Here is a 72089-nt window from a genome sequence, read left to right as displayed (position 1 = left end):
ACGCTGGAATAACTTCAACAAATGCTCAATATGCTCTTCTTCATCACTTGATTTAGCAATCATATCATCAACATAAACTTCAATCTCTTTATGCATCATATCATGAAAAAGAGTGGTCATAGATCTCTGGTACGTTGCACTAGCTTTCTTCAGACTGAAGGGCATCACTCGATAACAGAATATTCCCCAGGGTGTAATGAATATGGTCTTCTCCATATCTTCGGGTGCCATTTTGATCTGATTATAACCAAAAAATTCGTCTATAAACAAAAAGACTTTGAATTTAGCTGGATTGTCTACCAATATATCAATGTGTGGCAGAGGAAAATCATCTTTCAGACTAGCTTTGTTCAAATATCTATAATCAACACACATATGGACTTTTCTGTCCTTCGAAGCAGGCACAATATTAGCCACCCATTGCGAATACTCGGAGGTAACTAGGAAACTAGCATCAATCTGCTTATGCACTTCCTCCTTAATTTTCTTTGCCATATCAGGATGAGTTCTTCTCAACTTCTACTTGACCGACGGGCATTCAGGCTTCAAAGGCAATCTATGCTCCACAATATCAGAATCCAGCCCATGCATATCTTGATATAACTAAGCAAACACATCAGAGTACTCTCAAAGAAGATCAATCAACCCCTTCTTAGCTTCTGGACATAGTTGAGACCCGATCTTGACTTCCTTCACATCATCTTCGGAACCCAAGTTTACTAATTCAATCTGCTCTTCAAACGACTGAATGGTTTTTCCTTATGCTCAAGCAAACAGGACAACTTATCAGACACATCTTCATCATCATTCTCTTCCTCAGCTTCAAACACAGTGAAATCAAAGTTTGGAGAGGAAGTAGGATCATTACATTCAATGGGTTTGAGAACCAACCTGCATAATGATTTGATATTTTGATTTTAGAGGAATGGAGTGCAAACAAATATTATGCAGATGGAAAGTTTATTATATGTTTATGTTCTTCGTGATTACCATTTTTCAGAAAAAGCAAAAGGTAAAAATAAACATCATAGATGTTGATGAATAAAATTATATTTTATTGATGATAATAAGGAAAATGGTCAATAATGTTTCACTTCTCCCTTAGGCATAAGAGAAGGATTTTTTCTAAAAATAATAAAACAAATTACTTAGAATGGTGAATAACAATAGGAACATCAACAGCAACCCAATTGTTGCAAGTCTGGCCATGTGTTACAAAGTTATCACAAACTTCATCTTCATTAGTGTCTTCAATAATGGCAGCTGAGTGTTGATCATCCTTGTGAATGAACCTTCCACTGTGAAAAACTTCTTGCATAGCCTTCACATTGGTGTTGAATGACCCTTGCTGAAATCCCACCCCTGCTATATTCTTATTTTCAATGACTTCCACAATGCGACCCCATATGTCGATTCTACCAGCCTAAATGACCTTTTTGGCATCCTTTAGAGAAGACATGGGTGCCCCAGCCTTCTTCAATTCATCATTAACAGATAAAGCTTGGAACGACGTTCCAACTTCTTCTTCAGCATCTACATAAGTAAAGGATGACAAATGGCTTACCAATAATGCTTTCTCTCCACCAACAATGACAAACTTGCCGTTCTTCACAAATTTCAGCTTCTGGTGCATAGTAGACATTACGGCTCCAACTTCATGGATCCATGGCCTTCCTAACAAACAACTGTAGGCCGGGTGAATATCCATTACTTGAAAAGTAATTTGGAAATCACTCAGACCTATCTTAATCGGAAGGTCCACTTCTCCAATGACAGTTTTTTGAGAACCGTCAAACGCTTTAACAACTACGCCATTGTACCTCATTGGGGCACCCTAATAAGAAAGTCTTGCTAGAGTTGACTTTGGAAACACATTCAAAGACGAACATGTGTCAACCAACACGTTGGACAAAGCGTCCTCCTTGCGATTCGTTGAAATGTGAAGTGCCAAGTTGTGATTTCTACCTTCCTCGGGAAGTTCTTCATCATAAAAGTTCAAGTTGTTACAAGAAGTGATGTTGGCAATAATGTGGTCAAACTGATCCATAAAAACATCGTGTTCCATGTAAGCTTGTTCCAATATCCTCTGCAAAGCTTCCCTGTGTGCCTCAGAATTCATCAGTAATGATAGCGCAAATTTTTTTGACGACGTTTGAAGCAACTGCTCCACAATGTTAAATTCACTTCTCTTAATCGTTAGTCTTCAACTTGTTGGATCCACCAGACTGACAGGTTAGAGCACTAACTGGATCAACTGCGGGAATCTCTGCCTTCTTTCCCATATAAACATCTTCCACAACTTTAGGAAATACCGGATTGAACACACGACCACTATGGGTCATCTTTACTACATCCTCAATATTCACCACTAAATATGCAACTAGAAGAGGAACCTCTTAACTATTCTCAATCATGGTGACATTATACTTGTATGGCATAACTTTATCGGATGAATAGGGGACTGAGCCTTCTAACCGTATAACCAACGACGATACCGATCTATTTTCCTTTTTACCGCTGCTATCGAATTCAATGACTACCCGCTCAGGGGTTTTGAATACCGACACTATCACATTCATTGCCCCAATTTCGGGACTGGTTGACTTGAATAAGACCTTCACCCGTCATCCTTTGGATATCCCTCTTGACAATTACGCACCCTCGAAGATTCACGCTTCAAATTACACAATCGTCATGGTTATGTTCACACTCACTAACCAAGCATATATCCTTATGAATCTCCACCAAAGATATTCGAATATGGAGGGCATCATAAACTCTAATTCTTTGGGACAATCGTCCATCATATTCACAGAGGTATTGCCATGAGCAGGTAACAAATTGGCTTTGACCTTAGGTGCTCGGTCATCAAAGGACACCATACCATTTTTGAATAGCTTCTGAACGTCGTACTTCAGGGGATAACAATTTTCAATATCATGACCAGGAGCCCTCTGTTGAAAAGCATAATGAAGATCAGGTTTGAACCACCATGGCAATGATTCGGGGATTTGTGGAGGATTCCTTGGTTGGATAAGATTCTTGACTACCAAGGACGGGTACAATTCTGCATATGTCATAGGAATAGGGTCAAAAGAGACCTTCTTCCTCTCGAAATTATAATGATGATTGTTGTTGTTGTAGTTGGTACGATGTTGCGGTTGTTGCTGAATGGAACTGATTAATTTGTTGAATTATTGGTAAAGACTAGAATTACTGATGATACCTGATGATGATGTTGACGGGACTGAGAATTATTTCTCACATGAGGCCTCCTCTGCCTCCCTGCAGATACTACATTAGTTTCTCCTTACTTCTTCTAGGAGAATCTACCACCATACTTCTTACTCGCTGACGCTTCATCTTTGGACAAACGGCCCTCTCGGACTCCTTCTTCCAATCTAATCCCCATGTTTACCATCTCGGTAAAATCATTAGGGGCACTAGAAATCATACGGTCATAGTAAAATGACTCAACATCTTCAAGAATATCTTAGTCATCTTCTACTCCTCTAGAGGTGGACTAATCTGAGCAGCCAACTCCCTCTATCTTTGAGCATATTATTTGAATGTCTCTTTGTCCTTTTGAGACATTGACCTCAACTGATCCCGATCGAGCCATATCAACATTGTTCTTGTATTATTTCATAAAGGCCTCGCCCAAGTCGTTAAAATTACGAACACTGGCATTGTCCAAGCCCATGTACCACCTAAGTGCAACACCTTTCAGACTATCTTGGAAGTAGTGAATAAGAAGTTGATCATTGTCGGTCTGAGTAGACATCTTTCTAGCATACATGACAAGATGACTCAATGGACAAGTATTCCCCTTATATTTTTCAAAGTCTGGGACTTTTAACTTCAACAGAATCTTGACATTGGGAACTAAACACAACTCGACATCACTATTACCAAATAAATCCATTCCTCTTAGGGTCTTCAATTCCTTGCACAACTCAAGAAACTGATCCTTCATCTCATCCATCTTCTCATAAAAATCTGAACCTTCAGACGGCTCAGAGTGGTAAATGGTTTCCTAGAAATGAGGCAGAGTATGAACAATAGGAGGAGGCATAGACAGGACCGGCCTAGATGCCGGAACAAAAGAAAATGTAGGCGCGTACCCTTTAGGCATAAAATTTGGTGGCATCCCCCACGGGTAGGCATGGCAACATAACCCATATCCGCGGGTACCCACCTGAACCCGCCCCGAAGTTGACGGGGAAAACCCGTTTTGACTGGGTTTGGGTTTGGGTTTTGGTTTTCCCCGATTATAAAATATGGGGATGGGTCAGGTAATGGGGACACTAGTATCCACCCTGAACCCGCCCCGTTTATTTTATTATGTACAATATTATTTATTTTTGATAATTTAGAATATTAAATATGTGGAGAATGTTTTGATATTTTAATTTGAATTTATTATTTAGAATATTTGAAATGTATGTATGAAATTGTTTTAGATGGTTTTATTTTGTTATTTGTAATGTAATTTTATTTTGGAAAATATATATATTTCTATTTAAAAAATTGATTTCACTAAATGAATGATGGCAGGGCGAGGATACCCGAACCCAATCCGAACCCGTTTGAGACGGGTTTGGATTTTGATTCTCCATCCCCGTTTGGGTTTGGGGCGGAGAACGGGGATTGTTTGAGGATTTGGGTTTGGGTTTGGGGGAGGTAAAAACCGTCCCCGCCCCGCCCTGTTGCCATGCCTACCCACGGGAATCCAGCAGGCATGGCAGGAATAGACTGGCTGGCAGCATCAACAGGTACAAATGTTAAAGTAATCTTTGAAATAACAGTCCTCTGAAGAGGAGGAGTTGCAGGAGGTGGAGACAATTGGTTTTGAGCAGTTATCACAGACTCCATCAAGGTTGTGAGTCTGGTAATTTCATCCTTCAGCTCTATTTTCTTGTTCAAGGTGCTCTATTATTTTCAGTCGATTAGCTCGAGTGTTATAGTGATGAGTCAGCTTGGCTGATACACAGAAGAAGAATTGATAAGACATCTGGCGGAAGAAACTTATTATGCAAATGATGCATGAAATGCAATGTTTTTTATTGTTTTTAATTTTCAAGGAACATATAAGGTCATATTTGCAAATATTTCAATTAATAACAATAATCAATAATAACAATTTTTGACCATAAAATCTCTTTTTATTCATAAAAATTTGGAAGGATTACACTGAGTACAATTTCAGAAACCAAACTACAAATACAAGAGAAAAAGGAAACTATCATCCTAAGGATCCCAAGTAACTGTATCATATGATCTGGCCAAGGGAGTATACTTTCTCCGGATGCGTCGAATCTCTGAGTCAAAGGATGTCTTCATCAGAGCCTTCTCGAGGACAAGCTGATCAACAATCTTCTTCCAAGCACCGGAAGGCTGAGGCATACTAGAGGAAAATAAATCATTTGGCTCTCTCTGTATCTTTACTTCATGCTTCTCAAGAATCTCAATAAGCACATCTTTATCTTTCGACTCAATTTGTAACTCCTCATGCTTTCGGTTTAAAGCATGGAACCACTCTTCCCGCAAGTCTTTCACTTGCTTCATCTTGGCAAGTGCATCTTTAAACTCCTCTACATCTTGGTTAGGGAGAGTTGATGGCTCAACCACAATCATAGACATAGGTCTTTCGCAGGCGTACAACATCTTTAGCTCCAAAGCTCTTTTCTTCACCCAAGTAGTGTAAGCTTCAAAAGCTATACAGTTGCACGGACCAAGCTCAGATTTTCCTTTTCTATGCATATTGTGCCAAGCACTCACCATTCTACTCTTCAAATATTGGGGATCTTTACCCTCCTGATAGAATAGACCCTCTAACTGAACGTTATTAGGTTTATCTCTCAAGGGGAACCCAAGTTGACAGTCGGCCAAAGCAGGGTTGTAGTTGATTCCTCATTGTGTACCAATGAGAGGCACGTTATAGAATTCACCATAATTATCAATAATATCCACACCATCAAAAGCAGGATCATACCAAACAATATCATCATTAGTGAGGGACATGAGTCTTTGGGACCGCCGTAGACATTGCTTATTCTCCAAAAAAGTAGGGGTTTGAGGCAAGTGCGAAATAAACCACTTGTACAGAAGAGGAACACATTATATAATAGTTCCACCACCTTTAGAATTCCTCAAATGCAAAGAGAAATACTTGTCACCTAACAGAGTCAGAACATGATTCCCAATCAAGTGGATTCTAATGGTGTTAACATCAACAAAACCATCAATGTTAGGGAACAAAGCTAGACCATAGATGAGCAATACAAAGATAGATTCAAAAGCATCCATGCTACTGGCTTGAGCAAAAACAGTAGCTCTCCCAATGAAAAACTCAGAAGTCAACCCTAGAATTCCTCATTTCTTCACCAAATGAGCATCAATCTCCGATTTCTTCAAATGAAGAGCTTCGACTATGACATGAGATATGGGAATCTCCTCTAATCCACTGAAAGGTATCTTGTCAGATACAGGCATACCCAAGAGATGGGCATACTCTTCCAACGTGGGCACAAGCTGATAGTCGGGAAAAGTGAAGCACTGATAAAGAGGGTCATAGAACTGAACCAAAACACTCAGAAGTCCTTCAACCACATCAAGTAGACAATACATACAAGAGTTTCCCATGACTTTGCTTGATATCTAAGGGATCTAATACAAAGGATGACAACTTTCTTAACTCCTTCAAATCAGGACATCTGAAACTGTACTTTTTGGTATTCCTTCGTCCACAATCCATGGTCTGAAAATATTTGAAAACAAGACCTTAGTTCCCTTGAAAATTATTTTTTGGGATGAATGTCATGATGCACATGTATGCATGAATGCAACAATCACACGCAAGGGATCACACACAGGGAAATCACAAAAAAAAGGTCAAGGGATGGATCAAGTCGTCATCAAGATCAATCATCCATTTTGGTGGATTGTGGTTTTCACCTTATCAACACCTAAGATCGATTGATTTTGACGGTATCGATCAGATCAACCGAGAATCAAAGGGTTTGTTGTGAGTCACGAGCATGTAGTCAGTTTAAGAACCATCCCAAAGGAGTGTACTACGGATAAAAAACTTGAAGAGCATGTTTTAACAAGTTCCCAAAGTCTTGATCCCATCTATCGAATACTATAGGTTTAGATGATTAACTCATCAACCTATAGTATTCTCAAGAGAAACCCGTATGAGTGTAGTATCGCGTAACAACTGTTATCAAGTCTACATATGAATAGTCTATGTAGTACGTCCTAAATAAGCCAAGTTGGGTTATATGTTCTACGATCCTCAGCTTCTCGGACTCCCGGGTCATAATTGCCATTAATTGTGCAATCACAGAACACCAGACATTCACACTGAATGTTCTGTGTACAGGATGTCATGACATCGGGTCTGACATCCTGGAAAAATCCTGCATAATTCAATAATTCCTTTTATAACTTCCAGCAGGTACAACCATATCAGATGCCATGACCTTGTGTATGACATCTTGAAACAATCCTGCATGACCATGTCTTTCATTTAAGCTCTAGCAGGTACATCCCATATCAGATGCCATGACCTTGTGTATGACATTCTGAAACAATCCTGCATGAACATGTTCTTGAACTCCAGCAGGTACATAGGATATCTCATGTTAAGACATCACACATAACATCTTGTGAACACTCTTTGTTTTACCAAAATTGCTGCCAACACTTAGAATCAACAAACTCCTCCTTTGGCAAATTTTGGCTAAAACATATATCTGTCCTTTTTGTTCACAAGGTAAACTATCAGCAGTTAAACAACATAACAATAGTTTAAACAATAGCAGAAGCAAATACAATTACTAGCTATAGTTACTAGTGTGACATCAATAATTCCAAAGGGGTCTTCACTGAGTAGATGGGTTTTGTCGCACCTCGAAAAAATGGGGATACGACTACAAAGCGAAGCGCGATCGCACGCTCGCAATGATGGACTGAACAGAGTCGCCACCGAACTTTATTTATTCCTAAAAAGGAAAGGGGAAATATCGATAAAACCCAAGACAAAAGAAAGGATAAGATATGGTCATCGCAACCGATATCAGGGTTCGGGAGTCGATTACGCAAGGGGAAGGTATTAGCACCCCTTACGTCCGTTGTACTCAACGGGAACCATTAGGTCAGTTGTGTGCATTAATGTTAGTTGAAATGTTAGGCTTTTCTATTTATTAGGTGGGAATGAAAGAATAGAAGATAGGAGAAATGTTTTTGGATTTTTGACGAAGGACTAAACCTAAGTTTTTTATTAGTGGGCCTGACAAGATTTAAAAATCCTGCTCCTACGTATCTCAAAAGAGAAATCAAGGCTTACGTAGTTCTGGGTAGAAAAATGTTTGTTTGTTGGTCGATTTTAGCGAAAGCTATACTGTATTAATCGACATAAACATTGTTTTACCCAAAACAGATGAGGAGTGGACGCGTACCACACATCGAACGGATTTATAAATCTACATTCGGAAAAGCGTCATTTATCTCTACTCAACAATCGTGGCCGAAACATTGTTTTGTATCACTTAAGACAATATATCTTCCATTTATGAAAAGGTTTTTGATTAGTCGCACGGCGGCGAAAAAAGAGTTTGATTGGTTGGATGTATTTTTGAGTGATGGCGAGAACTTGGATGAGCGAGATATACATCTCGAATCCTAGCCTTAGGAGTGCATGGTATACACCATGTTCCATTTCCATCTTATTTGCAAAGATGTTTAATAAAGATTAGGTATTTTAGAATTTGATTGAGAAAGGGTTTGAAGAAACTGCATTGACAATTTTTAGGCGATGGCGAGAGTTAAGATTGGCGAGGCATACGTCTCGAATCTTAACCTCAGGAGTGCATGGTATACACCATGTTCCATTTCCACCTTTATTGAAAGTGTTGAATAAGAATTATGTATCTTGAGTTTTGTTGTAAAAATGACTTGACCTAGATCAAGTATTGATGGACGTTTGAGAAATTTGAATGAGTGTTTGAAGAAACAAAGTGGATAGGTTGGATGATGGCGAGAGCTAGGATTGGCGAGATATACATCTCGAATCCTAGTCTCAGGAGTGCGTGGTATACACCACGTTCCATTTCCATCTTTTATTGAAAAGGTCTTGAATATGGATTAATATTTTTTGAGTTTTTGATTATGAAAAATGGCTTGACGTTGGATCAAGCATTTGATGAAGTTTTGAAAGAAATAGGATGGAATAGGAGGGAGAAATGAGTTGTTTTGTTTATTGAGAAAATACTCGACATTGGATCGAGTCATATTTTTTGTATTTTTGAAATTTGTTGGTTTTATTCTTATATTAGCATCTAACTAAACAACCAAGTAATAAAGAAATAAAACAATACCAAATTATTACACATTGGGGAAGTGGGGTACATTTGTCAAATGGCGATAAAAAAAAAAATCATGAAATAAATAAAATCGGGCACAAACAAATAATGCATGAGTGTAAGTGCAAGAGAACCGGCTCATTGTAAGAAAGCCCAAGAGTAAGCTATGTGAGGTTGGCGGCGATGCTTAAAAAGCAATCGACTTACAAGGGTGTGAAAAAGGGGGCTCGATATTAAATCGAGAAAAGTATGATTTTTTATAATTTTCAAATGGTTTTGCATGCATGATGCAATTAAAAAAAAAACAAATCATATTATTAAACAATAAATAGAAAAAAGAAATATGAAGAATAAAGCATAAAAAGAAAATGCTAAAAGAACGAAAAACTACACCTAAGAGTATCGAACCCACTACACTAAAGATCTAAACACCACTCCTCTCCACCAAACCACTTAACAACTAATTGATATCTTAATGCTAACTTAAATATATAAACTAAAATAAATTAAAAGGGTTAAAATAAAAAATAATAAAGACTAAATAAAAAAAAAAAGTAGAATAACCTAATTAATTTCAACCACTTGTCTGTTGGATTTCCGAAGGGGAATAAGTTGGAAATGGTAAAAAAGAATCAACTTTAATAGCCAATATTAAATATCTACTAGGAAAGCCAACGGTCACTTAAAAATGGAATTAAAAAAGTTTAAACCACGCTTAAAGTAAATAAATGGAAAAAAGAAAAAAAAATGAAACAATTCCCAGAACTCTTCCTCTCTCAATCTCTCCGCCTCGGTATCACTCTCTCTCAATCTCACCGTTCAAACTCATTCTCTCTCAACCTTAACGCCACTCTCCACCTCTTTCAAACTCGCTTACTCACAATCGCGCCACTCTCTACCTCAAGCGCAAATAATCCATCCCCAATCGCTCACATCTCACTCAATCTCCTGAAATGATGCAAGAATCCATGGCTAAAACGGAAAGGGCTCACCTTCGGCGGTGGCGACAACTCGGGTAAGGGTTGAATCTTCTCCCTTTGCCTCTTCCAAAAATTTGGTTTCGCTTTTTGATTCTGCCTTAACTTTAGGATTAGGGTTCTTGTGGTATTTTGGCCGCCTCCCTCTCTAATTTTTTCTTTCTGATTAGGGTTTCCTGGTGGTCGCCGCTCTTCTATCTAGGGTTTTCGTTTTTCCACCCTCCCTCTGTTCTCACTCCTTTCTTTTTATACTCACAGCTTTAGGGTTACAAAGGATCTCCAAAGGTTCCAATGGAGAAAAACTCCAGAAGCGCTTTTGTGGTGCTCAGAGTTGGAGTGCCTATTTCGATGCTATCTTCCGGAAAGGTAATCTACACTTTAGCTTTCTTCTTCGCTTTGTCTCAAATCCCAAATTGGGAAATTTCGGAATTTACTGCTTGGTAAATTAATCCTTTCTCTTTTTTACTGCAGGGAATTGAACTGCTGATGCTGCTGTTGAGATTGTGCAACAATCTTCTGGTGTTTTGTCTGAACATGATAGGAACGACCTTTCATTATATTCATCTGATGAAGTTGGTTTGCTTCTAGTTGATGAAATTGTTGCTGCCCCTGAAGTTCTTGCGTCTGGTTAAGTAACGCTTGCTGCTGTAATAGATGCATTTCATTTATTCCTGAATGCTGTCTAGGTAAAGGCTGAAGCATTCCGTTTCGGCGGCCACTTAATTGCTGTTGTCCTCCAAAGAAATCAAAATTGACAGGAGATTCACCAGCATCATTCCTAGCCAAATTTTTCTTATAAAGCTCAGGACCACTGCTCCCTTGTGACTCTGGCACAGGTATTCCTCTTGATAGGCTGATTGGTTTCTTGGTGATTGTTTTGATGATGACCATTATGGTTTGGTTTAATTTTGCAGGGCCACCAAAATTCCTGTGATCTAAAATAATGCATGCAAAAGTAGAAGCCACTGGTTTTGAAGCAGGGCTTACGCTCACAATATCATCACGTCGGCGAGAAGGTTGCAGCATTATTTTTTCCAACTCTTGGGACAGACGGGTTATGTGAAATGAAAGTGATCTGACCATGTCACAATAAGAAGCATAAGGCATCCTCTGCTTGTCACACTCCTTATTATTAGCCTCAGAAACATCCACAGACCCCGACTGATTCAACTGATTACTGGAACCCAACCGCCTGTTTGAAGAACCAATAGAATTCGTTTGGTGTGAAGAACCAGTGGCACGGCCCAAATCTCGATAGAGGTTAATAAGATCAAAAAACTGTGTTTCTATTCCCCAGCCTGATGTCCTCCGTCTGAATAATGGATCAAGAATCTGCCTGAAATAATTGAACCTTTGATCTTCAGTTTCGTTTGCATCAGCTTCAGCCGGTTGTGAATCAGTTAAAGAACTAGCAACATCATCCTCTATCTCACGCTTTGTATTTTCAAGTAGAGAGATTTGCCACAAAATTTCACGGTAGACATGACCAATGTTTTCAAGAACATCCTTGCTGCCATTTCCAAATTTGTAAACATCCAACAGCCTTTGAAGGAGAACTAAAAGCAACCATCCAGAAATTTTCTGAAGTAGTGAAAGCTGCAGGTGAGCCTCTTGTACGGCTTAAAGAAGCAGAAGAAGGCGTCATTACTGCACAGGTGCTTATGTCATCCTCTCCCTTTCTCGCAATTTTAATTGAACCATCAATCATCATCACCATGGCATTGACATTATCGCATGTTTCTTCTAAAACAAAGCATTCGTGTCTTCTATTATCATTCCAGGTAGTAGCTTTCATTCAATGTTAGCCATCAATATGAATTGGATGATATGTAACCGTAAACAGGACTTTGATGATTTTTGTTGTTTTATCACATGTAACAGTATCTGAAGCATCAATTACCAGTGTCTTTCTTATTCAAAAGCAAAAAGCAAGCTGTTAATATTGCTGTTTTTTAATTTGCAGAATTATGCAATGGATGTCGAACGGGAATCTGCAAAGTCGTTAAGCATGTCCTGTGCGTCGGTTTCCATTCTCAGCTTTGAGAGAGCAAAAGCTTGTAGGTAGAATGAAGTTGGCCAATCAGGTAGGCATACCTGCACCTGCATTGCGTCTCTTAATGCAAGTTCCGCCTGTTCGCTCATCAAGTAGGAGAAGGCTCTCCTTGCAAAGACGGTTGCGGAGGGAACAGACATTATAACCACCGACTTGGAATAATACTCAATTGTATTCTTGAAATCCTTGTCTCTAAATGCAATATCGCCGAACTTTTTTGTGTTTAAGATGTTTTGCACTTGCTGTGTCCATTCTTGAAATGAAAACTCGTTTTCGGCACCTTCTTCATTGTTATAACCCCCTTTTTTTTTACAATATATCATGAATAGCAGTAAGATCCATCCTAGCACAAACCTTTCCAAGAGGAGAAAGCATAGTTGGTAGCGGTAGCACTGCCGCTGTTTTAGTAAGGCCCCTTAACACATGAGATGCCACTTCTTTCTACTTTTGAAGAGGTGTAACGGCAGTGAGAAGAAACTTAGTATCAGGTCTTTCTCTGGCCTCAAACTGAAGACATTTTTGACGCAAGCTCAACTAACTTTGTAGCATCATCATTTGCATATTGCCCCTCTAAGGATGAGTCCACCAACAACAACACATTTTTCCCTCTAATTAAGTCCAATGCATGGCTTGGGGAAATATGCTTGGTTATAAAAAGAATGGATTTTTTTAAATAATCCAAAACCAAATTAAATATCAATTTAAATAATAATAACAAATCAGTAAAAACCAAATTAAAATCAAATTAATTCATAATTTGTTAAAATTACTTCGATATCAATTCTAACATTTGTTAAAATCAATTAGAGTAAAAATAACAATTAAAATTAAATTGAAATTTGGAATTAAGTTTAATTTGAAATTACAACCAAATTGGAAAAATAAAAAACAAATGATTGAAATCCATTTATAATCAACATACACCATGATCAAGAAGCTAGACAATGTCTATCAAAAAAATGGATTTGGGAATGAATGTATGCGAGTGAATTTTAGGCCAAGTGCCAAATAAAAAATCAGGGTCAAAATCGGGGTATGACAGTTGCCCCTATTTAAGTATCTTCAACTAGAGAATATGAAGCAGGACACTCTTCATATGATCATAGTGGGAGATGATTAAATACTAAGAAGACCCGGATTTTGATCCTGAATCCCTATGACAATGTTGTGATATGATATGATATGCCATGATATGCCATGATATGCCATGATATGCATGGATATGCATGGATGCATGATTTTTCTTTTTTTTTTATTTTTTTTATTTTTTTTTATTTTTTTTTTTATTTTATTTTTTTTTTTATTTTTTTTTATCTGCTAGGGATATGATGGACCCTTAACAGGAGATGCTACTAGACATACCAAAACTGTGGGGAATGCTGATGATCCACAGGGGGACAGACAAACGGTAAGAAACAACTTGCTGGGAAAACAGTCCTGCTGGCGAATCAGACACACACTGGGGAGTATTCAAAGTGAGATTTGATAAACGGCACTTAGAATACAACCGAATAAAGAAAAAGATGCTATGACAGGTTCATATAAGACCTGACAACGCTGGGGAATAATCAAGGAGAAAACTCTTCAGAACAGGTTCATGTATGACCTGACACCGGAATAAGGGTTCAACAAACAGGTTCATACATGACCTGAATGGTATTGAACAAATAATCTTCAGAGCAGGTTCAAGTACGACCTGACCCCGGAACAAAAAGGTTCAATGACAGGTTCATACATGACCTGAATAGGATTGAACAAAGAATCTTCAGAGTAGGTTCAAGCATGACCGGACCCCGGAATAAAAGGTTCAATGACAGGTTCGTATAAGACCTGAATAGGATTGAACAAAGAATCTTCAGAGTAGGTTCAAGCATGACCGGACCCCGGAATAAAAAGGTTCAATGACAGGTTCGTATAAGACCTGAATAGGATTGAACAAAGAATCTTCAAAGTAGGTTCAAGCATGACCGGACCCCGGAATAAAAAGGTTCAATGACAGGTTCGTATAAGACCTGAATAGGATTGAACAAAGAATCTTCAGAGTAGGTTCAAGCATGACCGGACCCCGGAAAAAGGGTTCAATGACAGGTTCATATAAGACCTGAATAGGATTGAACAAAGAATCTTCAGAGCAGGTTCAAGCATGACCGGACCCCGGAATAAAAGGGTTCAATGACAGGTTCATATAAGACCTGAATAGGATTGAACAAAGAATCTTCAGAGCAGGTTCAAGCATGACCGGACCCCGGAATAAAAAGGTTCAATGACAGGTTCATACATGACCTGAATAGGATTGAACAAAGAATCTTCAGAGCAGGTTCAAGCATGACCGGACCCCGGAATAAAAAGGTTCAATGACAGGTTCATACATGACCTGAATAGGATTGAACAAAGAATCTTCAGAGTAGGTTCAAGCATGACCGGACCCCGGAATAAAAAGGTTCAATGACAGGTTCGTACATGACCTGAATAGGATTGAACAAAGAATCTTCAGAGTAGGTTCAAGCATGACCGGACCCCGGAATAAAAAGGTTCAATGACAGGTTCGTACATGACCTGAATAGGATTGAACAAAGAATCTTCAGAGTAGGTTCAAGCATGACCGGACCCCGGAATAAAAAGGTTCAATGACAGGTTCATACATGACCTGAATAGGATTGAACAAAGGATCTTCAGAGCAGGTTCAAGGATGACCTGACCCCGGAATAACAACAATTGGACTTTGAAATGAGTTCTAGTAACAACTGAGCTTGGAATAATGCCTAGCAACAACTGATTTTTAGGAGACACCAATGAGTCTTGAAATAATTCCAGGGAATGACATAGGGGTTCTGGAACTTCATCAGAATAAAAGTGACATGTCTGGGAATTCATCAGAGAATAAAAGAAACAAATTCTGGAAATGCATCAGAATTACAAGTGATATTCCGGAAATACAACAGAATACAGACACATCTGTTAATATATCAAGGAAATTCTGGAAATACATCAGAATATAGACACATCAAAGAACACCTCAAATAGATGGTGAAACATCTGGAAATACATCAGACAAGTCGTGGAAATACATCGATACACCAAGGAGTAATCCGGAAATTCATCGGATAATCCAAACAGAGAATGAACCTTAATGGAAAATTTTCTAATAGGTGCCAACTGGGTTGGACTTGAAAATGACTGCGAAAACCGGATGTGGGTTTAAGGGCACCAAATATAGACTGGAATCAAAGGTCAAAGGATATAGGATCAACAACAAGACCTGGGTCAATGCAAAATGAGCACGAAGTACATTTCGGCCATGCATGATTTGTATTCTTTTATGCATGATATATGAATGATCATGCTATGAGAATGCTGACACCTGAGTGGACTGGGAGTTGGTAGAGACAGAGATTCTGATTCATCAACACCAATAACTCATACTCGTGCAATTAACAGGCGCATCCAGGGGAGAAACTATCATGATTGACAGTTATAAATAACCAAAGGCCCATCCTTCTAGAGGATTCATGAGTTGTATTCCATGGGGACTTTTGTTGGTGATCCTGGAGTATTTATGCAAACTTTGAGCCTTTCGGGGAAACAAATGATTTTCCCTCGATTTTCACATGTATCAAAGTAAATTTGTTCTAAGTTTCAAATTCTTTTTCAAGTTTCAAAATTTCATTATTAACAAATAAATGACATTTTGCATAACAAAGAAAGTATAGATGAACACAAATTAACAATGATTGGGAAAACTGGTATTTTATTCAAGAATGGTAGCACACCAATGGCGTAGCTCCATAGAGTATTACAAATTTTTTTGAAAATGGCAATAAGGAAAGGTTTACATTGAATTCAGTGACCACTAACATCCTTAATAGGTATGATTCCCCCAAAAACCTTGCTTCTAAGGGGAGTGACTGGATTAATCTTCCACCTCAAATTCTTCGGTGTAAATCAGTAACAACTGATGCAGTTTATGCCTTTGTGCCCCTAACTTTTGCCTGGATCGCCCTTTCGGGTTTTCAATCCACCGGGACGCTCTTTTTTGCCTAAATCGCCTTTTCAGGTTTTCAACTTAGCGAGCTACCAATTTTTATTCATCCCTAACTTTTGCCTGGACCGCCCTTTCGGGTTTTCAGTCCACCGGGATACCCTTTTTTGCCTAAATCGCCCTTTCAGGTTTTCGATTTAGCGGGTTTTTGTTAGGCATAGTATTTTTTAACTGCATCAGAGTTCACGGGATGTGAGAGTTCTTCATCATCCATAGTTGTGAGAATCAAGGCTCCTCCGGAGAAAACTTTCTTTACAACATATGGGCCTTCATAATTGGGAGTCCACTTCCCACGTGAGTCCTTGTGTATTGGCAAGATCTTCTTAAGCACGAGGTCTCCTTCTCTGAATTCCCGAACACGTACTTTCTTGTCAAAAGCCCTTTTAAGCCGTTTTTGGTATAATTGTCCATGGCACAAAGAAGTCAATCGCTTCTCATCTACGAGGTTCAACTGATCAAATCTGTTTTGAATCCACTCAGCCTCTTCTAGCTTGGTCTCCATCAAGATTCTCATTGAAGGTATCTCTACTTCAATTGGGAGAACTGCTTCCATCCCATATACTAAAGAGAACGGGGTTGCCCCTGTTGAAGTGCGGACGGAAGTCCGATATCCATGCAATGCGAAGGGTAGCATTTCGTGCCAATCCTTATAGGTTTTTACCATTTTCTGCAGGATCTTCTTGATGTTTTTATTAGCGGCTTCAACAGCGCCATTCATCTTTGGACGATATGGTGAAGAGTTATGGTGCTCAATCTTGAAGCTCTCGCATAATTCCTTCATGGTCTTATTGTTCAGATTCGTCCCATTATCTGTGATGATCCGACTTGGAATTCCATAACGGCAAATGATCTCTTTCTTGAGAAACCGTGCAACCACTTGTTTTGTCACATTAGCGTAAGAGGCGGCTTCTACCCATTTGGTAAAGTAATCAATGGCAACCAGGATGAAGCGGTGACCATTGGAGGCTTTAGGCTCGATGGCGCCAATCATGTCGATGCCCCACATTGAGAAAGGCCAAGGTGACGTCAAAACATTTAGCAAGGTCGGAGGCACGTGTACCTTATCGGCATAGATTTGGCATTTATGACATTTTCTAGCATAATTGAAACAGTCAGATTCCATGGTCAACCAGTAATAACCAGCTCTCAAAATCTTCTTGGCCATGGCATGCCCATTGGCATGAGTTCCAAAGGATCCTTCATGAATCTCCTTGATCAACATGTCCGCTTCACGTTCATCCACGCATCTGAGCAGAATCATGTCGTGATTTCTCTTGTACAACACACCATTGCTTAAGAAGAATTTGGATGCTAACTTCCTCAATGTTTTCTTGTCAAGGGTTGTTGCATCTGTTGGATATTCTTGATTTTGCAAAAAGCATTTGATGTCGTGAAACCAGGGTTTACCATCGGCTTCCTCTTCAACTGTCTGGCAGTAGGCAGGCTCAATTTTCCGCTCGATTTGAATGAGAGGTGCTTCATTATGGAATCTGACTTGGTACATTGAAGCCAACATAGCCAAAGCATCAGCAATTTGATTCTCAGTTCTCGGGATATGACGGAAAGTGATCTCGTCAAAGTATTTTATCAATTCCATGACATGGGCACGATATGGGATCAACTTGGTATCACGGGTTTCCCATTCGCCCTTGACTTGGTATATCACCAAGGCTGAATCTCCACATACTTCAAGGATTTTGATTCGGAGATCAATTGCTGCTTCAATGCCTAGGATGCACGCCTCATATTCTGCTATATTGTTCGTGCAATCAAAACACAACCTTGCTGTGAAGGGAGTGTATCCACCATTCGGATTCAACAGGACAGCTCCTACGCCATGCCCCATGTAGTTGGAGGAACCATCAAACATGAGCTTCCACCGAGATCCGGGTTCAGGTCCTTCATCAAGTCCTGGGATTTCACAGTCTTTCACTACCATGATGTCTTCATCCGGGAAGTCAAACTTCAACGACTGGTAATCTTCAACGGGCTGGTTTGCCAAGTAATCAGACAACACACTTCCTTTGATGGATTTCTGAGACACATATTGGATGTCATACTCAGATAGTAACATCTGCCAACGGGCGAGTCTTCCAGTCAAAGCAGGCTTTTCAAAGATGTACTTTATTGGATCCATTTTTGAGATCAACAAAGTAGTGTGGCAAATCATGTATTGTCTTAGACGACGAGCGGCCCATGCTAAAGCGCAACAAGTTTTCTCCAAGAGTGAGTATCGGGTTTCACAATCGGTAAACCTCTTACTCAGATAATAGATGGCATGTTCCTTTCGACCGGTTTCATCATGTTGTCCCAACACACATCCCATTGACTTTTCAAGCACGGTTAAGTACATAAAGAGTGGTCTCCCTTGAACAGGTGGAATTAGAATAGGGGGCTCTTGCAGGTATTGTCCGATTCTCTCAAAAGCCATTTGGCAGTCAGAATTCCATTCAACTGCTTGATCTTTTCGAAGCAATTTGAATATAGGCTCACATGTGGCCGTCATATGTGAGATAAACCTTGAGATATAATTCAAACGCCCCAGGAAGCCTCTAACCTCTCGCTCGGTGCGTGGAGCAGGCATCTCTTGTATAGCTCGGACTTTATCAGGATCTACCTCAATTCCTCGTTGGCTAACAATGAAACCAAGCAACTTTCCGGATCGGACACCGAAGGTGCATTTAGCAGGATTTAGTCGTAGTCGAAATTTCCGAAGACGCTCAAACAGCTTCTGCAAGTGGTCCATATGATCCTCTTCACCTTGAGATTTTGCAATCATATCATCCACATAGACCTCAATTTCCTTATGCATCATATCATGGAAAAGAGTGACCATTGCTCTTTGGTAAGTTGCCCCAGCATTTTTGAGACCGAATGGCATTACCTTGTAGCAAAATGTTCCCCAAGGGGTGATGAATGTGGTCTTTTCCATGTCTTCAGGATCCATCTTGATTTGATTGTAACCCGAGAATCCGTCCATAAAGGAGAAGACTGCGAACTTAGCAGTGTTGTCTACCAGAGTGTCAATATGTGGCAGGGGGAAATCGTCCTTTGGACTAGCTTTGTTTAAATCCCTATAATCAACACACATCCTGACCTTGCCATCCTTTTTGGGTACTGGCACAATGTTGGCTACCCATTGAGGGTACTTTGCAACTGCTAGAAAACCGGCATCAAATTGACGTTTCACCTCGTCACAAATCTTTAGAGCCATGTCGGGTCTTGCCCTTCGGAGCTTCTGCTTCACCGGCGGACAATCTGGCTGTAGTGGTAGCTTGTGGACAACAATGTCAGTATCTAAACCTGGCATATCCTGATATGACCAAGCAAATACATCTACATATTCATGTAGCAATTTGATCAATCTTTCTTTGATGTTTGCCTCAAGTGTAGTCCCAACTTTGACCTCTTTCTTGTCTTCCTCAGTGCCAAGGTTGATTGTTTCCACTGGTTCTTGATGTGGCTGAAGGGCCTTCGACTCGTGCTCGAGCATCCTTTCCAGTTCTTCTGGGAAATCACCATCTTCCTCACTCTCCTCTTCCGCTTGGTAGATGGGGAGTTCAAAATTATAGGAAGTAGCGGGGTCATCGAATTCAACTGGTTTATTGATTATTCTGCATGTTTTTTAATGATGGGTTTTTTTTAGAAAAATGGAAATAACATGCAAAAGAAGTAAAAAATATTTTTGTAGTTTTTTGAAAGGATTGCCATTTTAAGAAAAACAACAGATAAATGAACGACAAGAATTCGAACAAAATGCTCTTTATTTGTCATAATGATTTTTTTTGAAATTCAAAAGGGGCCCTACAAATGATCCATTAGCCTTGGGCAGAGCTAAGGATTTTCAAAAACACACAAAGGAAAACAACAATTACTTTGACACAGGAAAAACTTCTGGAATTTCAACCGCTTCCCAGTTTGTTAGGGCTGCTTCACACCGGTATATCAGATTCGATGTTTCTCCATCTTCAGTGTCATCTTCCACTGCACCAACTTGTTCTCCATGGATAAATCCTTTGCTCAGGAAAACCTCTTGTATGCTCCGCACACGGTCCTTTGCAGGGACCAGGGCTCCTCCATTAGCAGAAGGCTTGTACCCCAAACCAAAACGGTCATTCTTTTCACTGACGTTGATAACCTGCCCCCAACCTGCAGGGCCTCCACTTTCAACTGCTGATTTTGCACTCTTCAAAGAAGCGAATGACAAACTAGCTTTCTCAACAGGATCCTTAACCTCTTCAAGCGTGGCATTGGATATTTCTAGGGCTTGAAAGGAGGTTTCTAAGGCATCCTCATCAGCCTCAATATAACGGAAAGAGGAGAGTTGATTGATGATAAAGTCCTCTTCACCTGAGACAATAACGAGTTTGTTATCGACAACGAACTTCATCTTTTGATGCAGAGTAGAAGTTACTGCCCCAGCGGCATGTATCCATGGGCGTCCCAAAAGGCAGCTATAAGCTGGATTTATGTCCATGACTTGGAAATTGATGGGGAATACATGCGGTCCAATCTGTATCGGTAACTCTACCTCCCCAACTACTGTCCTTCGAGAACCATCAAAAGCTTTCACCACAAGCGCACTAGGTTTCAATTCTGAACCTTGGTAAGACAATTTAGCAAGTGCCCTCTTTGGTAGAACATTGAGGGACGATCCAGTGTCAACTAAAACTCTGGCCAGAGCATCTTCTTGGCACTTTATGGATACATGCAAAGCACGGTTGTGATTCTTCCCCTCTTTGGGTAGCTCTTCATTGCTGAAACTTAAAGTGTTGCAGGCTGTGATATTGGCGACCACTCCATCGAATTGGCCAACCGTTATATCCTGGGTAACATGAGCCTGAGCAAGCACTTTTAGTAGAGCCTCCCTATGAGCTTCGGAATTCAGAAGCAAGGACAAGATAGATATCTTTGATGGTGTTTGATGTAATTGGTCAACTATCTTGTAGTCAGATTTCTTTATTATCCTTAGGAACTCACTTGCTTCATCTGTTTGCACAGCCGGCTGTGCCCCTCCCTGTTCTGGGGTAGGATTTACATTTGCAGCTCCCCTTGTTGGCTCTTGAGGGTTGACATTAACATTGGGAGTATAAATCCGACCACTACGGGTCACCCTACTTGTTCCCGCGATATTGGTGATGTCGGCGTCAACATTCTCCACACCTTTCTTACTTTCAACGGCCTCAGCTTTTCCATCTACCACTCCATCTACCACTGTTACGCCGTACTTCCATGGTACTGCCTTGGTACTTTCAAAAGGAAATGGTGTAGGCATGCAAACCACCACGGGTGACGGATGAACAACATCTCTCCTGTGATAAGTCACCTCAAATGATTCTGGTATGTTAAAAACAGGTTCAATGACCGAAACTTCCTCATTTATTGCTGGACCAGAAATTTGTAAAACACCTTGATCCATCAAATTCTGAATGTCATTTTGTACCACTTTACATCCTTTCGGCTGAATGGCACATTCCTCACAACTATCGTGACAAGTATCAATCAATCTAGCCCTCACCAATCCTGCATGAAGCGCTAGCAGCGGAGTTTTAACATCTTCCACATTCTTGATTACACACACATCAGAAGCATCTTCAACGGCATTGACATCACCATGTGCTGGCAAAGGGTTGTTCTTGACATTGGGTCCGACGTCTCGAAACGACAGAATCTTCTTTTCAACCAGGTCTCGCACAATATGCTTTAAAGCATAACATCCTTCTAAATCATGTCCAGGGGCACCCCCATGGAAAGGACAATGAGCATCTGGATTGTACCACGGAGGTAAAGGATTTGGTGGAGGACCCAAAGATCTGGGCGTCACTAAACCTTTTTGTAGCAATGATGGGTACAATTCAGTGTATGTCATAGGGATTGAAGCAAACGGAACTCTATTTCTTGGCACCCTATTTTGATTTGGAGGATTTTGTGGTCGAGGAGCCTGTGCCCTTGGCTGTTGATAAGCAGGTGGCGCGGGCGCTTGCTGATATATCGGCGCTTGTTGAGCAGGAACAGGTTGATAAACTGAAGCTTGTGGTTGGTTAAAATTTGGTGTGACGGCTGCCACATACGGTTGTTGGACATATTGTACTGGGTATATTGGTTGTTGTTGAGAAAATTGGTGTTGTTTCTTCCATGACTGACTCCTTCTTTGGCTGGTTGACACTGCATTCGTATCCCCCTCCTTCTTTCTTTGAAATCCTCCAGGAAACTTTTTGGCATTACTACCAGATGTTTCAGAGGTAGTCGTCATCTTTCCATTCTTTAATCCAAGTTCGACCTTTATGCCTACAGCGACCAGGTCAGAGAAACTTGCAGATACGCTACTTACCATTCTTTCATAGAACACAGGTTTAACTGTATCCATGAACCAATCCGCTAATTCCTTCTCAGCCAGAGGTGGTTCGACTTGCGAGGCCACTTCCCTCCATCTTTGCGCGTATTCCTTAAAAGACTCCTTGTCTTTCTGGGACATACTGAGTAGTTGTCTCCTATCCGGGGCCATATCCATGTTATACTTGTAGTGTTGGATGAAGGCATCAGATAAGTCCTGGAAACACCGAATCCTACTCTGATCCAGGCTTAGGTACCACTTGGAGGGAGCACCCCTCAGGCTATCCTGGAAGCAATGTATCATGAGCTTGTCATCCTCTACATGCGCAGCCATTTTTCGATAGTACATAATGAGGTGACTCTTAGGACACGAGTGGCCCTCATACTTATCGAAATTTGGGGTCCTGAACTTTGCTGGGATCACAAGACCGGACACCAGGCACATCTCCTTAGCTGTAGCACCAAAAACTTGGTCACCTTCCATAGCCCTCAATCTCTTCTCAAGCAGCTGGTAGTTCTCCTTCATCCCTCTTAGGTCCTCCTGCCTTTCCTCATCTTCATCTGAAAAGTCTGGGGCGTGTTGTTGGTCCTCAAAGTAGGGTTGCACGTGTGCACGAACGAGAGGAGGTGCGAACGTGTGAACCACCGGATGGTTTTCATTGATGGTCGGTAAAGGAGCTGTCTGCTGAGCAGATGGTGCAAAACCAGGGGCACCTTCAACTGCAGGAGTGAAACCAGGAGGTAAACCATAGGTGGGCCAGGTTGTTGGTACCGCCCTCGCAGGTTGGGGTTCAATCGATGGACCTGCGATTTCAGAAACGACCGTTGTTTGGGTATCTAGCTTTGCCCTGATAACCTGTAATATCTCCATGACCTGCCCCATGTTTCCACGCAGGTCTTCTAGCTCTGAGCTCACCCGCTCCAATTCATGCTCTTGATCTGCCATTCTTTGACGAGCTCTGGCACGAGTGTTATACTGGTGTTGAAAATTCAGCGTGAAACTGGAGGAAGAAAGGACAGAATGAGACTCTGTTTTGAAAAATGCATGAATGCATGTATGGATGCATTTTGTTTGCAAAACTCTTGGTTAGTTTCAATCATTCATTTCAAAATGTCACAACACTTGTTTGCAAATATTTAAAATAATAAGGCAATGAAACACAATAAAACGAATCTCAAAAGCGATTTTTCATTAATCTCATATTCAAGTTCAAATACAAACAACGTGCTCATGGTTTATGGGCTTTCCGAACCGTAGCAAGGTCGGTAGTTAACCCTTCTAACATTGCCTTACAAAACTTAATGAAATTATAGACTTGATGCGGTGTGTTCTCTGGACACATGCACCAATCAGCTTCTTGCAGCTTCTCAGGTAGCTCACGCATGATGGAACTCGCAAATCCGGACAGCTTCAAAAATTTGCCCTTCCACTCAGTGTAGAGCCCTTGGAGATCTTGGATAATGCGCACATCTTCAGCCTTAGTCGCCTCTATGTCCCTATAGAGGTTCCTCCAATATCTGCATTCATTCAGTAATACCATATAGGCAGCATCTTGATCCCCACCTTCAAGTGCCTGGATTCTAGCGTCGGCTCGATCCAAATGATGTTTCAATCGTGTGCACACTCTCTCTGACTCTTCGGTCTTCAGCTTCTCACGTTCCAGAGCATCCTTGTACTTCTGAATTGTATTCTCCAATTCACGAGTACGAATCTCAGAAATCAACCGTGCTTCCCTTTTCATCTCAAGGGTCAGCTCCAAAGTCTTGTTGAGCTTTTGAATCCGGAGTAAAGCTCTATCCAACTCCTCTTCCTTTGATTTGAACACAGACTTAGTGCTAAAGAGTGCTTGTCCAAACTTTTCTCTCCTCGCTTCAGACTCTCTAGCTCTTTTGTTGGAGACTTCAAGCTCTTTGTCTTTCTTTTGTTGATCGTCTTTCAAGTTCCCATTTTCTACCGAAACTCGGCCAAGCCTGATTCTCAAATCAGCATTTTCCAATTCCAACTCCTTGATACGATTGTTGAGCTTCTCCACATCTTCAGGTAATATGGGCTCTGGCTCAGGAATCACTGGATAGATAGAAGGATCAAATGGATACGGGAGTTTAATCATCTGAACCCTCTCTCTAACCCAACAAGTGTAAGGCTCTTGGGCAATGACATTTCTCCTACCCAACTCCTTACCTTTTCTGATAACTGCTTGCCAAGACCTCTTGATCTTTTTCACCATGGGATGATCCATTTCAACACCATGTAGGATGAAAGGCTCTAGAGCTTCAACTTTTGGAGGGCCATTCATAGGGTACCCATGCTGCCTCAGAGATAACATGGGGTTATAGTTAATGCAACCCTTGGTTCCTATTAACGGCAGATTAGGGAAGTCTCCAATGCTGACAATCACATTCTCGGTTTCCCAATCTCGGATATACCACTTAACGTGACTGGAGGTGAGGGAAGCCAACTTCTGGAAAGGCTTAAGTTCTTTGGAGACAAAAGGACCTTCTTCCGGCATGTGGGATCTGAACCAAGCATGTAACAACTGTGCACAACACAAGATGATTCCTCCCTTCCTCTCATGACGATCATGGAGAGTGTAGTAGAGATCTGCCAAGAGGAACGGTACAGGGTTACCAGAGAAGAAAATTCTCACCGCCAGGTGGTCCACAAAATGGTCAATATTTGGGAAGAGGACTATCCCATATACCAACACGGCTAACACAGCATAAAAGGCTTCCCAATTCCCTTCTTTTTCCATCTTCTTGGCCTGATCTTCCAAGAACTTCCTAGAGAAACCACTGAAAGGTCCTTTCACATCCCAATTATCCACTACTTCGGAAACTTTCAGACCCAACGCTGAAGCTATTCTCTCGGGAGGGATATCTTCATCGAGCTTAGGAAATGGGTTATGGTCCTTCAAGTTCCGGCCTATGATCCTCTCAACTTCCTCCAAGGTAGGAGCCAACTGGAAGTCAGAAAATGTGAAACAACGGAGAGGTGGATCATAGAACTGAGCGATAGTCACTGCGGTCATCATGTCCATCTTCTCATTTAGGATGTCAAGAATTCTTCCATAGTTTTGTACGAAGCTGTTGAGTTTGAGGGGTGTTACTTTAGCACTCAACTTCTGCAGGCTGGTAAGGTCCACGTTCTTGTATTTGAACTGAAAAGTGCCTCTTCTCTCAGGATTCATCTTGCTAACAAGTCTTGGACTCCTGAAATAATGCGAAACAACTAAGAGTTTTGCTTTTTATGCATATGCAATGAATGAATGGATGCAATGTTTTTTGTTTTTTTTTTCTTTGGATAGGTTCAAAGGTCGGAGGTATGGATAAATTTGATTGCTTTTCCAAAATGGGGTTCTCACCGGGTATGATCTAGGGCTTTGTTACAAAGGATCCCCAGAGTCATTGATTCACAAGACTGTTTGACGCTTACGGGAAATACTTCCCGGTCGTCAACTCCATCAAGGGAATATATTCTGGGTGAGGTTCTCGTACCGACCCTTACGAAGTATACACCTCGCGAGTCCGTACTACGCAACCATCGACTGGGTTCTAGACAGGGTACTCAGAGTCATGGATTCAAAAGACTGTTTGACGCTTACGGAAAATACTTTCCGGTCATCAACTCCATCTAGGGAATCTATTCTGAGCGAGGTTCTCGTATCGATTCTTACGAAGTATACACCTCGGGAATCCATACTACGCAACCATCATTTCTAGTTGGCCAAAGGTTTAATGTTCTAAAAGGTCCTTAGAGTCATGGACCCCTTTGAAACATCGGCGCTTACGAGGTATACACCTCGGGCGACAATATTTGCAAAAGGATCTACTCTAAGTGAGGTTCTCGTACCGACCCTTACGAAGTATTCACCTCGGGAGTCCGTACTACTCAACCATCGTCCTATCTTATGTGTTTTTTCACTCTAGACTCGGGTGTAGAGTCTTTCCCACATGGTTTGCAATAAAAAACCCAAATACCAACACATTGGAACCAATATACAACAAATATATCAATATAATAATAAAGATATTAAAAGCAATAAATAAGGGAAAAGCCATAAAATTAAACAAACAAAGGCACACAAACGTCCTAACTAGGCTTGACTCGCTTAGGATCTGTTTTCCCCAGCAGAGTCGCCATCTGTCGCACCTCGAAAAAATGGGGATACGACTACAAAGCGAAGCGCGATCGCACGCTCGCAATGATGGACTGAACAGAGTCGCCACCGAACTTTATTTATTCCTAAAAAGGAAAGGGGAAATATCGATAAAACCCAAGACAAAAGAAAGGATAAGATATGGTCATCGCAACCGATATCAGGGTTCGGGAGTCGATTACGCAAGGGGAAGGTATTAGCACCCCTTACGTCCGTTGTACTCAACGGGAACCATTAGGTCAGTTGTGTGCATTAATGTTAGTTGAAATGTTAGGCTTTTCTATTTATTAGGTGGGAATGAAAGAATAGAAGATAGGAGAAATGTTTTTGGATTTTTGACGAAGGACTAAACCTAAGTTTTTTATTAGTGGGCCTGACAAGATTTAAAAATCCTGCTCCTACGTATCTCAAAAGAGAAATCAAGGCTTACGTAGTTCTGGGTAGAAAAATGTTTGTTTGTTGGTCGATTTTAGCGAAAGCTATACTGTATTAATCGACATAAACATTGTTTTACCCAAAACAGATGAGGAGTGGACGCGTACCACACATCGAACGGATTTATAAATCTACATTCGGAAAAGCGTCATTTATCTCTACTCAACAATCGTGGCCGAAACATTGTTTTGTATCACTTAAGACAATATATCTTCCATTTATGAAAAGGTTTTTGATTAGTCGCACGGCGGCGAAAAAAGAGTTTGATTGGTTGGATGTATTTTTGAGTGATGGCGAGAACTTGGATGAGCGAGATATACATCTCGAATCCTAGCCTCAGGAGTGCATGGTATACACCATGTTCCATTTCCATCTTATTTGCAAAGATGTTTAATAAAGATTAGGTATTTTAGAATTTGATTGAGAAAGGGTTTGAAGAAACTGCATTGACAATTTTTAGGCGATGGCGAGAGTTAAGATTGGCGAGGCATACGTCTCGAATCTTAACCTCAGGAGTGCATGGTATACACCATGTTCCATTTCCACCTTTATTGAAAGTGTTGAATAAGAATTATGTATCTTGAGTTTTGTTGTAAAAATGACTTGACCTAGATCAAGTATTGATGGACGTTTGAGAAATTTGAATGAGTGTTTGAAGAAACAAAGTGGATAGGTTGGATGATGGCGAGAGCTAGGATTGGCGAGATATACATCTCGAATCCTAGTCTCAGGAGTGCGTGGTATACACCACGTTCCATTTCCATCTTTTATTGAAAAGGTCTTGAATATGGATTAATATTTTTTGAGTTTTTGATTATGAAAAATGGCTTGACGTTGGATCAAGCATTTGATGAAGTTTTGAAAGAAATAGGATGGAATAGGAGGGAGAAATGAGTTGTTTTGTTTATTGAGAAAATACTCGACATTGGATCGAGTCATATTTTTTGTATTTTTGAAATTTGTTGGTTTTATTCTTATATTAGCATCTAACTAAACAACCAAGTAATAAAGAAATAAAACAATACCAAATTATTACACATTGGGGAAGTGGGGTACATTTGTCAAATGGCGATAAAAAAAAAAAAATCATGAAATAAATAAAATCGGGCACAAACAAATAATGCATGAGTGTAAGTGCAAGAGAACCGGCTCATTGTAAGAAAGCCCAAGAGTAAGCTATGTGAGGTTGGCGGCGATGCTTAAAAAGCAATCGACTTACAAGGGTGTGAAAAAGGGGGCTCGATATTAAATCGAGAAAAGTATGATTTTTTATAATTTTCAAATGGTTTTGCATGCATGATGCAATTAAAAAAAAAACAAATCATATTATTAAACAATAAATAGAAAAAAGAAATATGAAGAATAAAGCATAAAAAGAAAATGCTAAAAGAACGAAAAACTACACCTAAGAGTATCGAACCCACTACACTAAAGATCTAAACACCACTCCTCTCCACCAAACCACTTAACAACTAATTGATATCTTAATGCTAACTTAAATATATAAACTAAAATAAATTAAAAGGGTTAAAATAAAAAATAATAAAGACTAAATAAAAAAAAAAGTAGAATAACCTAATTAATTTCAACCACTTGTCTGTTGGATTTCCGAAGGGGAATAAGTTGGAAATGGTAAAAAAGAATCAACTTTAATAGCCAATATTAAATATCTACTAGGAAAGCCAACGGTCACTTAAAAATGGAATTAAAAAAGTTTAAACCACGCTTAAAGTAAATAAATGGAAAAAAGAAAAAAAAATGAAACAATTCCCAGAACTCTTCCTCTCTCAATCTCTCCGCCTCGGTATCACTCTCTCTCAATCTCACCGTTCAAACTCATTCTCTCTCAACCTTAACGCCACTCTCCACCTCTTTCAAACTCGCTTACTCACAATCGCGCCACTCTCTACCTCAAGCGCAAATAATCCATCCCCAATCGCTCACATCTCACTCAATCTCCTGAAATGATGCAAGAATCCATGGCTAAAACGGAAAGGGCTCACCTTCGGCGGTGGCGACAACTCGGGTAAGGGTTGAATCTTCTCCCTTTGCCTCTTCCAAAAATTTGGTTTCGCTTTTTGATTCTGCCTTAACTTTAGGATTAGGGTTCTTGTGGTATTTTGGCCGCCTCCCTCTCTAATTTTTTCTTTCTGATTAGGGTTTCCTGGTGGTCGCCGCTCTTCTATCTAGGGTTTTCGTTTTTCCACCCTCCCTCTGTTCTCACTCCTTTCTTTTTATACTCACAGCTTTAGGGTTACAAAGGATCTCCAAAGGTTCCAATGGAGAAAAACTCCAGAAGCGCTTTTGTGGTGCTCAGAGTTGGAGTGCCTATTTCGATGCTATCTTCCGGAAAGGTAATCTACACTTTAGCTTTCTTCTTCGCTTTGTCTCAAATCCCAAATTGGGAAATTTCGGAATTTACTGCTTGGTAAATTAATCCTTTCTCTTTTTTACTGCAGGGAATTGAACTGCTGATGCTGCTGTTGAGATTGTGCAACAATCTTCTGGTGTTTTGTCTGAACATGATAGGAACGACCTTTCATTATATTCATCTGATGAAGTTGGTTTGCTTCTAGTTGATGAAATTGTTGCTGCCCCTGAAGTTCTTGCGTCTGGTTAAGTAACGCTTGCTGCTGTAATAGATGCATTTCATTTATTCCTGAATGCTGTCTAGGTAAAGGCTGAAGCATTCCGTTTCGGCGGCCACTTAATTGCTGTTGTCCTCCAAAGAAATCAAAATTGACAGGAGATTCACCAGCATCATTCCTAGCCAAATTTTTCTTATAAAGCTCAGGACCACTGCTCCCTTGTGACTCTGGCACAGGTATTCCTCTTGATAGGCTGATTGGTTTCTTGGTGATTGTTTTGATGATGACCATTATGGTTTGGTTTAATTTTGCAGGGCCACCAAAATTCCTGTGATCTAAAATAATGCATGCAAAAGTAGAAGCCACTGGTTTTGAAGCAGGGCTTACGCTCACAATATCATCACGTCGGCGAGAAGGTTGCAGCATTATTTTTTCCAACTCTTGGGACAGACGGGTTATGTGAAATGAAAGTGATCTGACCATGTCACAATAAGAAGCATAAGGCATCCTCTGCTTGTCACACTCCTTATTATTAGCCTCAGAAACATCCACAGACCCCGACTGATTCAACTGATTACTGGAACCCAACCGCCTGTTTGAAGAACCAATAGAATTCGTTTGGTGTGAAGAACCAGTGGCACGGCCCAAATCTCGATAGAGGTTAATAAGATCAAAAAACTGTGTTTCTATTCCCCAGCCTGATGTCCTCCGTCTGAATAATGGATCAAGAATCTGCCTGAAATAATTGAACCTTTGATCTTCAGTTTCGTTTGCATCAGCTTCAGCCGGTTGTGAATCAGTTAAAGAACTAGCAACATCATCCTCTATCTCACGCTTTGTATTTTCAAGTAGAGAGATTTGCCACAAAATTTCACGGTAGACATGACCAATGTTTTCAAGAACATCCTTGCTGCCATTTCCAAATTTGTAAACATCCAACAGCCTTTGAAGGAGAACTAAAAGCAACCATCCAGAAATTTTCTGAAGTAGTGAAAGCTGCAGGTGAGCCTCTTGTACGGCTTAAAGAAGCAGAAGAAGGCGTCATTACTGCACAGGTGCTTATGTCATCCTCTCCCTTTCTCGCAATTTTAATTGAACCATCAATCATCATCACCATGGCATTGACATTATCGCATGTTTCTTCTAAAACAAAGCATTCGTGTCTTCTATTATCATTCCAGGTAGTAGCTTTCATTCAATGTTAGCCATCAATATGAATTGGATGATATGTAACCGTAAACAGGACTTTGATGATTTTTGTTGTTTTATCACATGTAACAGTATCTGAAGCATCAATTACCAGTGTCTTTCTTATTCAAAAGCAAAAAGCAAGCTGTTAATATTGCTGTTTTTTAATTTGCAGAATTATGCAATGGATGTCGAACGGGAATCTGCAAAGTCGTTAAGCATGTCCTGTGCGTCGGTTTCCATTCTCAGCTTTGAGAGAGCAAAAGCTTGTAGGTAGAATGAAGTTGGCCAATCAGGTAGGCATACCTGCACCTGCATTGCGTCTCTTAATGCAAGTTCCGCCTGTTCGCTCATCAAGTAGGAGAAGGCTCTCCTTGCAAAGACGGTTGCGGAGGGAACAGACATCATAACCACCGACTTGGAATAATACTCAATTGTATTCTTGAAATCCTTGTCTCTAAATGCAATATCGCCGAACTTTTTTGTGTTTAAGATGTTTTGCACTTGCTGTGTCCATTCTTGAAATGAAAACTCGTTTTCGGCACCTTCTTCATTGTTATAACCCCCTTTTTTTTTACAATATATCATGAATAGCAGTAAGATCCATCCTAGCACAAACCTTTCCAAGAGGAGAAAGCATAGTTGGTAGCGGTAGCACTGCCGCTGTTTTAGTAAGGCCCCTTAACACATGAGATGCCACTTCTTTCTACTTTTGAAGAGGTGTAACGGCAGTGAGAAGAAACTTAGTATCAGGTCTTTCTCTGGCCTCAAACTGAAGACATTTTTGACGCAAGCTCAACTAACTTTGTAGCATCATCATTTGCATATTGCCCCTCTAAGGATGAGTCCACCAACAACAACACATTTTTCCCTCTAATTAAGTCCAATGCATGGCTTGGGGAAATATGCTTGGTTATAAAAAGAATGGATTTTTTTAAATAATCCAAAACCAAATTAAATATCAATTTAAATAATAATAACAAATCAGTAAAAACCAAATTAAAATCAAATTAATTCATAATTTGTTAAAATTACTTCGATATCAATTCTAACATTTGTTAAAATCAATTAGAGTAAAAATAACAATTAAAATTAAATTGAAATTTGGAATTAAGTTTAATTTGAAATTACAACCAAATTGGAAAAATAAAAAACAAATGATTGAAATCCATTTATAATCAACATACACCATGATCAAGAAGCTAGACAATGTCTATCAAAAAAATGGATTTGGGAATGAATGTATGCGAGTGAATTTTAGGCCAAGTGCCAAATAAAAAATCAGGGTCAAAATCGGGGTATGACAGGTTTCAAGCTAACTCGTTAAGGATTACTCCACACAATTCGAACATGACTATACCATCCTCATATCTTAATTGCACTCAAGTTCGGGTTAGAACTTATCTCACTACTCAGAGATCACCAAGCAAAACAGAGAAATTATATCACGCAGACAATATATATAGACAAATATCAAATACACAAATATATACACATAAAAAAGTAGGCTAAACCCACTGAGTACTATTCCCCAGCAGAGTCGCCACTTAATTTTGTAGCGGTAAATTCATGACCATGAAGTTATGGATAAACTTGACGTCAATAAAATCATAGTCGCTACCGCGCTTTTATTGTTTCCAAAGGAAAAGGGAAAAAGTACGAACAAAACCCAAAGATAAGAATTTTTCAAATCAAAACTAATAAAATGTCAGAGATTTCAGGTAAGGGGGTTGGTTACACAGAGGGAAGGTGTTAGCACCTAGAGTGTCCTAGGTACTCCTAGGGAGCCCTTTTTTGTGTGCAAGTGTATTTGTTGAAAAGATGTTTGATAAAATGGAATGGGGGGATGAGGAAACAATTCATTAATTATATTTTTGTGTTTGACAAGACCTTCGGTCTTATGCCAACGTACCAACATAAATATGAGGGATCAAAACATCGTAGTTCGTGGTAAAAATTTCAAAGAAGTTGGTGAATTAATTTTAATCAAGAGTTTAAAAGGAAAGGCACAAAAGGTCAAAGATTTGAATGGGGTTGTTAGTTCTTTTTGTCTTTTTGAAATTAAAGTTAATAGGATTAAGTTTATTCACAAGTTTGATTTAAGAAAGAGTTTAAAAATTCAATGGCATAAGGCTGAAGTTTCTATTCATTAAAACATGCCTAAATTGAAAAAACACAAACAAAGAAGGTTTTGAAAAGGGGGAGAGATTTTAAAATTAAAGAAGTGGGAGGAGATGGAGGGACTATCCTAGACAAAAATTAAAAGTTAAGAGTTGAAAAGATCTGACCAATGGGAAGCAATCCACAAGACAAGAATGTCATATAGAAACCCATTTTCCTTTGGACTTTAGGATGTAACAAGCATAAGAAATATCCAAGCAAACCATATGAAGACCAAGGCATCAAATAAATATAGCCATAATATCCAAGCAAGCACTCCAATAGCTAGCAGTCTTTAATATATTATTTCAATGTATCAAATGAAAATATTTCCTTGAGGTGACCTCAGAAGCAATCATCGGACAATAATAATAATAATAATATAACAATTAAGTACAAAGACAAAGTGACAGATGAATCAAGAGCACTCCAGGCTTGTATCAGAGGAAAGGCGTTGTCAAAGATAACTTGGTCTTAGATAGTGGCATTGGTTAAGTCCTCAAAGCATAGGCAAGTTGCCTACTTCTAGGTCCAAAAGCTCAGATCAAGTCCAACAGTCCACCAACATGTTTTATTGGATTTTTTTTGTTATTAGGTATTTTAAAGTCCTAAGACCACAAACAAAACAAAATCAAAGGCAAACAATATATACAAACAAAAATGATATGGCTCAAGTGAGCAAAGTAAAAATGGCTGAAACATAATCATCTTGCCTGAAATATAAATGGAAATGAATGATACATGTACTTGAATTTAAATTGCATTAAGTAAATGGCTTAAAAGTAAAGCAATGTTAATAATAGGTTAGTCAATTGTTAATGAAGAGTTTTAATTGTTTAAGTCATTCTTTAGAGAACACTCAACCATCCATTCACAAGTATGAATACATGAACCAAGACATCATCCATGAGAAGGGCTCCAACTTGGATAAATAAACAAGTATGCCACTAGCTCTCATGAATGGAAAAAAGGTCAAGTTTTCACATAATGCCATGAAGAATTGGAGACTTACAATATCACTTACTAAAATGATTTACCTTATGGGACAGATTAGGCACTATATTAAGCAATCGTAATTTGACTTATGTAGAAGTCACAACTATCTGAGGCCGGGCAATACAAATATTGGTGTTAATGCATGTTAGATATATGGTACAAAGAACCATACTCCTAAAAACATACCACACATTAAAAAAGCGAGGGACCTATCTCAGTCAGGCTCATGTTGTTTCATCTGACACAATGTCATTGATGAATCAACTAGCATTAGACATGAAGAAAATTCATGGGTCAATCATGGATTGGGGAAGAATAGGGATAAAGATGAAGAGGGAAGGGGAAATAAAAACCCAAATTGATCATAGGAGGAATTTCGTCTGATCAATATTATCCATTCATTTTGGGAGATAAAATGTACATTTCATCAATCGCCTAAATCCAATAGTATTGATCAAACAAAAGCCAAATCAACCATGATCAAGGTCAAACAGCAAGTCAAACATCACAAGACCAAATAAATGGCTCAACAAATTTTTTAAACTATTAAACAATTAAAAATTAATTTTAAAATGAACTTAAATGCATTTTAAATGGACGAAACATCAAATCCCTTCAAAACACCAACTAAATGGCCAAAGGATTTATCCTAGGTCATACAAGGTCAAAGGACCTTAGACAAAAAAATTCATGATTTTTGGAAAGTAAGAAGTATTTTAAAATAATTAAAAACAAGTCAAAAATAATTTAATTCATGAAAAATATCAAAATTAATCCAAAAAATGATTTTAATTCAAAATATGGAAAAGAAAAATATTTAAATTTTTTTGGTGAAAGTCCCATATTTTTTGTATAAAAAAATGAAATTTCTATGAATAAAATAAAATAAATGGATTAAATAGAAAATCAAAAAATAAAAAATAAGTTCAAAAAAACAAAGGCCATCAAATCTCCCTCATTAATTGAGGTGACAGATCTGATGGTCATACGCTAGAGTACACCAAACACCTAAGTCAAACGCGCAACACAAATGATAATCAAAATGGAGGGCTGAGACTAGAACGTGGTGTTATGATCAGATGGCCTGAGACGTTCCATCCCAGCACCGCAGCCCTAGTTCCGGTCATCTTCTCCGGTGGACCTCACCGGACTGGTCCACCACCAACCACCATTAAAATAAAAAGTTAGCACACTATTTTAAAGAAAAAATGCCCAGGAGCTCGAATCTGGCCACAATTTCTCCTAATTCCAAGTATATTAAAAGATACAAGGATTTGAATTTTGAGGTACATGATCTAAGATGCTTTGATCTCAAAGCAACTCAATCTTAGTGCCTATATTGGTAGGACTTCAGACAACCAACAAACAAGTAAAATAGTTGAGAAATAAGGGAGAATCGAAGAGTTAAAATTTGAGAAAATCCACCTTCGGGTAGCAGCTTTGAGAGAAAATCTTGATGCAAATCTGGCAGGAGTTGAATGAAGTGAAAATGGTTGTGAATCCTTGGAGTTCTTGTTCACAAATTGAATTTGAATCAAGAACTCGATTTCAAAGAAACCCTTAAGGTATTCTCTCAAGTGTGGCTATGGGATTGCTTGGCAGAGCTTGGGCAAAAGGGTCCTCTTCATCTGAGGCAATGCACTTCAATATATAGGCCAAGGAATTGATTTTTACACCATTCAAAATTTGAACCAAAACTAATAAGCTCATGTGCATGGGTGCATGGACAGGCATTAGGCCCAAAATGATGATGTCATTGAGTCCAAATCCGTGCACAAACCTTGCTGAGATCATATCATGAAACCATGCAATGGTAATTGGAAATTGAGTTCAAAAGTTTCCAAAACAAGCCATGAGAAGAATCCATGCACAAGTCCCTAAATTCTTGTCCAAATGAAATGATCTTGGACTTTTTGGAAAGGTGACAGGAAGGGGAATAATTTTGATGTTGAAGAATTTTTCATTTGGAACTTGGATCATGATGAATTATAAGGTGGACGTTGGAGACGTCAAACATGGTTGAAAATTTTCTAAGTACAAAGTCAAATGACCACTTCTTCCACCTTGAATAACTTTTGCTATGAGCTTCAAATGAAAATGGTTCCTGCACCAAAATTGTAGCTCTATCATTCCTATTCAATTTGGTTACAAATTTGACACCATCTGGATCTTGTATGAGGGAATAATGGATTTTAGAAGTTGAGGAAAATTGCTTGTTCAATGGTAATGGCCCAAAATGACCTATAATGTTTCCCCTTGGCACATGCCCTTTCAAGTTGAATTTGAGATGTCTCAAAGAATAAAAGTTGGAGAAGACATCTTGAAATTGATCATGAAACTTGGATGGACTTTATATCATAAAAAATGAGTAAGTTATGATTCATGGAAGTTGACCTCCTAACTAGGGCACAAACAAAATGACCTATAATATTTCACCATTAAAAATGACTTTAAAAGAAAAATTAGCTCTTGATGTCAACATGAAAGTTGTTTGTAATGTCATAAAGAGTAACATTTCTCTTGTAATAATTTTCATATGATAAAAATTGTAGGAGATAGGGTCTAGGGAACCCTGGATTTGACCAATTGACTTCCTTTGGTCAACCTCTTTGAATCAACTTGAAAACTTGAGATTCCTTTAAACTTTGGGGATCATGGAGGATCATATATGCTTGATATAACGTACAATGAAGCATCCCTTGAAATATTTGACCCATTGTTGAAGAAACTTGCTGAGGAAGGCACACAAGATACGTAGATGAATTAAGGCTTCCTTGACAAACAAGCTTCAAAATATTGATGAATTCTTAACCAAAATGACAAATAAAGAACATGGGGATCCATATATAATGCTTAGAACCAATGTCGACCCTTGCTTGCTTGATCTCTTGCTTTGAGGGTCTCAAACCCTAGTTGTGAGCTTGGTGAGGCACATGTGAACACACATACTACCTATAAAAGAAACAAAGTTGCACTAGACATATTTTTTGGTATTTTGGTTAGTAAACAAAAGAAAATAAAGTATGATATAATCAAAAGTGCTTGGTGATCTCTCCCAATGAAAACCCAATGAATGAGGGGTGAGGACGATACCAAGGTGTGATCCCAAAGCTAATGCAAATGATGAGATAACATGAGGGATCTTAGGGTCAAAATTGGGGTCTTACAACTGCTTCAATCAATGGGAAGAAGTATGGATTGGTCATTGTTCATGATTACATCAGATGGACTTGGTTTAAATTACTTAGATCCAAAGATGAATCACATTAAGTATTTAGCATCTTTTGTACACAAGTTCAATCTGAAAATGAACTAAAAATTCTAAAATTCAGAGTGATCATGGTGGTGAATTTTAAAACGAGCCTTTTGAGATCTTTTGGGATAAACATGGAATTATCCATGAGTTCTCTTCTCCTAGAACTCCATATCAAAATGGGGTTGTATAAATAAAGAACCGATCACTACAAGAAATGGCTAGAACCATGATCCATGAGAATCATCTTCCTAAATACTTGTGGGCAGAAGTTGTCAATACTTCTTGTTATGTTCAGAATAAGATCTATATTAGACTAATTCTGAATAGAACAACATATGAATTGCTTAAATGAAGAAAGTCAAACATATCTTACTTTCATCAATTTGGATGTACCTATAACATTATGAACAATAAAGTCTATTTAAAGAAATTTAGTGTTAAGGCTCAAAAGGGTATCTTTCTAGGATACTCTGATCGCTGTAAGGCATGCATAGTGTATAACTCTGAAACCAGGACAGTTTAAGAGTTTATACATGCAAAATTTGATGAAAAAGGGTCTGACCATGATACGGCAGAGCCTGTTGAAAGTGTTGCAGATTTTTAGTTTTTTGAAGAAAATCGAGAGGCTGGACCTTCAGAAGTTAGTATCTCATAAGTCAGAGGTTCAAAAGTTGTTGAATTAGAAGTTGATCATGTTGTCATACCCCAAACATTGCCCTATTTTTTTTCAACTTTCATCTGACTTTTGGTTTGTGATTCATCGACATTCATTCATTCCAAATACATGTGTATCACTCATTCATGTTAGCACTTCCAAACAAGTCATCATAGTTTCAAAATTTGTGGTTATTGATACCTAACAAGAGCTAGGGTTTGCACAAGCTTCAACAATAGGGATTATGGTGGTGCAGTCAGTTTGGAAAGTCCATTATATGGACCAAGGTATGAAGCCCTAATTCTTGATGCTTGGGACCTTGGTTTATGGATATTGCATCATGGTATTCACCTCTGCATAAAACCATATTTCTTGGCCTTTAGTACTCATGGATCATGTGGTTTACCTTATGGGCTTGGATTTGATCATGAAACCCTAATCTTGGGAACCATGTGGTAGGGATTTGATTGTGGAGCTATGTGATTGGTTTGAGGTCTTTGATTAGGTGGTTTGCATCTTGAAACCCTAATCATGGATACTTGGCATTTGTGGATAATAAGGTTTGTCTTTTAATCTTGTGATTGACTGTGGGACCCTAATTCATTGAAGTGTGGTTCTTAATCATTATGGTATGCATCATCAATCATCAACTTGCTATTATTATCGGGAATCATTTATCAAATTGACCATTGGATTTACATGGTTATGTACTTGATGATTCATTTGATCCAAGGCATTGTTATTCAAGTCTTATCCAAGGTTTTCTTTAAGTCTTAGTCATGGTGCATTCATTGATTCATGCTTCATGGTGCATAGCTTAGCCCATGTTTCATGGTGGATTCCTAGTCCATTGGTTCTTGATTCATATATCTCATTCATAATCCATTGGTTCATGTCAATTAGTGTATTTAAAGATCATGATTCGAAGGATGATTCAAACTTGAATTTTGGAGGGAAAGTTCTAACTTGAATTTAAAACATGTCGCATTAAATCATAAAGGACTATTTTTCATTTAAAGTTGTTCATTCATTCATAAAAATATCATTTACAAAGATTCATACAAAAAATGACAAAATTGGCAACTTTGACCAATAGTTGACTTTGGTCAACAATTGACTTTTTTGGTCAACTTTGACCAAAGTTAACTCACATATTTTCCTAAGTTCTAAGACCTTTTCTAATGCAGCCTCATGTTGATTCCAATTCCCTCCATATTCCATCCTTGCTTGCTTTCATGACAAGTAAGCCTTATTTCACTTTGCCATTTCCACGGAGTTTGCATAAGGCTCATGTTTCAGCCAATGCACCAATCCATGACAGTGGCAACATAAACCTACTTCATGCCAGCCTTGCTGCAGCCTGACCAATGTCCTAACATGATATGTGCTGACAGAATTATGCAGCATGGTAACATGAGGCATTACACAACCATCGAGTTAACCAAACCATAAGCATCCTGCATCAATAAGTCATGGAAAAATCAGCCACAATGCATAACAAAGCCAAACATTCAATTGAAAAACAAATAACTAAGCAATACACAATCATTTTTCCTAACCATTTTCTTGCAAATAAAAAACATGTTGATTTCACCTGCACCTTACATTTCAGATTTTCACCCAAGTCAAAAAACAGAATTCATATTTAACCTACACCAATTTTATTCACAAGTAAATCCATGTCCAAAACAATTTCATGACAGTTCGAGTTTCGTTTCATTTTCGAATTCACTAGCATATCAATCAACCTAAATCAGCATATCAATTGATCTTTCAGTTGGTACATTTCAATAAAGCTCAGAACTTCGATTCATTACCTAACCTCTAGTAAATAACAGTTTCAGTACATATAACACATTATAAAAAAATTCCTTTAACACTAATAACTAACAGAAACTGCATTTCAAAAACAGGAAAATGAAGTTTCATTTACATTTCAAATAGAGTTTGCATTTCTAACCAGCACTGCATCTCTAACCGACTATTAAATTTCAATTTGAATTTCAGTAGAATTTCTAACCGACCTCACCCTCCACCAGCACACCGGATTGGACCGAGTTAGGCCTTTCTGTACCAAATTCCATTTCCAGCATCCATATAATGGGCTTACACCCCTTTTCGTCCCTCAAGGCCCATTTTCAGTATGGTTGGGCTGGGTTAGTTAACAATTTCTGGGTTAGTTAGTAATTAGGGGATCAAGGTGTTAGATTAGTGATTAAGATTTTAAAACATGTTTAGTAATTAGGTGAATCTTGATTGATTAATTAGGTTTATTAAAATTTTAAGATTTAATTCTTGATTAGTGAATAGTTAATTAAAATTTTTAGAATTACATTTTAATTAGTTTAATTAGATTTAGAGAATTATGAATTAATTAGAATTAGATAATGGTGCGGATTCTTTAGAGAATTAGGAATTAATGTTCTTTAGATTAGTTAGGAATTAATTCTTGAAAACTAGATTAGATTTTAGAGATGATAACTACATGTTCGGGTTTATTTCCTTGATTGAGCCAACTTTTTGAGATGAGGTTTTATCAGATGGTGGATGGATTGTGACCATGCAAGAAGAGCTGAATCAATTCCAGAGGAGTTATAGATATTAAGTTCATTATACTAATCTTCAATGGGATGACATATTTTTAAAACCATTACCTATTGAAATATTTGATTTCATCAAGAAGAATCTGAACATGGTCTATATTGAGGAATAATGCTTGAATCTGATCAGAGTATCAAAGTATAATGTTGCTCATAAGTAACTTCAATTAGAGTCTAGGAGACTGCCTCTGATGAAAAGTGGCTTCTGAAAAATATCAGACTTTGAGACTATGGAGGTGAATTATTTTCTTCAAATTGCATTCACATGCCTGATAATTATCGTGCACAGTGTCTGTTTGGGTAAAGACTATTAGGTAATGATTCACAACTTCTCGATTCCTGTGAAATTACCCATATATCATCACCTCATGTTTGCTTACTTGTTTATTTGTGCTTATTATTTTGTTTTCTAAAGATTTTCCTTGAGTGGTCTTAAAACAATTTCTGACAAATCATCTTCTATATCTTTGAAAACTTATTTCTAATTATTTGCACTCTTCTTTTATTTCTTGTGTTTTTTCCCTATCTAAGATGGCTTCAAGATCTAACCTTGGTATGGAAAACCAGTTAAATGTAATCATTGAAGGGCTGGTTGTTTTTGAAGAAATAATGGCTTATGACTTTGATCTTAAAAGTACTGTCTCCTAACATGGTTGGGATAATTTCTTTGATGTGTTGTATGGTCATACTTACCTAATCTAATTAAGGATTTTTGGGTAAATGCTTCCACCCTAGATCTAAATCTAGAATCTGCTATTCTTTCTGTTGTATCTGGTGTCCCTATCACCACCACCTCTACATCTATTTCTAATGAAATAAATTGTGAGGATAAGGTATGGTTCTAGATATGCTCTTTTGGGAATATTATTTGTCTCCTCATCTTATATTTGATGATCTCTCAAACATATCCAAAGTGTCTAGTCTCAATTCCAAGACATTAGTCTGGTATCATCTACTAGTCTCAAACATCTTGCCAAAGAATAAGGATATGACTTATTTGGATATTGATGAACAAGCTTTTCTGTTACTTCTCAACTTAGATATGAAGATTAACCTCCCTTAAGTCATGTTTCATTACTTGAAAATGGATCTCACTTGCTTTAAATAGGGAAAGTCATGTTCCATTCCTTATGGAAGGGTCTTTCTGAACATTTCATTCAACAAGAAGTTAACTATGACAGAGGTTAAATCAAAAGTCTGAGGAGATAAGCTAAATCTTAGAGAAGCTTTGAAAACTATTAACCTATTTAAGGTCAAGGGGGTCTCTTTGGATGAAACTTCTTCTTCTTAGTTGTTTTATTTGTTTAATTTGCTATGTATTTTATCTCTGTTGCTTTTATTTCTTTATAGAAATGTTCTTTATTTTATTTCTTCATTTGATCTTTCTTATTGATTTATAAGCATAATCATATCTTGAAAGATATCAAAGGAAGTTTTTTACTATTGGAAATGAAATGGAAACTTTATTCATAAGACATTACAAGATTAGTTCCTAAACACTATCTTCTTGGTCTTCTGTTCCCTTGCAAGTCTCCAAAAAAGTCTTATAGTCTTCATCCGACTCCTCATCTACTGCTAGAATCTTGCTCTTCTTAGCAACTCCACTAGATGTGATATCTTCATCTGCTGGTGTGGCTCTCTGAGTCTTTGCTAATTCCTCAGCCTTATTCTTCTTTTTCTCTTCTCTCGCATCCTTTCTCATCATATTGCAAATTTATTTTGCAAAGTATCATTTATATGCCTTGAATGTCCTCTTCTTACCCATTCTTGTGATTCACTTAGTTGTGTGTTTGGGTGTTGGTTCTACATCTATTTTTATAGGGATTTGGTTAAAATCTTGTCTATCTTGAAGACTGTGTCTTTGAGTCATGTGCATCTGAACTTACTGTTTCTTGGAAACCATGTTGTCACAGTATACCTTTGACCATCTTGAAAACCGTGATTCATATGCTTATCAGTCATCAGTATCTGTATTTATTATCTTTTTGTTGATGACAAAAGTTGGAGAAATTTATGGGAATATTTAAGAAGGTTAAAAGTATTTTTTAAGTTATTTTAATTAATCTTGAACCCTAATTATTCAATTATTTTGATATTGCCTCCTTGTAAACATTTATATATCAAAATAAGTTTGAATTAACTTGGATAGAACTTATGGGGAGCTTACCAAACTCAACCCATGGACTATTAGACTCAGGAGGAGCTTACAAACCTTAGACTTTGATGTTGTCAAGTTAGTTAAAACTGACCAACCATTATTCTTAAATACACTTGTTTGTCATCATCAAAATGGGGGAGATTCTTGGAACAAGATTATTCATATCCCTTGGGTTTTGGTGATAACAAAGCACTTAAATAATATATGGGTATACTAACATATGTTCAAGTGTGCAGGATCACAAGCATATAACAGTACTAATTGAAAACATATCTGGAGAAGCATTTTAAGTATGACTCTGATTGATCAGAATCTAATGACTCTGAATGAGTTCATCAACCTCTGAAAAATTCAGACTCTGGTCTCATGGCCTAGCTTCTGATGACAACTCATATTCAAAAAGGTTGAAGAGCCTCTGATCCGTACACTATACCATAACAAACTTGTCTTATCAAAGCCCCATAATTATGAACAGAGTCAACTAGGGTTTCATTTTGCAAGGCTCGAGGTATGGTGATGTGACCTCTTGAGCCTATTCTACATTTGGTAGATACCTATTATTTCAAAAGATGCTGTGAACAATGACATTATTCATTGGACAATCCTTCAAACCAGATGCATTCTCTGACGTCTCTCTTGGCATGCTTCTTCACTAAGTTTGCTCTTGTGTTCAAACTCTCCAACAACTCTTTCTTTACCTCTATAAAAGGAATATGAAGATTTGAAAGAATAACATAACAACTCATTACATTATCTTGAGCATAACTCTAAGCTTTCATTTGTAACTATTATTGCCTAAGATCATAAGATTTTGTATATCTTAGAAATCTTAAGAGGTTAATAACCTTTGTGGTTGTAGCACAACTACTATACTTCTAAATGTGTATCTAAGTATAGTGGTTAACATTTCTACTAAATAATTTATTTTAAGTAGAGGAAGTCTCTTGCATGTGTGCTTGAGCAAGGAAGTCTCTTATATGTGTACTTGAGCAAGAAGTCTCTTTCTAGGTTGATTGAGCATTGAAGTCTCTTGCAAGTGTTCTTGAGAAATTTGTAACTTGTTTGGTTATAGTGAAAAGCTCTTGTTGAGGCAATGGTATTGGACTACTCTCAGTTGAGAAGATGAACCAGGATAATCTTTGTGTGTCGCTAGCATTTACTTCCTAGAATCTTTATTTCCGCTGCTACATCTGTTTCTGATATCTAACTTCTTGGTTCAGAAGTGAAATGAATTTTTGGACATACACAATTCAACCCCCTTTCTTGTGTATTTTTCTCACCTTCAAATCAGAAGTAAGATTGATCTAACATAAACCTTGTTTTTATAAACAAAATCGCTATGAAGACAATAAAGCCTAACAACATGAAATTTCTAAAAGAACAATAAAACCTTAGCATATGATTTTAAACAAAATATAAAAAAGAGAGATGGAGAGAGATAAAGAGATAGATAATGAGAGAGATAGGGAGAAAGTGAGTGAGAGTGAGAGAGAGAGAGAGAGTGAATGAGAGAGATAAATAGAGAGAGAGAGTACACCAAATTTATAGTGGTTTAGCACGTTCTTCCTCACTCTGTGCCTACTCCACTATCTAATAGTTTCCCATTGAAAATCGATACTCTTCCACTATAATTTGATAATTTTTACGAAGTCTTTTAATACATTCACAAGATTCAAGATGATCCTCAAAATTAAAAAAATCTTATATCCGAGTCCTCTCTTTGAATGTATACAACGTCTGAAACTAAGATATTTACTCGATCTTTACTTCCACTTTCTCGATTCAAGAATTATACTCCAAGCGTCCATTCAACATCAACCTCACCTAACTCCCATCAATTCCTTTTCTGATCCCTAAACTATATAAAGTTAATAGAAACTCAAACTCCATATATAGTAGCTTCCATACAGTTCTACCTAAGCAATCTTCAAGAAAAGAAACTTGTTATTTTTTACAGTTGGATTTTCAATCGAAGTCACAACCAAACAACTGCCAAGTTTAAATATTTAAACCTTCACAAAAAAATAATCACAAATCAAACCTCCTACCACAAATCTCATATCCTAGGTTGAGGAACTAAAAAAACAATAATGGTAAAAGATAGAGGTTGAAGATGAAGAGAAATTTTAGTTTCAAACTCAAAACAAAACTCAAAATACTTTTGTGAAGGTTTGAGAAAAAATGTGTTGTGTGTTCTAAATCATAAATTTTTATGAGAGGGATTTTGAAAAAAGATTTATATATGTGCTGAAGATAAGCCACACACAAAAAAGAGAGAAAATACACATTTGATTCGATTTAAGAGAAAATGGTATGAGTCGATTCAAGAGAGTGAATGATTTGAATTAATAATTAAAAACCAAGAAAATTGCTTCTATGATTCGAATCAGACTTTTTATGATTTGAATCAAAAATACATAACCAAAATCCAAAAATTTGCATCCGAAATTCGATCGATCAACCCTTTTTGTGATTTAAATCAAGACCTCCATGATTCGAGTCAGACTTTTCCATGATTCGAACCAAACACACAAAAGAAAAATCATATTTTTCATAATCCTTATTTGATTTGAGTTACCCTTTTTCATTATTCAAAATCAAACACACATAATCATTTCTATTTTTTACATGCAATTTAGATTCAAGTCAAGAAGTTCCCTGATTCAAATCACACTTTAAAAACTTCAAATTTTAAGAAAAAATGAAGTACTAACTTGAATTGAGACATGGCATGGTCTGAATCATTCTTTCATGTGTTTCTTGATCTAAACCTCCCACTAATTAAATAGAAACATATTGTGTTGACTTTAAGTAAATAGTTTGATTTATGCATGCGTAAAAACGACTTAGCACCCAACCCTAGAATGAGAAACTATGTGAAGATACTGGATTACAACTAATAAACTAAAAGACAAAGTTGACAAGAAAAAAATTTTAAACTAGACCAAACCCTATAAGGTAGTGAAACTTCAGTGTCCCATTTTTTGATGCTCGGCAAGCTTGGAAATTTTGCATTTGGAATTTAGTCGATGTTGAGCAGAAGCAAAACATGATTAGTGTTTTCCTCCTTTTACTTGAACTCCCCCTGAAACATTGCGCAATACCACAAGTAGTATAAAACACATAAATCAAATCTAGACTCACATTACAACTTTCTCCCCATTTGACAAGATCAAAGAGAGATAAATGAGTCTAAACGCAAAAAAAAAGCAACTTAGAAAATAATCTAGAGAAATAAAGCTAAATAAAGCTAAAGAGTGATATACATAATATAATAAGAATATATCATAGATGCACAAGATACAACACATGCCAAATGCAACACATATACGCAATACGACATGAACCAAACAATAAAAAAACGTCAAGTGATTAAGACATTCAGAAATGGAAGATTAAATAAATAAGACATGTGCTTAATAGTTACTGGCGACTACATATTTACTCAATAGTAGAAAGAGCAATGCTATGCGGATACTTACTATGTCAAGAAACTAAACAATTTCCAAACAAATGACAAGTATCACCAGTACTCTTCCTATCCAATTTGTACCCTACAAACTCAGAATCAGAGAATCCTACTAAGATACACTCGCTTCCCTTGGAAAACCAAAGACTATGATGCAAGTTTCTGTTAAGATACCTCAAAATTCTTTTAACGATCTTAAAATGAGATTCCCATGGTTACACTTGAAATCGAGTGCACATGCACACATTAAACATGATATTTTTACTACTTGCAGTTAAATACAGTAAGGATTCTATGATGCCTATATATTTGGAAATTATAATCCCCATGCCTTGTTCATCTTTATCAATCAGCAAATTTGAAGTCATAGAAGTAGAAATTCTCTTTGAATCTTTCATATCATATTTTTTCAAAAGCTCTAAACAATACTTTTTCTGACTGATGAACATGTTAGTCTCTGTTTGTTTGATTTGCAATACTAAGAAGTAACTAAGGTATCCCATCATCAAATTTTCAAAATTTCCCTGCATGATACTAGATTTTTTTTTGCATAAAGACTCATTAGTGGATCCACAAAAAATATCATCAACGTAAATCTGAACCAATAAGATATGACTTTTCTTATGCTTAAAATTTTAATGAGAAAAAGCATGCAAAAGCAATTTAATAAAAAAAATTAATCCCAGAAAAACATTTTTTGATGCAGATGAAAAATGATTTTGATATAGATGAAAAAATAAATAAATGACAAAGATGCAAACAAAATAATTAAGATAAATTAATTGTAACTACACATAGATAGAGGAGAATGGAACAATCATACAAATTATGATGATCTAGGATTTAACTTCCTGCATAAATAAAATTAACAAACAACAAAATTAATATAAAAAAGCATAATACGATAAAAAAATATGATTAAATACATCTTCTTTCACCTGTCTTGAGAATCCATTCAGATTCTCAGACACTCCTGCACAAGATATCGTGAAATTGAAATAGAAACTCAATTTATGTTAATTCCTTGAGGGTTAGTTAAAGGACTCTTAGGTATCCATGCCATAATACCATTAGGAACTTTAACATTTCTAATACATCAAAGAGGCTCAATTTCACCTTTATCACCATAATAATGACAAGTTTCTTTAGGTGAAATGTTCCTTCTACATTTTCTAATGAAGTGGGGGAGGGGGTCTTAAAATTGTCCCCTTTATCACTAAAAAATGAAGAAACAACATTAGATAGTGAATTGACATGTGTCGATTTGCCCTCTTAAAATTTCATTTTCAATTTTCAAAGTTGGACAAATATCACATTCCATTTTAACTACCTTTTCTTATAAAGTATTTGAAACACGTAACTATTTCTTACAAGAGATATATGTACTTCCTTTAAGTATTCTAAGGCACTATTAAGAATACAAACTTCTCTCTCAAGTTTTAAAATCATTTTTCTTTGAAGAGATAATTTCTCTAAAAGCTTTCGAAAATTGATTATAAGAATGTTTAAAATAAGAATCAGAATAATATACATTTAAGACTTTTTTTTTCTTTGTGCACCATTAAGCACAAATTTGCAGATTCATTATCAATAGAGCTCAAACTAGAAAAAGAAGAGCTTTCTTCTTTTTCTTCCTAAGATATATAAGCTTTTTGACCTTTAGTATGATTAACCTTCTTCTTATAGGAATCTTTCTTGTTGTTGCATGATGACTTCTCGGCAAGTGGACCAATAATATTGAAGTAATAAAAAGATCGAATCCACAGGGACGTCCTCTAAGCAAGATAAAATATGTACAATATATAAAAATACTAAAGGGGGGGGGGTTCGAGTCTTAGTGCGGAAAGTAAATAAACGAGTAAACAATATCATAACAGCGGTCAAGTTGTGTTATATAATCCCTTATTCCTCTACTGTTGATGTTTGATGCCCAATATGAATGATCTAATTACTATAACCCTACGACGAATTAACAAAATGCTCATAGTCAATCCCTCACGAAATAACTCACTAACCACTACTCGGATATTTCTATCCCTAGTTCGCCAGTGTAAGTAGGGTTAGGCGATGTATATAACATTATATCTCTATGCCACTACTCGGGGTCTCATATCCCTATTCAACCAGCTTTAGTACAACAATTTCCCTAGGTCCAACACATAGACTAATGACCAGTATTTCCTATGTGCCCAAAATCAAATTAAAAGAGTATATCACTTAAAGAGAGTTACGAACAAGAAGCAATTGAATAAGATTATAGATTAATTGGATAAGATTATAGATCAATAGGTTCATACCATGGTCAAATCAACATAGAATCAAAAAAATATAGAAATAGGTTCATTATAACACAATCTAACCTAAAAAAGTTTAGCTACTCATAGTGCAATTAAAAATACCACAATTTATAGATGAAAATAACACAAGAAGTCCCTCAAAGCGATGACCTCCAATGACTTTAAATGCTATAAAAATCTCCACTTGTGCTCTCAAATTCGTGCTTCAATCTTCCAAAATTATAACCTCGTGAAAGTGAAAAAAATCCTCTTTTAAAGGCGTCAAAATGGACTAGAATGCGTCAAAAAAAACCCAGAAAAGTAACCATCGCGTACGTTATTCCTTGCTTCGCACACATGATGCATCTTTAATGACCCTATTGCATGTGCGATGCTGCATGTGATTATTTCCGAAGCTGCATCATTTTTTCTCCTTTTTTACTCAAATTTTCACTAAGTCCACAATTTGCATACTTAGCTATTTTCCCCTTATTCTTTGGTCATTCTTCTTCATTTTTTCTTGACTTTAACTTTTTCTGCTCCAATTCTTCAACTAAATATAGGCAATGATGAATTGTCATCATTGCACTTACTAAGGCTTGTATATCTAGTGCGGTAATGAACAAATTTTTTGCACTTACATAACAAGTGGTTTGACCATATTCCTTTTTCTTTTCTTCTTTATTATGTGAATGATATTTATTAATTATAAAATTTGAAAAATAACTCCATCTCTTCCCATTTGGAAGAATATTCTTCAGAGCTCTCATCATTTTCCTATACTTTTCTCGCCTTGGAAGAAGAGGCTGTCAAGGACATGTCATGTTTCTCTTCTTTTGCTTTAAGTTAATTTTTAGCAGTAACTTGCGGCAAGTCATTTCTAATTCATTCTCATGCTCAATAAGTATTGCAAACAAGGTTGGAACCACTATGCCAAAGAATACCTTAGGCATTGCTTTTTGACCTTAGACAACACTTTAAAGTGATGTATATTCTGACGTTGTTCCACGTATATACGACATTTGTTTCATATGTAAAAGTGTTACTTAAGTGCACTTTAGGAAACACTTTATATTAAAAGAGACAATGTAAATCCTCTTTAGGTAGTGCTTTATGATAAAAGTGTTGGTCTAAGGCATCATTAGGCAGCACTTTCTGCTAAAAGCGCGTGCCTAAGTGCACTTTAGGCATCACTTTCTATTAAAAATGTTGGCGTAAGTCCTCTTTAGGTAACACCTTTAGATAAAAGTGTTGGCGTAAGACATCATAGGCACCACTTTTTGCTAAAAGCGCACGCGTAAGTCATCATTAGGCAACATTTTCTGCTAATAAGCGTTGTCTTATATACTTTACAAAATAATTTTATTTGACTCGAGTCATCTTTAAGAGATGATATATATTAATAAGAGTTGTTTTATGTATACTTTAGGAAGAACTTTTATTGATAAACGATGGCTTAAGCCATCTTTAAGGAACACTTATTTTTCTTGAGTTAAATTCTGAGATAAGATCTCCTGAAATATATAATTATAAAACAACACAATGAGAGTGAGTTGGACCAAACCTAACAATAACATAAGATTGACTTTACTAATATAAAATTGTGCCTTTCTATATTAGTATAAGTCATGAATTATTTCTATAAAAATAAACCATATAGTAGTATAAATTGAGAATTATGCACTATCCTTGTTACTCAAAATAAAAGCTACTAACATGTTTTCAATACTAGTATAATGTTTATGCATATCAAATAAAACCTAATTGCATATTGTACTCTCACATGGTATAATTATTTAGAACCTATAAATTGGTCATAAATATGATACCAAACTGCATAATAAAATCTGATAGCATAATAAAACCTATAATATGACACACCACCGATATAAATTGACACATTTAAAATTACACAAACTCAATTAAATTAATATATAAAATTGAAGTAATTAGTGTTGATGCATTTATAAAAAGTTATTATACATTTAAGCCTCTTACAAAGTGTTAGCTTTGAAATTTTAGTCGAAGAAAGTCAGCAAATAATGGTAATAATTATGTTGGAAAATGCTAAGTGTCAAGAGCTTCAATTAGAGGCTTCGACATACTAACTATGTCGATAAGATGGTTCAACTAACTTCTCAGATGAGTCTAGACAAATAATGGTTTGGATGAGTCTCAGGAACAGATCCACAAGATTAGGATCACTTTCTCTTCAAAACATGTTCAAAATCTCGAAAAAAGTTATACAAATTAGCTATTCAACAAAGGTCGAGATCGACACGTCCACTAGATGTTAGGGACTTAGGATATTCTTAAAGTACATAAACTATTTGATATGGAGATGACTCAAAAACACTATAGGAGTCAACCAAAGACTCTCGACAGATGAAGTTAAGAGGTTTAAAGCAGTTATCAATGCAATTATCAGCATGATGGTTGGTTTTCAACAGTTTTATCTTTGAAGACGCGTGAAAGAAAGTTAGAGCAATGAAGCCTATGTAGTGGGGTACATGTTAAATCTTGGGATCTATCTGTTGTCGACGGTTATTATTATATTAGTATGTAAGGCAATCTCAGTGTAGGGGACCGAGGTCGTAAATTTTTTCTCACTTTCTATAGAACTAAAGTATCCAAGTCACAAAGAGAAATAATTTGTTAGAAATGTATGAGTCTGCGTCCATCTTTTAAATTCCTTTAAGTATTTTAAATCAATTCACTTGTTTTATGACATTTATTATGCTTTTTATTTACTTTATTTCTCCAAATCAATCTGCATTTACATTTAGTTCATTAATTTTTAAGCATTTAAGTATCAATCACAAACACTTCTGCACAGTTTGTCTTTGAGATTTTTTCGAGTTTAATCTCTCAAGTGAACCAAACTCGTGACTGTTTATTAAAAATACTAGTAAACAATTTGACACACCTAGTGGGACCCTTTAGTGCAAGAAATTTTAATTCTTTTTTTGCAAGAAAGTGTCATGGCTTTTGCATTGTTTATTTTGTTCTTCATACATGAAATATCTTCATTTGTTGAGTGTTTATGCATTTAAGAAGTGGTAAAAATCTTCCATAAATGACTCGTCTAACTTAAAAAAAAAAAACACTTCCCCCTCAGAGAAATGCTCATAACATAGAAGATAAACCAATAGATTTGACGGTTGGACATGCAAGGACTTCAACAACCGTTGGAGAAAACCCTACTCTTATAAGCCAAATAACAGCATCGACGGTACCACCAGAAGTGGTGGTTTCCTTACCACAAGTAACGAGTGTGCCCACTACTCATAAGGCTACACAAAATCTGACACTAGACCCAAAGCCTCCTTTTCCCTTGAACTTTACATTACCCCAAAGTGGTAGGGAACTTCCTTATAGCATGCCAACTACTATGATGGTAGGCCTACAAACTAACACATCCACATATGTTAATAATACAATGGCTATTGAACTCCATATTGACCCATAGTTAGCATCAAGATATGATATTATCAACCTTGGTCTAATGACACAGCCACCAGGAGGGTTAGGGTATATTCCTCTAAGTATGCCATCCTTAACCACTAGTTCTCTCCAGTTCATGAGGCAACAAATGGATGAGAGTAATCACGAAATGGTTAACATGCTTACACATCAAATATGAACTGTGTTGAATCCTTTGATTCAAAACACTAACCATAATTACCAGTAACTGGAACACCAAATGGATCAAATTACTGACTTCTTTGGTGCTCCTCGAGCGTCCACTCAGTTGGTGCCTAATAACTATATACCACAACAGGAGATACCTGTTGAACAATCGATACCCAGGGTAGTCGAAGGCAATGTAAGCCAAAATGGCCCTGAGGTAGTATTGGCGCATAGAAACCAAGATGCTGACCGAGTAGTTAGAAATGTCCAACAAAACAATTTTGGGGGGCAGGGTAATATAACTAATGTGGTCGAGCAGATACTGGCCCAAAATGGTCTTAACGTTGGTCTCCACAAACCAAATTTTGTTTCAACATTGTGTAAATACATCTTGTAAACCGAATTTCCCAGGGGTTGGAAAATCCTAAAGTTTACTAAGTTTGCATAAGACGCTAGTGAATCCATTGTCGAACACGTTGCTCGATATCAGTCAGAGGCAAGGGACTTAACCAATAATGAAAATTTGAAAATGAAGTATTTCCTCAATTCTTTGACCAATAAAACATTCACATGGTTCGCCATATTTCCCCCATACTCCATTCATAATTGGAGTCAGTTAGAAAGGGCATTCCATGAGTAGGTTTACAAGGGCTAGTAGAAGATCAACCTCAAAGAATTAGCTAGTATAAGGAGAAATATGAATGAATCAATAGTTGACTATATTAATAGGTTTAGGATAATAGAGTCGAGGTGCTTCACTCAAGTTCCTGAACATGATTTAGTGGAACTAGCTGCAGGGTGTCTAGACTACTCCATTAGGAAGAAGTTGGATACATAATACTTGAGGGATATGACCCAACTAGCAGACAGAGTTCGATAGGTCAAATGGCTAAAAGCTGAAAAGGATAGGTCAAATAAATACCATAAAAAAGAAAAAAGTCACATATACAGAGGTATATGAAATTGATTAGGTATCCATCATTGGTTGTAATTATGTCGATGAAAATGAGGTTAACCTGACAGAATTAAAACTAGGGCATCCTTATGTTTGTAAGGTGGTAAAGCCATCAGATGGGAAAAATCATGTTGAACCTATTAAAAATGAGAAATTTGTCACAAAGACATACACATTTGATGTAACCAAATGTGACAAAATCTTTGACTTGTTAGTTTTTGATGACCAAATTGTAGTCTCTAAAAGGCTCAAAACACTTCCATTAGAACAAAGAAAGAAAATATGGTTCTTGTCGATAATACTTCTCAATGTGTCCATTTCAAGGATTTGGTGAAGAATTATCTAAAGGAAGAAAGGCTCAAGTTTACTGGGAAACAGAAGCCTCATGCAGAAGCTGATTCATACCTCAAGGCAAAAGAAGCCCTCTTTGTCAAGCCTGTGGAAGTAATGATTGTTAATGTCACTGAAGGCGTCGTCACCAAAGTAGACGAGGTCTAAATTCTCACCTATATCAAGCAGGTGAATATGGTGTATCCTAGAGATGAAGAAGCGCTAATCAACTTCCTGAATAGATGCAAGCTCAAAGACTTTTAACTTATGCTTTGCCCTAATTACAACACAATCTTCAACAAAATATTTTCCAAAGAGGTAGAGAAAGTCATACCTTACACACATAAACTAAGGAGGTATGGTAAGCAAGACAAGTAGGGTAAATTTGTCTTCGACAAAAGGGGAGTCCCTCACAAAACCCAATAGAGTAGGACTTATGTCCCACCCTCCAATGACCCCTTGGGTGAGTAGATCTGACATGCAAGAAAAATAGACAATGATCAACATAAATGGTGATCGATTGAGATCAGTATAAGATCATTGTACCATGACAAGTCTAAAGTATCAAATATATATTCTTATACTTCTAAGAATTACTTGGGCATGAATCTTATGACCAGGAGTTAGTGGATAAGGCAACAACAAAGGAAGAATGATTCCTTCGAGGTAAAGAGTTCAAGCAAAAGTGGCAGTGTTCTAGATATGAATGAAGTCCAGTCGACCAAAAGGCATATGAAGCATAGGTTATTCCCTCCTTCGCCACCTATGGCAGAGTTCAAGAAGGAACAAGCCACACATGACCTAGACGAAGACATGACCACTGATAATTTTAATTTTGGTTCTGAACCTGAGCTAGATATAATTTGTAACATGATATATATGTTACCTATTGAACATGATTCAGTCATTGAGGTGACCAAAGATGAAGACAGTGGTTTGGCTAAAGAGTTGGCGAATCACAATACCTTGTGTTATTATATAACGAAGGACAATTCTATCGATGAAGACATGGTTGTATTTGAAAGGGTTGATATGGTAATGCAACAACATTTAAAGCCATTATTCATTATAGAAAAGTTCGAGAACATGAGGATAAATAAGGTCTTAGTAGATGGTGGAGATTTTATTAACATAATGCCATACTCCTTGTTAAGGAAAATTGGCAAATTCAACACATACTTGAATCCCAACAACATGGTTTTATCAAACTATGAGGGAAAGACAAGTAAACATCTAAGGGTTATACAGGTGGAAGTTGTTGTGGTGGCAACTACGAGGCCAACTTTTTTTGTAGTCGTTTCAACCAAGGAGAACTATAACTCACTCCTTCGTAGATAATGGATTCATATGGCATGAGCAGTCCCTTTGACCATGCATCAGAGAATCAAAATTTGGAAACCTTATGGGATTGTCGAGAACATTGAGGCGAACCAAAGTTATCTCTTGGCCGACGTAAATAATATAGATCAAAGAAACTTTTACAAACAATTGACGAAAAGTTTGCCATGTACGCGTGCGAGAACAATATTTTCCTTACAGAGAGATGTCTATCATTCAATAAAGTTACACCCAACATATAAATTTACATGAGGATATGATAACATTGGAGAATATAATGGATGGTCAAGGTCAGATGATAATAATGACTGAGTCAAGCGTGCTATGGGATTGAGAATATGATGCATATGGTGCTGGCATCATCTCACTTTTTGACTTATAACATATATAGTATTCCATTTAAAGTTTGGGAATTTTAGTAGAGGGTCAAACCCTAGAAGTCGCATCCCGGACACCTGTCTTGTTCATTTTAAGAAATAAGTTGTCCACTTGGGACATCATATTCTTATCAATAGGAGGAAAGGTCACGTTGTTGGGAATTTCAGTAGGGTCAAACCCTAGAAGGTATAAAACCTTGAATCTATCTTGTTCATTTTAAGAAATAAGTTGTTCACTTAGAAAAGAAGATTCTTATCAATAAGAGGAAGGGTCACATTATTGAATTAAATATTGAGAAACTTACCAATATATCGTCAATGAATTTTACAAAGTCTATGTAAGAATTTGAAATGAAATCATCAAAATCTAAAGTAACTTTCTATGGCATGGATTTATTGAAAAGAGATGGACCAATTGGGTTAGTTGATACGGAGTTTGCAACGAAAAAACATGAGGGTGGTTTAGGAATCAAGGATGTTAATGTATTCAATAGTTATTTATTATGTAATGGGTATGTATGTTTATCAAAGAAAATTGCAATTTGGGTGGGTATTCTACAACGCAAGTATGGTGATCTAAAAATAAGGTTTTGGTTTAAGGATGAGAAAAGATCAAATGTGAAGGAATATTTATGGTGGAGGGATCTGATTAAGATAGGAAAATGTGAAGAATCAAATGGTTTAAGATTTATGTATTTCATAACCTAAAGGCTTGGTGTTTGTGAGGATATTCCTTTTTTATTGGAAAATGGCTAGGACATATTCCATTTACAGTTCAATATCCATTATTAAAAGCTTTTTTCCAAAAGAAAAACTCTACTAACAAGTTAAATAATGAAGAGATAAAAACACAATGATTTTTATCATGGTTTGCTTGAAACTCAAAGCTAATCCAGTCCACCCGCCAAGGTGATTTGCCTTATACACAAGGACTTAATCCACTATAATCAACATATTACAATAAACACAAAAAATAACCTTCTTTGTCTTCTCAAGGATCCAACTAAACCTTAGTCTCCTCAAGGATTCACAAAGAACAACTTTCTTTGTCTTCTCAAGGATAACCTCCTTAAGGAATCAAACAAATAGTTTGGATAAAAGTTTATGTGTTACAAGGTGCTTCTTCACAAGCATATTTACAAAAATGAAAATAAATACTTAAAGAACAATGTATACAAAAGACGATAGCTTTTCACACAGAAAATTAGCTTGTCAAAATACTTGTGTAGATCAGCGAGCGAGAGTTCTTCAAGTCTCTAATGCATGCTTATATAGTGTAAGAATGTGACCGTTAGAGGGAAAAATGGGGAAAGTTCCTTAAGCGGCTGTCCACTGTTGAATGAGAAAGGAATGATACCATGTACGTCCTTTCGCCCACATATTCAGCGATAGGTGTAATGAATAGTACAATCATTGCCCATGAAATCAGGTAGTGGAAAGGTTGTTCAATTTGTACTATGTACTATTTGATCACGTTCCCATTTGATCTTATCTTCAGATTCATTGGCTTCTGATAAAAGATGATTGAAGCATGAAGTGAAGAAATAGAGAGTTGGATTTAGAAACTTCAAAACCTTGAGTCAAATACTTGACAACGTCAGTAGTATGGCTTGAGTTCTTCAGTGTCTTTAGAATCTTCAGAGTCATCAGAAACCTCAGTCAGAACCTTGATAACTTCAATCGTCTGTTTTGAGATCTTCAGAATCTTCAACTACATAACACAACTTCAGAAGCTTGCTATTCTTCAGAAGCTTGTTGATTAGAGTCATATCCAGAAGCAAAACAACTGAGAGAACATTGCAAAAGCAACATAGTGTCTCCTTAGAAGCTTCTGATGGGTGAGATAACACAAAAGCAGAAAGAATATTGCATCAACAATATTGACGTCTTTCAGAACTTCTAATTGCAACGCAAAAGCGGATTTGGAACGTAAAGTTCAGAAACTGATGATGTTGCACATCATGTGATCAGAGTCATAACTGTTTGTTAAAGCTACACAATAACAAACCATTAGGGTACCAAAATTATTCTCACACAAATACAACATTGTTATCATCAAAACTCAAGGTATAGATACATAACTAAATCTTGTTCTAACATAATCCTCAATTCCAAAAGGGAATGCATGAGATATTGGGAGGTAGAGGGAGGATTCGTGGCGTTGAAATCTCAACTATGATGAAATTGATTTTGATAGTCAAATTACAGAGAAAAATAAGAATTTCTTCAGGTCTTATTTGAAGTAGAACCAAAAAGAGATGTGAAAATGAGCTTGTCTGGTCAATTAGCTCTGATAAATCTTCTCAGTAAAGTCATATTATGAGAAATGGGAAACATTACATCACCAATATGATTTTGATGCCTATCGTCATGTCTTTTGGGGTGATCAGAGGACCACCAATAGTAATAATATTTTAATTCTCCATGACCATATAAATGGGAAACATTATTTCACCAAAAATAATAAGTTATTAGTCATATTCTACCTATCTTACATATTAAGCATTTCCCATTCATAGTGGATCTAAGATATTTACACTTGATCCAAACAATGTTGCCCTCAAACGTGAGTTTGTCACATCTTCTACTTGATGCAATCACTTGGATAAACTTCCTCACCAATCTTAACTAGAACTTTGGTACAACTTGTTAGAGGTACCAAGGCGTCCAAAAACAACAAGCCGATACTTCACGGCCATAAAAGGGGAGATGATAACTTGTCATCATGCACTTTTTAAAGATTTTTCTAGTTAGTTTAAAACTTGAGTATTACCGGTTTTCAATCATTTTTAGAGTTAAAAAAGATATAAAAAATCAATTCAGTTATTTTATAGCGGATTCTTCCTAAACAAATAAATTCTTGTGGTGTTGTCTTTTTCTTTAAGTTTTAGCTTGACAAGTAGATATTAAGGATTATATTCACACTCTATAAGGAAGATGAGTTACTATTGTTGAGTATATAGTTCATGTTGTATTAGATTTCTTGTAATACAAGTTGGTGTAGTTATGAAATCAAAGGTTGTTACATGTTAGTTGTTGGTTAGTTAAGTCAGTTAGGATCCACTAACCAAATTAGTTAGCATTTATAAATACATGAGGTTATGTTGTACTCATCCATTCCTTTTCCAATAAGAAAAATTTAATATCATTTCCTAAAAATAAATTACATTTTTCTTCTCTCTTCATCCTCAAAATTCATCATCTTGTTCAAACAAATTGGTATCATAGAGGCCAATTCGATTCAGTCATTTGCAATGACAAATGGGAGCATAACTTCAAACTAATTTCCTGTAAACCTACAAGCTTTCGAAGGTAAAAACCATGATAGATAAAATGCACAAATGAAGGTCATATTTATATTTCAAGTTGTAGTTGAGATCGTGGATGATGGCATGCCAACATTGTAGGAAAATGAGAATGATACCCAAAGAGCTGCACACAAAGAGCACAAGAAATATGGGAAAGCTATCTTCTTGATTCATCAATGTATGGATCCAAATATTTTTTAGAAGATCATTGAGTAAAAAATGGCCAAAGGAGCATGGGATAAACAAGAGAAATTGTATGATGGAGATGAGAGCTTAAAGAGAGTGAAACTATAGACCTTTAGGAGGCAGTATGAGATGACTCAAATGAAAGACGATGAAACAATCACATAATACTTCTCAAGATTGGTATTGCTGACCAATAAGATGAAGGCATGTGGTTACCCAATCATTGATTTGCAAAATATTTAGAAGGGGTTGAGAGCCTTGACTCCATAGTTTGATTACATTTTAGTGTCAATATAGGAGTCCAAGAACATATTTGAGATGAAGTTATAAAACCTTCAAGTTTCTTTAGAGGCTCGTGATCAGATTGAAACAAAAAATATTAGAATGGGAAAAGGTGGCTGAGTAGGCACTGCAAGCAAGATTGATCAAAAAAGATGGAAAAGAAAAAGAGAAGTGGAAAAAGAGCTCTATAATTGTTGATAATTCAACCAAGAATTCAAAGAATCAAAGTGATCCAGTCAAGAAAGGCACTTCAAATAAGAACTTAAGAAAGAAGGTTGACATGAAAGAAGTGTAATGCTATTATTTTTACAAAAATATGGCCACTATTCCAGGAATTGTTATTTCAACAAAGATTCAAGTGCCAAAAAATAAGAAGTAAGCCCAATATGCACATGTATGAGGGAGTGATTCTGATGATGTGTTACTAATGGAAAACAATCAATCTAGTAATGATCAAACTAAGGTTTGGTATCTATATTTAGGATGTAGTAATAATATGATATGAAATATGAATTGGTTCATTATGTTATATAAATCGTGAAGAAAGTGATAAAGTTTGCAGAAGGTTGAAATGTCACATCATAAAGAAAAGAAAACATAGTTGTGCTAAGGAAGGATGGTCAAAATGCTACAATTTATGATGTATTATATGAACCTTCAATTAAAAGTAACTTGATAAGCATAAGTCAATTAGTTATAAAGGGCTACAATATGAAGATGGCAAACAAGCAGATGAAGGTGTGTGATGCAGAAGGAAGATTTATCTTGAATGAATCACTAGAAGATAAGAAAACTTTCAAGATAGAGACCAACATGATTGATCATTAATGCCTTTCCTCAACTGTGAATGAACATAAAGACTGGTTGTGGCATCACAAGTATGAACACTTGAATTTCAGAAGTCTAAAATTGCTTAACATGGCAAAGATGGTGTATGGTCTTCCTAAAATAAAGGAGCCAGGTCATATATATGAACAAAGTTGCAAATCCAAACAAACAGGGAGGTAATTCAAACCTGGCATACCTATGAAGTCAAAGCAAAAATCGGAGTTTGTTCATTCTAATGTGTGTGAATCATTTGAAGTAAAATCAAATGTGTGTAACTGTTATTTCCTAACTTTCATAAATGAGTTTACTAGAAACGTGTGGATATATCTGGTTGAAAAAAAGAGTGATGTACTCACCTAGTTCGAGAAATTTAAATTGCTAGATGAAAGTCTAAGTGAATGAAGTATTTGTTGGTGTAAGCCCTAGAGGCCAATACTTTTGGTACTTGTATCGAATTATTTATTAATAATAAAAGACTTTTTCTTTATTACGTTTGTTTAATAAAGTCCCTAGAATAGTCAGTCCGTTTAATGTATCAAGTGTGACTTGATCATGAGATCGCATTAAACATAAGGACACTATTATTAAAGTATCCGCAGTCGAGCTTTATGTGAAGTGGGATAACATTAAAGCATTAAGACTACTATGTATATAGACTGATGATCACATCTCATGGGTCATGGATAAAGAGTTATCAAGTCTTAAACATAGGTATGAATATTAACAGTAATATTTATACCGGATTTGTTAGTACCTTAGGATTGGCATTCATTTTGTAAAACAAATAATGTAATCACCTCTGTTGTTTTAATATGTTGGGTTGAAGAAGTTCAACATCTGGACCAACATGTCATGTACGATGTCACGACATCGTGACTGTGACATCACACATGTGTATAAAACTGAATGAGTTAATTCTGGCATGTGTTAACTAATTTAATATTCTGGGATTAGTCAGAATCCTATGTGGGGTTATTTATGGAGATTTTGAAGACTCAATCAGAATATTTGCTGAATATACAGTTTCTAAATATGGAGATATGTTAGGATATTTTAGGAACTAAAAGATTGAAGACCTTGATTGTAGCAGAAGTTTTCTTCCAGCTTTGTAACAGCAAAGGAGAAGTTTGCTGCGATTTCTGAAGGCCCAAATCCAGTTGGGTGTTTAGATTATAAATAGCAGATTGTAACCTAGGTTTTGTAAGCCTCAAATAATGTAAACTTAGGGGTGTGTGTGCGGTAAACCTCCCAACATGTGGGAAGGTTACCAGGTGTTTCTCAGTGCTTGAAAGCATGAGATTATTTGTAACTCAAAGCCTGTAGGTAAGAGTTGTTATGGTCTTGAACGAAGCTATGAAGCAAGTTCAAGTTGTTTAGCATTACATTTTAATTGTAGTGATAGGAATGGAAACTGGAGGTTTCTATCTAGGAGTTCCTAGGTATAGATTGCATTGGGTAGGGATTAAGTGAAGAGTTGTAAACGGGGGAGTTTAACTCTGAATTAATACTGCTGATAATGGATCTTCTTCCTGGCTTGGTATGCCCCCAGAGTAGGTAATATTGTACCGAACTGGGTTAACAATTACTTGTGTTTTTACCTTCTGCACCTTACAATCCTGTCTGTTATAACTCAGTATGTATTTCAGTCTGTTTATCAAGGGAATAACAGACCTGGCACATAACCTACTGTCTGAATGCCAAACTGAATGTTATGACATTCATCATTGACAGCTGATACTGAAGTATAGACTGGTTGGTCTTTTATAGTACAACCAATTGTAATGCTGGAACAGGTGATGTTCAAATCAATGTTGAGACATCATGCTGTTAACTGTGCAGGCTCAATAGAAGTAAGTGCTATGTTTGATCTCTGTTGTGTCTTTGTACCAGATGGACAGAACTGGGTGTTCTTCTTTTCTATGGTGATATAGTAGCAGATGTCGTGACATCTGTGAATGTGTGCATATTAGTACTGAGTTTTAATTTGTATAACTGTCTTGCTGTATTAGTAACAATGTTGGATCAGATGTCATGACTTCGAATAGAACATCTGAACTCTGACTACACCAGAATTTCAATTGGTATCAGAGCAGGCATCCTGTTATGTGTCTGGATGAGATCCACGGGTGATACTTTCTGGTATCTTGCAAGGAGTTATCTTAGTACTGATGTTGGAACCTGTGGAAGGTTCTGTGATTTCCCTGAATGGTCCCTTGAAGTAGGTGGATGGACTATTCATGACAGGAACTGTGCGTACCTGTCTCTAGAGGTGGGCAATTGGCCTTTTTGTGGGACAGCTGTGCTATTATTGAAACATATTCAAACTTGGTATGTTCTTGGAGGCTGATCTGGTGAAGTGTGTGGTCATAGGTTGAGTTGTATTATGATTTCCGCTGCATAATACCTGGCAAAACTCAAACTCTGATATAGTTTCCCCTCATGTGGATGAAAGGCTGCTGTATTCAAGATTTCATCATAATCTACTGAAGATGTCAAAGATACTTGAGTCTCCTCAAGTCCACTCATCATGACGTTCTCACTTCAAGATGGTAAGAATCACCTAATCACTGATTCTTTTACTCTCTTGGGTAGTGTATATGAAGACCTTGAAGACCTTCAAGGAGGGTTTGTTCCAAGGAGGTGGAACTAATGTTCTATGTGATGTTAGAACATGTTGCTCAACAAGTATGCAGCTACTGGTTGAAGAGCAGATGTTTTTAAGTGACAAACAAAGGGATACTTGTGTTTGGAACCTACTCCTGACCTGGAAGAGGAGACATCTGTGTGTGCTAAGTTGACAAGGGTAGGGTCAACTGTGTGTGTGCTCAAGAAGGTCACTTTTAGACGTCTGATCTCTAGAAGTGGAGCTGGTTGAGATGTGACATTGTGCAACTTCCTGCTGTTTGTCTTATTCCTATAGATTGATCAGGGTTGGATAGTTGTTCCCTGAAGTACTATGTTGTGTTGGAAGACAAGTCCCCTGGATGTTAGAAGTCAATAATGGGGTAACCTGATTGCTATTTCATTTAAGAGGATTGGGACCATGAATCTAGTTATTCAAACACCACGCTCAGAAGTGACAGTTCTTTCAAGGAGTGAGAATATGAAGATTCAGAGGTTGGTTGAGGTAGTATGCTCTGGCAGTGCATATCTACTATTGACTGGTGTTGTTTTCTTTCACTAGTACTTATGGTCAGCTGGAGTCTGATTGGTGTGATTGGAGTATGTAAAGGTATAACTCATAGAGTTAGTTGCCACTAGTAGGGATGATGTATGTCATGTTGAGACATTTGTGTACAATGCATGGATATTGGTGTGGAGTTTCCATGATTGTTAATTTGAGGGGGAGTTTTTGTTAACCTCCTCACGTTTGGTCAGCCTAGGGCCTGGTTGGCTGTTGACCTGTGTCACATGGGTTCTGGTTGTTATGTGACACATTTGCAAGGAAAGATTCATCTCTCTCATTCCTAAGGGTGAATCTAATCTAGAAAGATTCTCAAAACGGTTGAGGTGCTTGCAAGCAGAAGATGTTGACACAAGAAGAGTATTTTTAAAATATTCTTATGGTGGAAGTATCTGAAAGGAAAGGATTTAAGATCAATGTCTACTTGTGCCAAGTACAAGTATTGAATTGATTATCCTTGGAGCTCAAGATAACTGATGTTTTTAAAGATGTTGGAACATCTCATCTTCAAGACCATGTGCAGAATCACAGGAAGGATAGTACATTGGTTTATGATCTATCACTTTGGTGGCAGCAAAAGCATATGATCTCTGAAAAGGTTTCCTGGCAAGAAACATGTTCAGCCTTGGTGTGTACAAGAAGAAGAAAACATCATAGTCCTGATTGTGGTTACTTGGATCAGTTTACTTCTGATCTAGGTAAGGAAGTGCATTGGCTAATGCACACTGTGGAGTTAAGAATAAGTGGCAGCATTCTTGACATCATGGAAACAGCCTTGCTTTAGGAAGTGGAATCCTTGGTATGGATGAAGGGTTAGGTTCTAACTGGTCCTTCTAAAGACTCATGCATCAGAGTGTCTAATGTCTTTGGAGAAGAAGCAGGGATTCATCAAGGTGTGAGCTTGGATGACTTAACTGCAAACCTGCAGGATGGAGGTTGTTTACTCAAACTTGGTTCCATAATCAAGTCTATGAGAATGTTGAACTCTGGTTCTGTGAAGGGAGGAAGTTCTTTCAAGTGGCAGAAGAAGGAGCTGAATTCAACAGCTAGATGTTAAAACACAATGTTGTGACATTTGGTTCAACATCAGAATCTTAGTTGGTGAAGTGGTACATCAACTTAAGATAGAAGGGTCTACAGAGTTGTAGATTGGGTACTTCAAAAAGATAATTCTCATTGCAGTTCTTTGGAGTTGCTGGATGGAGAGGATGTTACATGTTCATGTCTTAGAAAATCTAAGTTTTGTTGAACATGTAGCTTGGAGTTCAAGTCTCACTTGGAAGGTCAGAATATCTTTGGGAGAAGTCTGATAAACGTGGAGAGGTCAAAGAATGGCATTTGACTTTTTCATATGAGGATTCATGAAGGAGGTAATCAACCAGTGGCATTTGGTCTATCTCAGAAGTGAGTTCGAAGAATCAAGATAATCAACATATGGCAGCTGATTATTCTTGAGGAAAGTCTGAGACAAATTACTTTTGAGCTGAAAAGTAGTAAGTTGAAGACAAAAGGAGGTGTTTTCTATTAATCTCTTGGAGCTTGTGGTAGGAGTTCTGAGCTATCTATGGAAGATTATCTCTTGTAATGGGATGAGAATGTATATGTCCCAATTGGTGTCTGGTTTCTTTTGGATCAAGCTGGTGACTCAGTGATATCTGAAGATTATCAGATGGTGTTTTTAGTTATGTTGTGAAGGATGTCCTAACTTATGTTAGAACAGTTGGTGAAGTGTTTTTCTGTTCTGGTTAGAAGAGAGATTGACACAGAGTGTGGATGTGTTCAGCCAAGAGGGTTGAACAGAGGGTGTGCTCTTGAAGACATGAAGATGCATCTTATGTTTTCCATTCATCAAATGGTCTGGGTTCTCTTTGAATCAGGAAGTATGTGAAGGTCCAACTTTGGGGTGTTGGATATGTTCATGTGTGATCTCCAAGTTTCAAAAGGAGAGTTGGTTGGTCATGACAGGGGGAGTTCTGTCTTTGCGATGCAAGTAATCATCAAGCTTGTGGTCTATGTGTTCTCAGATAACAAGGTATGGCACCTTGTTAGTTAGTGGGATGATGTGGTGTGTGTCAAGGCTGAGTGAGCAGAAGAATGTCTGACCGGATGTCATGACATTGCCTTGGACAATTTGTGTGTCTTAATAGTTGCATCCATAACTAGTAATTCTGTTGTTTGTTGCACAGATTTAGGGGGAGGAGAAGTACCCTTGTGCATGTGTGTATTACTAGTAGCCATAACTAGTAATTGTTTTTGCTTCTGCTGCTGATTAAACTTCTGATAAGTTGTTTAACTGCTGGTAGTTTTCCTTGTGAACAAAAAGGACAGAGTGTACACAAGATGTCATATGTGATGTCTTAACATAAGATATCCTATGTACCTGCTGGAAGTTATATAAGGAAATGTGGATGTGTGGTGCTAGATGTCAAGCTACCACTGGAGGTGAGAAAGTGGTTTTAGGAAATGATGATAGGGAGAATACATGAAGAATGTAGACAAAAGCAGTGTCGAATGTTAAGACATAGCTTGCAACGTGTCTGACAATATTTATGGAATAGTCTACACGCATTGAAACTGTTGTTTCTGAAAAGAAACAGTCAAGAGCTATAAAAGGTATCCAAAGATAGTCTGGGATATTGGTGGTGATTCTCTGACTGATTCTCAGCAAATATTTATGGATCTTGACCAAGTATTTACTCCTACCGTTAATTCTTAAGCATATACTTATGGATCTTGACCAAGTATTTACTTCTACCATTAATTCCTAAGCATGGTCTGGCCTATTTAAGGGATGTATCAACACTCCTCTTCTCACAAGAGCGACATTCCTTTTCCTCTAAACCATGGGGTTTGTTAAGATTTGGGCATACTGCGCCTGGATCTGGTTTTGTGAAGGTTTCATTTATAAATGTTTAGCTAAAAAGGGGAGATAAACTTTGTCCTGAGGATGTACCAGAAGCAAGCAAAATGTGGTAGCAAGGAGAAGTTGGGTTCAGGCACAAAAGTCACTAACTGGGTATATCACTTATGACTTGTGATCTGAGTTAAGAGGACAGTTGTGTCTTGTGATCTGAGTTGCATTATCTACTCAGCATTACATATTCTTCAGGAAGCCCTAGTGTTGAAGGGAAGGGTTTTGATGCAGCTGATTCTTGTACAACTTCTTCCTCATGTACACCAAAGTTGGTGTTGGTGATGGGGCTGACAATGACAAAGAGGAAGTGCAGGCCCATATTGGGATGTGGTGTCTAGTGTAATGTTTATTTGTTTTAGCTAAAATTTTCCAAAGGGGGAGATTGTTAGTACCTTAGGATTGACATTAATTTTGTAAAACAAATAATGTAATCACCTCTGTTGTTTTAATATGTTGGGTTGAAGAAGTTCAACATCTGGACCAACATGTCATGTACGATGTCACGACATCGTGACTGTGACATCACGCATGTGTATAAAACTGAATGAGTTAATTCTGGTATGTGTTAACTAATTTAATATTCTGGGATTAGTCAAAATCCTATGTGGCATTATTTGTGGAGATCTTGAAGACTCAATTAGAATATTTGGTGACTATATACAGTTTCTAAATATGGAGATATGTTAGGATATTTTAGGAACTAAAAGATTAAAGACCTTGATTGTAGCAGAAGTTTTCTGCCAACTTTGTAACAGCAAAGGAGAAGTTTGCTGCAATTTCTGAAGGCCCAAATCCAGTTGGGTGTTTAGGTTATAAATAGCAGATTGTAACCTAGGTTTTGTAAGCCTCAAATAATGTAAAATTAGGGGTGTGTGTGCGGTAAACCTCCCAACCTGTGGGAAGGTTACCAGGTGTTTCTCAGTGCTTGAAAGCATGAGATTATTTGTAACTCAAAGCCTGTAGGTAAGAGTTGTTATGGTCTTGAACGAAGTTGTGAAGCGAGTTCAAGTTGTTTAGCATTACATTGTAATTGTAGTGATAGGAATGGAAACTGGAGGTTTCTATCTAGGAGTTCCTAGGTATAGATTGCATTGGGTAGGGATTAAGTGAAGAGTTGTAAACGGGGGAGTTTAACTCTGAATTAATACTGCTGATAGTGGATCTTCTTCCTGGCTTGGTATGCCCCCAGAGTAGGTAATATTGTACCGAACTGGGTTAACAATTACTTGTGTTTTTACCTTCTGCACGTTACAATCCTGTCTGTTATAACTCAGTATGTATTTTAGTCTGTTTATCAAGGGAATAACAGACCTGGCACATAACCTACTGTTTGAATGCCAAACTGAATGTTATGACATTCATCATTGACAGCTGATACTGAAGTATAGACTGGTTGGTCTTTTATAGTACAACCAATTGTAATGCTGGAACAGGTGATGTTCAAATCAATGTTGAGACATCATGTTGTTAACTGTGCATGCTCAATAGAAGTAAGTGCTATGTTTGATCTCTGCTGTGTCTTTGTACCAGATGGACATAACTGGGTGTTCTTCTTTTCTATGGTGATATAGTAGCAGATGTTGTGACATCTGTGAATGTGTGCATATTAGTAGTGAGTTTTAATTTGTATAACTGTCTTGCTGTATTAGTAACAATGTTGGATCAGATGTCATGACTTCGAATAGAACATCTGAACTCTGACTACACCAGAATTTCAGGATTGACCCGCTATGAGAATACTATATAGAATGTTATGCAAAGTGTCATTAGTTATTCTCATGGTGATAATGGTGTATACCACCCTTCGACCTGAAACCACTATGGACCCTAGATGTAGAGTCGAGTGCTTTATTGCTGATCAAACATTGTCCGTAATTGGATAACCATAAAGACAGTTTATGGGTACTCCACGAAGCATGCTGAGGGACATGAGTGATCTAGATGGAATTTGTCCATCCTGCATAACAGGATAAATGTCTATGGGCCCAATATTGAACTGGAGAAGGATGACACGGTCTATGCCCTGTGTTCAATATAGACATAAGGGCAAAAGGGTAATTATACGCATACGTATTATCACAAAAGGATTTGTCAGATCACATGACATTTTCGTGTCTTGGGTAGCAGTGATGTGTTGCTAGATACCGCTCGCTGTTTATTATGTTAAATACGTGATTTAATATAATTGTCAATGCCGCGAAAACCTACAGGGTCACACACAAAGGACGGATTGATGAGAGATAGAGTAACTAAGGAACACCGTAAGGTACGGTGTACTTAAGTGAATTATAGAACATCGTAAGGTACGGTGTACTTAAGTAGAATACGAAATATGGTAAGGTACCACATACTTAAGTGATTTTGGCATATTATAAAATATGGGTCACTTACACTTAAGTGGGCTTTTTAGCTTGAAGCCCACACAAGTGGTTCTATAAATAGAACCCTTGTGTAGAAGCATTCATTGCGGTTGTATTTTCGTTTTCTCTTTCTCTCTCTCTCTCTCTCTCACACACACACACACACACTCAAAGCCTTCATTCATAGCAGCTAGCACTGAGATTGAAGGAATTCGTTCGTGTGGACTGAGTAGAGGCGTTGTCGTCGTTTAACGTTCGTGATCGCTTCGTAGATCTGGATCAAACGTTTCAATCGTCACAAGAGGTAAATATTCTATCACTGATCATGCCCATTCGTAAGGATCACTAATTTTCATTGCGTTTTGGATCGCCCTTCTCCTTCAGTATTAAGAAATTGAGAACGGGTGGTGAAGGTGAATACACCTTTATTGAATTTTCAAAATTCTATGATGATGAAGGTGTAGAGTATGAGATCATAGCACCCTACACACCACAAAATAATGAAATAGAAAAAAGAAATAATAAAATTGTACTGAATATGGCCAGGAGCATGTTGAAAGCTAAGGATACTCCAAAGAGGTTTTAGGGTGAAGAAGTTTCAACAACTGTGTATATTCTTAATAGATACCCAACAAAGAAGATGTTGTAAAAAACATCTTGTGAGGCTTGGACAAGTTTAAAGCCAAGTGTTTGTCGCTTCAAGGTGTTTGGATCAACGTGATTTAGGCATGTACCTTAACAATTGAGGATAAATTTGTATGATTTAAGTGAAGTTGTGATCCTGATAGGCTATCACTCAACTGGTTCTTACAAGTTGTATTCACCAAATGAGAATAAGCTTGGAATTAGACTTAGAGGTCAATCCAACATAATCAACATAATCAACATAATCAAAATTGTACTTGAATATGATCAACCAGGTGAAGAGGTATCTGCTCAAAGTAAAGGAATATCTGAACAAAATGTAAGAACGTCAACTAGAACAAGAACTGAATCAGTAAGGCTAACTGGTTATGAAAGATATCCTGACCAAGAAATTTATGCATACGGTGACTTAATATAAGAGGCAATGATGGATGAGTCATAACTGATTGATTTGAATCAAGATATGAAGGATTCAAATTGGTTGGAAGCTATGCAAGAGGAACTTAGAGCAATTGAAAGAAACGAGACATGAAAGCTTATAGACAGATCAAACAAGAAGCTAATTAATTTGAAGCGGGTCTATAAGTTGAAGCTTAGACCAAATGGGGAAATTGTTAATTACAAATTCATATTAGTTGCAAGAGGCTTATTGCAAAAACCTAGTATTAGCTTTAATGAAGTGTATCAATTGCAAGGTTTGAAACCATAAGACTTGTTGTAGCAATAACATCATACAAAGGCTGAAAGATGTATCAGTTGGATATAAAGTTAGAATTTCTGATTGGACCATTGGGTGAAGAGGTTAATGTCAAGCAATCACTAGGATTTTAAATCAAAGGTCAACAAGTGGAAGTCTACATATTGAGAAAGGCCTTGTATGGATTAAAACAAGCTCCTATAGCTTGAAACAAAATGATGGATTATTTTATGATCAAGATCGGATTCATAAAATGTACTTCAGAGTATGTTAGGTATGTCAAAGACTCAAGTAGGATCATTCAGATCGTCATATGCTTATATGCAGATGACTTGCTGATCGCGGGTTCAAATGAAGATGAAATCATGAAATTTAAGGAAAGTATGATGTAAGAATTTGAAATGTCGGACTTAGGGAACTTGTGATATTTCCTAGGAATGGAGTTCAAAGATACAAGCAAAGGAAGTGTTCCCGCATCAAAAGAAGTATGTCGAGGATATTTTGAAAAGATTCAAGATAAGCAATTGCAACTCAGAAATCACATCATTGGAGTCAAGAGCAAAGTTGAGCAAGGATACAAATGATGAGCTTGTAAATGCAACTTTGTACAAGCAAATCATTAGATCCTTGAGATATTTTTGCAACACCAGGCAAAACATATTTGCCAAGATGTTGGTTTGATAAGCAGGTTCATGGAGAAATCTAGAGAATGTCATCTAGCAGCAGCTAAGAGAGTTTTGTTGTACATCAAATGCACAAGTGACCATTGTGTGTTAATGCCAAGATAATAGAACATTAGCATGAGTGTAATGGTACATGGTTATATTGGTTCAAATTTCAGTGGAGATAATATGATAGAAAGAGTACTGCAGGCTACTTATTCATGATAAGAGGTTCTCCAATTTCTTGGAGCTCAAGAAATAAGGGAATAATAGCATTATCATCTTGTGAAGCTGAATATGTAGCAGCTTCCTATGAAGCACGTCAAGCTTTCTGGATATAAATGTTGTTGGAGAAATTAAAGATCGTTGAACATGAGAAGATGACGATATTGATGGATAACAAATCAATAATAGACTTAGCCAATCACCCTATGAGTTATGGTAGAAGTAAGGATATGGAAAAGAAGTATCATTTTCTTAAAGATCAAGTGAGTAAAGGAAAGATTAAGTTTGAATATTACATCTTGTTGATATACTTATCAAGTCATTAAAGAAAATAAGATTTAAAAAATTAAAGAAATTTGTTGGAATGAAAAACTCAGACAATATGAATTAGGTGGAATGTTAAGGATATAATTTATATTGAATTAGAATTCTTATAATACAAGTTAGTGCAATTAAAAAATCAAAGATTATCATAGGTTAGTTGTTGGTTAGTTAAGCCAGTTAAGATCCACTAACTAAATTAATTAACATGTATAAATACACAAGGTTATCTTGTAATCATCCATTCCTCTTCCAATAAAAAAGTTTCATATCATTTTCTCAAAATTAATTACATTCTTGTTATCTCTTCATTCTCTTGTTCCAACAAATATAACAATATAATGACCGTGGAAGCTTTAGGAATCAATTAATGACATAAAACATGCCCTGAAACTTGCTTTACGTGCATTTGCATAGGGCAAAAAGCATTTACACAAAATATCTTATTAGGGTTCATTTAAAACCACAAGCAACTGCCTAAAAACCATACTCCCTTCACCCATATATATATATATATATATATATATATATATATATATATATATATATATATATATATATATATATATATATATATATATATATTATTCAACAAAATTTTAAAACTAAAATTTGTTTACAAAATAGAATAGATATGATATGATACGCATATACACAATTCTATGTGCATTTTCACTTGCCTCTTGTGCATTACGTTTTATTAAAAATCATTTAAAGTAAAATAATGATTAATTAAGAAAGAAAGGATTATATAAATACAATCAAGACATAGAATCCGTTTGTATCAAATTTTTAAAAAAATGATTTTTATAATATAATATATTTTTGTTGAAAATTTTAAATACATATTAAAAAAAGTTTTAATAAAAAATTGATTTAAATAGTTATTTTTAAAATATTATTTTAAATTCCATAAAAAAAAATTATTTTAGGTATTTTATCCTTTAATTATAATTTTTTATAAAATCATTTTACTGATTTTAGCCTACTCAAAATTATTATAAAATCATTTTTTCATAAAAATTATTTTTAAGACACATCTTTTTTAAAATTGTGATCTTACTGATCTTGAATAATGTATAACTACGTTATAAATATCAAAATTAGTCTTTTAATTTATAAAAAATAAATTAAACAAA

At 36.9% G+C, this 72089-nt stretch overlaps 1 pseudogene; it reads right to left on the bottom strand.

The window, feature by feature from the left end:
- Positions 1–31315: 31315 nt before the first annotated feature.
- Positions 31316–42507, bottom strand: LOC127103021 (serine/threonine-protein kinase BSK2-like; annotated as a pseudogene).
- Positions 42508–72089: the final 29582 nt, after the last annotated feature.

Source organism: Lathyrus oleraceus, chromosome 7 (genome assembly GCF_024323335.1).
Source record: "Lathyrus oleraceus cultivar Zhongwan6 chromosome 7, CAAS_Psat_ZW6_1.0, whole genome shotgun sequence".
NCBI lineage: Eukaryota > Viridiplantae > Streptophyta > Magnoliopsida > Fabales > Fabaceae > Lathyrus > Lathyrus oleraceus.
The sequence above is the reverse complement of the archived record's forward strand: the minus strand, read 5'-3'. Positions and strand labels throughout refer to the sequence as shown.